This window comes from Hyperoodon ampullatus (genome assembly GCF_949752795.1).
Source record: "Hyperoodon ampullatus genome assembly, chromosome: 5".
NCBI classification, from domain to species: domain Eukaryota; kingdom Metazoa; phylum Chordata; class Mammalia; order Artiodactyla; family Ziphiidae; genus Hyperoodon; species Hyperoodon ampullatus.
Window position 1 is genome coordinate 145,773,392 of NC_136918.1, and position 70,477 is coordinate 145,843,868.

General features: G+C 53.8%; 1 protein-coding gene across 8 annotated transcripts; it reads left to right on the forward strand.

Annotated features, from left to right (window-relative positions):
• Window positions 1-30,749: 30,749 nt before the first annotated feature.
• Window positions 30,750-57,604, forward strand: PCBP3 (poly(rC) binding protein 3; the record flags this gene model as incomplete). 8 transcript variants are annotated; one of them, XM_079704509.1, is made up of 13 exons in its annotated part: window positions 30,750-30,899; window positions 32,989-33,012; window positions 34,147-34,179; window positions 34,540-34,656; window positions 35,482-35,613; window positions 36,414-36,542; window positions 39,637-39,780; window positions 42,636-42,677; window positions 52,021-52,099; window positions 52,536-52,595; window positions 55,420-55,472; window positions 56,257-56,426; window positions 57,568-57,604. In XM_079704509.1, the coding sequence occupies exons 1-13, from the start codon at window positions 30,831-30,833 to the stop codon at window positions 57,602-57,604; spliced, it is 1,089 nt and encodes a 362-aa protein (XP_079560635.1). In that variant the 5' UTR covers window positions 30,750-30,830. The 8 variants fall into 8 exon arrangements, with proteins under 8 accessions (XP_079560635.1, XP_079560637.1, XP_079560638.1 ...); XM_079704511.1 differs by having other exon boundaries at window positions 39,637-39,711; XM_079704512.1 differs by having other exon boundaries at window positions 39,637-39,711; window positions 52,024-52,099.
• Between the last annotated feature and the right edge of the window lie 12,873 nt (window positions 57,605-70,477).

The window sequence follows — 70,477 nt, forward strand, 5'->3', positions numbered from 1 at the left end:
GTCGCTCACCACCTCTCGCTCCGCAGGGAGCTCGGTGCCCCGCTCCCGGAAGCTGTGGCTGATGTTGGGAGAAGTGGGTCACGGCGCAGGCGACTCTGTCACATTGCTCTCCGTGTTGCGGTCTCGTGGTGCTTCTTATGAAACCTAGTGCCAGGTCAGGCTCTGTGTTTAGTAAACGAGTTCCCTTCAGAGGTTTCTAGGGTGATACAAATTTCAAATCGAATGTCTTTTAGTTCGTTAACTTCTGGCTTTCTTGCGCTGTCATCAGAAACTGCTGTCGTGCTCTTTCTACTTTATGAGACTTGCTGTGAGGGTAGCCCTGTCTGCGGGGACGCCGAGAGCCTCAGGGAGGAGCAGGGGGGCTCATTGTTCTCTCAGTTCTCGTCCCCGTAACACTCCTGGGCTGATGTCAGCATTCCTGTCCTGAAGAGTCACCCTTTCCCAAGAGGAAGCCTCTGGGTGTCCCTGGGAACAGGAGTACTTGATTGGTGACAACGGTGCCATGGCACTTGAGGCCCTAATGCTTCCTCACAGACAATTCTAATCGTTGCTGCTGTTTCCACCCACTTCCCTGCCCCTCTGACCTGTGGAACCACTTGATGCCTGCAGGCCCCGCTCTTCCTAGAATAGGGGGCGAACGGCCGGCTTCTGGGTCGCTTCTCCCCTTAGAGGCTGCGGTGTCATTGTCTCTGCTTCGCTCCTTATTTACCACATTTTCACCACCTCCCAGACCCTAGGGCTATGCTGAAAGCTCTTGTTGGTTCTTCTCGTTCCTCCTGACTTCTTAGTGCTTGTGGGTTTGTGCTGTTTTATTTTGTGAGCATCATTTCAGTGCAGTTTCTGTAAGGGTGGAGTAAACACATGTTAACTCTGTGATGTTTAATACGAGGTCTCTTCCACTGCCTTTTTTAAAAAAAGCTTTTGAGTATTTATTACCTTTGTTCTTTTTAATTGAGTATAATTCACATACCATACAATTCATATTTTAAAATTGCACATTTTAGTAGTTTTTAGCATATTCACAAAGGTGTGCAACCATCACCACTATCTAATTACACAACGTTCTCGTCACCCCAAAAGAAACCCCACACCCATCCCATTACCCTCTCTCCTCAGCCCTAGGAGCCATGGGTCTACTTTCTGTCCCCGTGGGTTGGCCTGTTCTGGACGTGTGCTGTAAATGGGAGCACGCACCATGGGGCTTTCCGCGTCTGGCTTCTTTCCCTTCTCGTAATGTCTTCAAGGTCCATCCACGTTGCCGTGCAGGTCAGCACTTCATCCCCTTCTTTGTGACTGAATAACATCCCGTTATAAGGATGCGCCACACTTTGTTTATCCACCTTCATCCATCGATGGACGTTGGATTGTTTCCACTTTTTGACAGTTATGAGCAACACTGCTGTGAACATCCATGTACAGGTTTTTCTGTGGACGTATACTTTCATTGTCTTGGGTACATGCCTAGGAGTGGGGTTGCTGGGTCATATAGGAACTCTGGGTTTAACTTGTGGAGGAACTGCCAGCCTGTTTTCCAAAGGGGTTATATCATTCTATATTTCCACGAGCAATGTATGCAGATTCCAGTTTTTCCATATCCTTGCTGACATTTGTTATTTTCTGTTTCTTCTTCTTATTATTATCGTTTTCATTATTATTACTATTATTGCCATCCTAAGTGGCTCATTGTGGTTTTGACTTGCATATTTCTAATGCTGAATGATGTTGAGTTACTTTTCCTGTGCTTATTGGCCATTTCTATATCTTCCTTAGAGAAACATATGTCAAATCCTTTGTATATTTCTTAATTGTTTTTTATTGTTGAGTTGTAGAAGTTTTATATGTAGTCTGAATATTAATCCCTTCTTAGGTATCTGATTTGCCAATATATTCTATTATGTAGGTTGTATTTTCACCTTCTTATTAGTGCTCTTTGATGCACAAAAGTTCTTAATTTTGATGAAGTCCAATTCATCTACTTTTTGTTGCTGCCTGTGCTTTTTGGTGTCATATCCATGAAATCATTGCCAAATCCAATGCCATGAAAAAATTTTTTCCAGTGTTTTCTTCAAGATGTTTATAGTTTTAGCTCTTAAATCTAGGTCTTTGATTTATTTTAAGTTAATTTTTGCATGTGGTGTAAGGTAAGAATGCAAGTGCACTCTTTGGTGTGTGCTATCAGTTTTCCTGGCACTGTAAGTACAAGACTTCTTTTTTTTTTTTTTTTTTAACTTTATTTATTTATTTTTTTATGCAGCAGGTTCTCATTAGTCATCTATTTTATTCTTATTCGTGTATATATGTCAATCCCAATCTCCCAATTCATCACACCACCACCACCACTCCCCACTTTCCCCCCTTGGTGTCCATGCGTTTGTTCTCTACATCTGTAAGACTGTTCTTTTCTAATTGGCAAGGGAGCCAAGACAATCCCTTGTTCTTCCATTGCTTTCTGATGAGTTCCCACTCGTGACCTTCAGGCCTCTCTGATCCTCCAATTGGTAACACGCTGACCCTTTTCCTGCACCAGTGGAGACACCGTCTGCCCCTGTGAAAGAGGAAGGCTTTTACTCAATGCCACCTTCATGGCATTTCCTTACATTTCGTATTTTCTCATTTATTTCATTTTGAACCTCAAGGTGTTATATGGGTGAGATATTTTAGCTTGCAACAGACTCAGTGATGTTGTTTATTGCCTAAAATGGTTACCTGATTGACATGGAGAAAGACAGAGAGATTTAACATGGGCTTCTCATTATGTTTGGTGCTGTGCCTTCACAATTCCAGATGTTGGATGCTGTTGTGAAGAGCCTTTTAAGGCATCCCTGACAATAACGTGCAGAGGTCGTTACACCTGGACTTGAAAAGCAGCGAAGAGGATATGTTATGAACATGAGTTCTTGTGCCTGGGGGTGAAGTTTCCTGTTTGTGCAACAATGTGAATTCAAAGAGTGAAGAGTCAAGAAACTTAGACCAAGGAGAAAATGATGCACTCTGGAAAAGACTAGGTGGACAGACTGCATGCTGAAATGGAAGGGTTCAAGTGAAATGATTATACCAGTTGTAAAGTAGAAAACCAGCTGTGTGTTTAAGTTAATATATAGTTCCATAACTTTTAAAATCAGTATATATACATATAAATATACTAAATATTACAAGTAGAAAGTTGACTGTTTCACTTCTATTCTCAAAAGTGTATACAGTTTTACCAAGCACTTCTTCTGCACTGCTCATCTGTGCAGTGGAGGCCCCTCCGGGGCGCATGGGGCGGGTCCCAGGATGGGCTCTCACTGGCATTTCATCACATCCCATGCGTCTCACGCCTGAATCTTAAGAAATGCTTGCTGCTCTGCTGAACACAAGAAAGAAGTTCTGTTGAAGCTCAGTCCTGATGGACAAGGTCCTAATTCGTAAGCTCATTCACCCCTGTGTTTTGTGTTTCAGGTCGGTGGGCTCCACGACCAAAGTTGGTCCTCCCGTGAATCGCCAGTTCTGGTTGTGATGCTCTAGGTCACAACGAGTGTGAACACACGCTATCTATGGGCCTGCTCTGACTCGTCCAGCCTGCTTATGGGGGAAGGTGAGTGGCTGTGAAACGGCCCTTGTCTGCTTGTCTGTTTACCAAGAAAGTGTAGCAAAGTCAGACTCACCACGGAACATTGGAATGTGTCTGAAGTGGCACCAGGCTGTATTTTACCCTCTTTAGTCCATGATACGGTGTCAGCTGGGAGTAGTGCCAGGGAGCGAAGACGATCCATGAAAAAGGAAACTTTAAGAAAGTAAGTCGGGCTTCCCTGGTGGCGCGGAGGTTGAGAGTCCGCCTGCCGATGCAGGGGACACGGGTTCGTGCCCCGGTCTGGGAGGATCCCACATGCCGCGGAGCGGCTGGGCCCGTGAGCCATGGCCGCTGAGCCTGCGCGTCCGGAGCCTGTGCTCCGCAACGGGAGAGGCCACAACAGTGAGAGGCCCGCATACCACAAAAAAAAAAAAAAAAAAAAAAAAAAGAAAGTAAGTCGATCCAATAATGTGATCAGGCAGGAACATCATTCCTGATCGGCTCTTGAAAAGGCACGTCTAGAATTTGAAGAAGCAGGTTTAAGCTGAGGCAGAAATGTTTCTCCCTGGCTTTTTCCCTTGAATTTTTGAGGAACATGGGATGCCCTTGAACTGTGCTCCCCTGTGTGTTCCCTGTTTTCAGGCCTCCATGGCCTCATTCCACTAGGTGGGGAATCTGAAGAGCTGGGTCTGTGGTCTGCTTGCTCATTGGGTCTGTGAGGGACACTAGCCACGTGCAGCGCCCTGTGCTAGCGCTGCAGGTGGCCTGGCCCTGCTGACCGTCCTGCCGTGTGGGTGTGGGTGGAGGAGCCTGTGTGCACGTGTGCAGGAGGGGGTGTGCCGGAGCCTGTGTGTCCTGTGTGCCACTGTGCACTCCACCCAGCACCCTGAGGTCTGAGTTCTGCCCGGGGCTTCAGGGGTCCTGAGCCTGCAGTACTGACTTTCCCTGGCCTCGGTGTCTCACTGTAAATGGAGGCCTCCAAGGTTCCTTGCTCAGCTCTCATGCCTGGTCCTCTCCAGGCCAGTTCTAGTTTATTCACCCGTGCATTTCAGGTTACAAGGGCATTGCCAAAGGCTGAAGAGTGCATTCTAGGGTGCCTTATTCACGCGGGGCCGCAGAGGTGGCCACTGAGAAACTGTTTTCAGCTGTGGGAGTTACTAATCCGGGTTCACGACATACACATCGTACAGGTTCCGAGTCAACCTGTCTCCCAGGTGGTTGTCAAAGAAACACGTGCACCTTTAAAAAGTCACCAAACTAAATAAGGGGTACAGGGCCCCCTCACCGACTTTATGAAATTTGTCTTCATTCTTCTCCACGGCAGCTTCTCTTCTGCCCTATCCAAATGTTGTCTGTCTGGCTTTGTTTTGCTTTTTAAATTGCAGCTCAGCATTTTTAATCCTGTGGTGTTTGACCCAATTCCATAAGCCTGCACGCTGTGTTGTTTTGACCTTTGCTTTGTATGGAGGAAGGTTAAAATCATTTCAACCTCCAGGTGTCTATTTGCGTGAATGTCAGTGACAGGTCACTTGGAGGCGGCTCTGGTTTTGGACAGGAGCTGGAAGGAATGGCTCCTTCCACACGACTGGCACGTCCCGGGCTGTTGTCAAGAGCGTGGCTGGTTATATAAACCAGAGCCGTCGGACTGGGCTTCTTCGGAACCACGTGGAGGTGTAGGACAGGCCCAGACCACCCCCAGGCCAGGCTGCAGCTCAGCAGAGGCGGGGGCTGAGGGGCCCCACCAGGCTCTCTGCCTTCTCCCCCGCCGCCCAGCCCCACACCGGGGGCCCCTGCCCTGCCTATGGGCCTGCCCTCTGCCCGGCCACGTTTGCCAGGTGCCCCTGTGCTCCAAGGCCTGAGCGCCTGACCTCGTGTCGGGCACAGGGCAGGCTGCAGGGGTGATGGGTGGAGTCCAGTGAGACGGAGAAGCCCCAGCCGTGGGCAAGCGAGTGAGCGGCCGCTTAGCACGATGAACACAACCCCCCAAAGCAGGAGGCATAGTGCTCAGCGGTGTGGGGTCCCCCCTTCCCGACACCCACGCTGAAGCAGCTAGCAGGCACAGCTGGCAAGGCTCGCCTGTCCTGCCCTGGCCTTGTCCCTGCCCCTCAGCCACGTTCAGCCGGCTGTGGGCTTGTCAGCCGCAGACACCCTGGAGGCCACCATCCTCGGTTCCCCCCGACGTCCAGGCTGCACCTTCTGGCCTCCTGTGTGGTGCCCGCGCCCTCAGCTCCTTCTCTTCGGCCCGTGACTCTGGTCCTTCGTGACCCTCTGCTCGCTGTCCCTTCCCTTGTCACTTCTTCAGGGACTCAGCTCCTCCTCCCCCAGCCAGCTGCCCCCGCGCAGAATCAGGCGGGGAGCCTTGGCAGCTCGTCCACCTACCGTGACCACCCCCACCCTGGTGGCCTCGCGGGGCCGCTCGCTCTCCTTGTACCACTCCTGCCCCCACCAGACCCAAAAGCCAGTGCCCAGTCCTCCCAGCACCCTCCCAGTGGCCGACAGGGGGCCCTCAGCAGCCTGTGCCCTATGACCGTGAGTGAGCCCGAGTGACAGGGCTGCCTTTTCCGTCCCTAACAGAGCTGTTGCGGGGACTGGATGAGCTGACGGCGCAGGACATATGGCAGGGCTCCTGGCATCCTCCTCCCCTGCCCAGCCACTGACGCTGGCATCCCCAGGACGCCGGGCCCAGTGGGCACCAATGACAGGCTGCCCAGTGTGGGCGGGAGTGCAGGGAAGGGCCCCTCCTCGCGGGGGTGCTGCTGGCTGGGTCAGTTTGTCACCCTATCCAGAGCCTCAAGCACATGTGTCCTTTGACCTTCTGTAAAGAAATACTCTGAGGCAATAAAAGACGGACAGACAGAGGTCCACCTGAAGAGTATTGTTAAAACAGTGTTTAATATAAGAATTTAAAACCCAGAATATACAGTCCTTGCAGTTGACTATATCCTTATGCATGAAAATGCGTAAAATTAAATGCATAAAATCTTATGCATAAAATGGGATACCATGGGGAATTTGATCACTACTGTGTAGATTTAAATATAGTGACATACAAAAATATTTTGTATATAATGTTAAGTGAGAAAAACAAGACAAACTTGGGTGGTTTGGGCCTATTTTTGTTAAAAAATATAATGACACACACCTACTGGAAAAAAGTCTGACGAGGTCGACCTCAAAACACCTCACTCTCACTGGTGGTCTTTCTGGGGGATGAAGTTACAGGGCTTTTTGCATTATATGCATTTTCCGGTTTTTCCCATAACGAACAGTCAGGCTGATTTGGCAGGTGCCACCCCAGTTGGCGTCACAAGGTGCCCCGCACTCTGCGGGCTCTCCCAGTGGGAGCTCGGCACCACCCCCAGCAAAGCCAGGCTCGTCCTCCCGGACAGTGAGTCCTCTCTGCGCCGGAGTTTCCCCGCTACCTGGTAGGTGTTTGGCTTTTTCCACTGATCTGCATCTGATTTCGTGTGAGACGGAGAGAGGTGGAGGTGATGGCACAGTCACAGGGCGACCTCCTTCTGCTTGGTGGCAGTGCCCGCTCTGACCGGGGGACCAGCTGCGTCCTCCACGTCCTCTCATGGGTCTGGGTCGGTCCTTCCATCTCGCTGCCCAGACCAGAGCCCCACCGTCGGGCTCACTCCTCTCAGGACGCCCAGCGCTCAGTGCTGTCTAAGCTCCTGCGCACAGCTGGCTTCCAAGGCAGCACCTAGAAGCCCTAGATCACAAGGAAGAGAAAACTGGGGGAAGGAGAGGGTTTGCGGGTGGTGCCCCTTCAGACGCCTCGTCCTGGTGAGGACCCAGCCCCCGAGCGCGCAGACAGCTGACAGGGGCGGCAGTGGCTCAGCTCTGCAGAGCTGTGTTTCGATTGACATGGGCCCGAGGTCTCTGCCCCCCTCCTTTTCCAGGCCTGGGCTGTCGTGGCCGATGTCCCGCAGGCACGGCGGTCTGTGCGGTGGCCCCTGTTGGGGGAAGGCGTCATTAAAATGACAGCGCATCCGCCAGGCGCACCCCTCCAACGGAACGAGGGGAGCCGGGCGAAAAGTAGGTCACATGTGCCTGGTCCCATGTCACGAGGTCTCCAACCTGAGGCCAATGGGATCTGTAGCCTCCTCTGGTTTAGAACAAAACCGCACTCTAATTTTTCTCCTTTAGCATTTTTATCTTCTCTAAACGGGGAGAGTGACCATCTGTCTGATAGCCACATCCATCCGGCCCTGCCCGACCGCGCAGAGTGGCTTTGTTCTGAGGTAAGGGGCTGCGGGCCCGGCCGAGGCCACGCCGGGCCCGGCTGAGGCCACGCGGAGCCTGGACAGCGGGTGTCCAGGGCCATCCAGCTGGGCTGTGCCCGGTGCTGACGGAGCGGGAGCATGGGGTCCTCCTCGAGAGTTCCAGACGTTCCCCTGTTGGGTCCATCAGACAACAGGGCTCCTCTTTCAGGGTCAGGGTCACTGTTGGCACTCCAGTGTTAGTGAGCTATTACGTAGAAAACAAACAGGTCATTTTTCAGCTGTTTGTGCTCCTGGGGCAGGTGTGGGAATCTGATCCTCCCCTCGGAGAGGCCGGTCATCCCCGGGGCCCAGGGTTCTGCTCCCTCCTTGGGACCGGCACCTTTGTTGGGGAATGTCCACCCCTGCGGTGACCAGGTGAGCCGTTGGCATCCACTGGCATGAAATGCACATGTTAGAGTAAGGTCGATGCGTGTGTGTTGCAGCTTGTGGAGCACACACACTTTTGGAGCTTGATGCTAGATGAGAAATAACACCCTTCTGTTGTCCCTGGAGGGCCAGTGAGCATGATTCCTCTGTGAGGAAGCAGGGAAAGGTACAGTACTTTAAAAGTGTTTGTAAAACTAACGTGAGTTTTGTAGCTTATAAATAACAAAAAAAATTTTTTTACCTGTCCTATAAGTGAATCAAAGTATTCCATTAGTTCAGGGTGTCTGATGAAGATATTTTGCAGGTAATGAGTAGAATATAAAATGTTTGCAATATCTGTGTAGTGGGCTGCCTGCTGGTGCCGTATTTAGACAAACTATATGCTCTTGTTAGGATTTCCCGGGAAAAAAATATTTCCAGAGTGGTTTGCCAGAAACCAAAGTTGTATGGTATTTGATTTGAGTGTGTTCTACTGGAGAAAAGGGTTTTGCTTCTCAGAAATAAAATATTTAAAATGTGTATCTTAACTGGCTTTCTAGGAAACATAGGTCTATAGCCAAGTCCATAGAAGTGAGTATGGACACTGTAGATGATTAATTCCCCCACATTTGAGATGTAAAAATAACAGTTGCACCCTTGGTAACAAAATAAGATGTTCTCTTGTAGAAATATTAGGCATTTAGGGTGATACCCAGTTCCTTCCAACTGCAGCCTTTGAAAGAGTCTCGTGAACTACATCTAGAGGGCTCTTTATCCATTTTGCAATCTTGAAGAAAGGGAAATTTTTCTACTATTTCCTTAAGATAGAGCAGGAATTTTCAATCTTTCTTGTATTTGTGATTCTAAACTCTTCCTTTGTGCCTGGAAAAGTGCCCAGTATTTCAATGCAGTTTTCACATTGTCTCCTTTTCCTGTTCCACCTGAGGTACGTCCTCACGGCTGGCAGGATGGAGCTCGGTCATTGTGTGGGTAGCAGGTTCATGTGCGCCCATGTAAATTATGCCCCATAATTGGCTCTGCGGGGGAATAAGACCTGGAAGTAAACCTGCAGCCCGGCCAGTGTTAGGAGCACTGACTTGCCCTTTTTTACCAGCGGAATAGAAGATTGTTTTTCCAGAAACAACACAATCTCAGAGGAAGGTGCCCTAAGCAGAGGGCCAGTCTCTGTCCCCGGCACCCCTCGCAGGCTCCTGACGGCCAGCAGCTTGTCCTTGTGCTTCACGTTGGCCTGGGCCGGTCTCTGACGGACATTCTTGGCTTTCCGTCCGGCCTCGTCTGGGGACCAAAAGGACTGGGGGAGGAGCTGGTCCGCCTTCTGCACGCGCCCCCCGGGCCACCCCGCCAGTGCCCCACTGTCTCTGCGAGGCCCCCGCTCTGCGGAAGGAGGCGCGGAAAGCCACCGCTGTGAAAGGCACGTCGCCGGGCCCAGCAGCCTCAGGAAGGTTTGGGGTCCCGTGCGCCCCCGGGACTGGAGCCTTTGAAGAGCCGTCTTGGCTCTGGCCGAGGGGGGGCTTCAGAGGTCGGGGTCTGAGGACGGGCAGCCCGTCGGGGTGGAGCCAGTGCTCCAGGCGGTCCCCCGGGAAGGGCCCGGCTCTTTCTCCGGAGCATGCCCATAATGCCGCTCTAGAGGATGGTGCCCGTCAGTGCTTCTCCGAGAGGGTCCTAACCCCCGCCACCACCTGAGAACCTTCTGGAGAGGCAGTCTTGTCTACCCCCACCCGACCGCCTGAGTCAGGAGCTCTGGGCTGAGCCTGGTTCTGTGATCCACAGAACCTTCCTGGGGACGCTGGTGCCTGTGAGTGTGAGAGTCGCAGGCGGCGCCGCGCAGGAGTCAACGGGCAGACGGCGGTTGGCGGTGTTGGTGCCCACGGCTGGGTGGGCACGGGGAAGGTCACAGCCAAGCCGTGTGTGTCCTGCTCCCCGCGTGTGACCTGGCAGCGGAGTCTCTTGTCCTGAGGTGACACGGGGTCTGTTCCCTGTGTGCCCTTCCCACACGGAGACCCCACTGCTAACAGTCTTGCCCGCAGCACGGAAACCAGAGGAGACACGGCCGCCCCTGCTGCCCAGGCCGAGCCCCAGGCGGCAGCCGGCAGCGGGGGACGGGAGGGACGGCACTGGGCCTGCTCCTAGGCGGTCGCGACTCCAGGGACTCGGGGACCGGCGGGGGCAGGGCCGAGGCTGGGCTCACTCCCCAAGCAGGCAGCCCCCGCGCCGGGGGCGGGGGGGTATCGTTAAGAACAATCCAGAAGAAGGCAAGAAAGGAGAGGGAAAGAAACCTGTATAAAAACACACCGCCGGGCAGGAGTAAGGAAGCCAGTGATGGATGTCGGTGGAGGAGACTGGTCTGGAGGGAGGTGGGTCTGTTTTGTTTGCTTTAATAAAAGTGGTAGAACAGAAAGCCTATTCAGTAAATGGTGTTGGGTCCATCAGCTATCTATTAAAAGAAGCTGAACACCAAGTCAGAAGTTGACCTCACATCAAACACAGATGCCTCTGCACCGAGATGATGAGCTGAAGGACTCAGGACGTGTGGCAACTTGGAAACGGCCTTTTCCGGGGACGGGCACCCCGCAGGCACTCGGCCCAGGAGGCACCGAGGGCTTTGCCCCAAACGGGAGGCCGATGCCCGGTGACAGAAGGCTCAGTCTCGCGTGACCATGTTTGCACCCTGAAGTCCCACTCGGGAAGGGAGGAACAACAGAGCACCGACCTGCCTTGCTCGGAGCTCAGACAACCCCAGGGACCTTGGTGGGAGGGGGGCTGCCCCCAAAGTGCGCCCTGGGCGCAAAGCAAGCTCTCCAGCTGGGGCTGAGCCGTGATGCAGAGTTGTTCCTTGTCGTGAGTTGGTGGTCACACCTCCCGGTAAGTGTGGGTGTGAAATCCAGCTGTGATTTAAGCTTTGTGCGTTTTACAGCCTCTAAATCATACTGCTTTTAAAGTCAAGCTGAGACGCACACGTGCTGTGATATTTATGCAAAAGGTCACGTGTGTCCCTAGGAAATGCTCAGAACAGGGCCCAACAACAGCGACCCCCCCAAGGAGTGGGGTTCAGTCTGCTCTGAGGCAGTTGTTTCCCAGCCCCCGGGATCCTGTGTCCCAGTTGAGAGGGGTCCACCCACACCCACGGCCCACTCTGTCACACTCACACCTCAGCAGGGACAGTTCTGCTGCCCTTTGTTTTGCCTTTTTATTCTGTCCTTTTTGCTCATTTTAAAAAGGATCCCACTGTTATTATAAAGCAGCTTTTTAAAGCAGCTCGTCTGGGTGACTGAGAAACTTGTTTTTCTGACTTTCTGAGGTTTAAATTGCCACAGAGCCTCCTGAGTGGCATCTGGGGGCCCGTGGGTGGCCGGACAGCTGGTGTCAGCTGGTGACACCCTCGGCTCCAGAGCTCCCTGCCTCAGACTGGGCTGGGCAGGCAGGGAAGAGGCAGGGTCCTGTCCCCCGGCTGTGTCCGCAGCCTGCCTCCAGGACAGCCACCTGGCCTGACCTCCAGAAGCACGGCGAGCTGACCGCTCAGAGCATCACCACTGTCCCTGTCCCCCAAGCGCAGCCCCCAGTCAGCAAGGACCCGGCGCTGGTGCTGAGGAAATGGGTGAGGGGTGCTGGGACGCGGAGGCGGTGCCCACAGGCTTCGCAGGCCGCGCCCTGTCGGGACCCTCGGGGTAGGGTGGCGGTCGGCTCCGGCAGCTCGGTCGAGTCCTCTGTCCTGCTCAGCTCAGGTCCTGCTGCCCCCAGTCCTTGTCTTGCGAAGCTCATGTGACCCACTTCTTCCCGGCCAAGGTCGGGAACTAGACCCCGCTTGGGTGCTGTACGGGTTCCCTGCGCCGTGTCTGTACTTGGCTTTACACATCTGCCTTTGTGTTTGAGAGGTGGGAATGGGGAGCCCCCTCCCGTGCACGCGCCTGCCTGTGCTCCCCCAGCACAGCTCAGAGAACACGCCAGGCCTTGCAGGGAGTGAACCGCGCAGGGCTTGCGGGATTAACGGGCCATCAGAGGATTGAGGTCCAGGGAATTAAATACATCAGGAGCATCAGCTGCAGGGCGGGGGCCGGGGGGGCCTCCCACTGGCGGTTCTGCCCCAGTGCTGCTCTCATCTGGAGGCCGAGGTGATACCCGGGCAGCCCTGGGGAGACAGCACCCAGAAAAGGGCCCAGCTCCTGGGAGGGCTGAGTCCGCACATTTCTGGTTCCCCCCACCCCACCCCCACTCTGGCCTCAGGCCTCCTGCCCTCAGCATCCTTCCCCGCCTGCTCTCCGGGGTCCTGACGGGGCCCTGAGGATGGGGGTGGTGCTGCCCTGTAGGACCCTGTGTGGCGGGGAGGCCGACCTCCTGGTGTGAACTGGTAGGAGGTGGGTTTCCCAGGACAGGCCCCCCTCCTTGGAGCCTGGAGAGGAGGGATGGCTCTGGGCGCGTTTCTCTGAGGACATTTTCCTGGCAAGTCCTGGACTGGCCAGCCTGCCTGCCGCCCAGGGAGCGGCCCTGGGAGGGGTCGAGGGCACTCTTTGGGCCCCTGGTTACTAAGTGAAGGAGTCTGTTCCTGTCGGGCAGCGGGGCCCCGCTCTGTTCTTGCCTTGTGACGGACGCCACCTCAAATCCGAGATGAGCTCCGGGAGGGAACCCCGACCAGAGTGCCCCCAACCAGCCTTTTTCCTCATAAGTGGTTGGGTTTTATTTCTCCTTAAAAATCTCATGAGCTCAACTAACCTTGGCCTCTTTTGCTTTTCACGCTAACAGGGCAACACCCTTTCTTTTGTTATGTTTATCTGAAATTATTCCCTGATTCCCCCATTTTTCTTGGTATAAATTACCATCTATGTCCCTTTGTTGTAATAGAAGCTGGAAATAAGAGCTCTGTGTCTCCCTTTTCCCCAGTAAAAAAATGGTGCCCGGGGCACAGGCTTGAAACCAGTGCTTTGCTTTTTTGGGGCAGATGGTCTTGACCGTACTCAAGGCGCTTCTCCTGTCCTGTGTTGCCAGGGAGGCCGTGCAGTACGTGCAGTGCCTCCCAGCACCTGCCTCGGGGCTGCAGCCCAGTTCTGCGCTTCCCAGCTTGAGGCCTCGGCTCGTTCTGGCCCCCTGCCTGCCCCAGCCCCCTGCCCCGCATCCGGTCTGTGAAATGGAGGGGCACTTCCTGGCGGGGCTACAGGGAGGACTATGCCTGGCACACGGTAAACGTTTTATCAGCTTTAGGTATTGTTATTGTTTGTATGACTATTTAATGTATTAATCTTTTAATTTATTAATCATGTTGACAGAATTCCCAGTATTAAATTACCTGTCTATTCCAGGTGTAAACCTCACTGAGGTATTGTGATTAGTAGTCCTCCAATATTGCCGATTCTGTTTGTTAATATCTGACTCAGAGCTCCTAGCTGACCAGAGGCTGGAACTGCTGGCCCGCGGCAGGACTGGTTCCCCAGTGAGGGGCCTGCTGCCCGCATGACCGCGGCTGTGCCTCCGCCTTGGAGGCTCCCGGGGGCTCTGCCTGGGCTGCACCCGCCTCTACCCTCTGTGCTGTGCTGCGCACCCAGCTCATCCTGATGTCCTGGGTGGCCGCCCACCACACACACGTGCAGGGACATGTCGCCGGACGGTGGGGTGGATAAGCACGGCTCCGTCCCTGCCGTTTCCCTCCCGCCGGCCTCCAGTCCTCTGCACTGACATCAGGAACCTCAAGCTGTGTTTGGACCGACGCCTGCGGAGCACCACGTCTGCAGACCCAAGGGCTGGGCTCCACGCGCTCCCGCCCTCGTCTCCGACGTCTCCTGACGCGCGGCTCGCCTGCACTTGGTGCCCCGTCCAGGGTGGGGGCAGGAGGGAGGCCGCCCACGCTCCCCATGGGGACCGTTCCCCAGCCTCTGGACCTTCACACCCCCTTGGCCCGGAGGCCGTGAGCAGCCGTCCTCTCCTCCCGAAGAGGCGCTTTCAGCTCTCTGACCTACTTGGAGCACACAGCCGACGGGCGGGGGAGGGCCCGAACATGGACTCAGCCTTCTGGACGGCCAGCAGACCAGCCTGCAGCTTGTCCACCAAACTGAGCCCCTGGAGGGTGAGGGCTGCTCCTTGCTTGGTCCTGCATCCCCAGCACAGGCCCCTGCTAGGAATCGAGCGTTAGATGGACGGTCCCTGCCGTGGTCAGCCTCCCAATGTGGCCAGAGGGTCCAGGGAAGGCAAACGGTGCGCAGACAGGCTGAGCACCTGCTGTGTGCAGTGGCCGGCGCACAGAGAAGTCGGGCTCCGGGGGCCACGGCCTCAGGAGGGTCAAGTCCACACCCAGGCCTCACCGCAGGACCAGAGTCGGGTCCAAGGGAGTCCCGCCATCTCTGCAACAGAGGTGTTATTAATCTTGAAATGGGGTGCTTGAAATAATTGGAATGTTTGCATGCCATACGCTCTGATGTAGGTGACACCCTGGACCCTGGGCACTTCCCCAGATGTAGGACAGGAGTGTCCCTGGGTGAAGCCCACACCTTCCCAGCAAGAGGAAAGACCCGCGCTCCATGGCCTCTGGAGCAGGGAGAGAGGTGAGCAGGCAGCCAGCCTCCCAGCCTGGCACGTTTGTCTGTCCAGACGCCTGAGTGAGGAGCTGGCAGGCTGTGTGCAGCGCTCACTGGAGTCAGGTTGTGTCGGCCCAAATGTCTTCTAACGTTACCTGAGACCGGCAGGAGCATTTTCCTGCAGAAATCTGCCCTCCTCCCGGCCTCAAGGACATGCTCCACACTGTGAGTCCTCCAGGAGCCAAAAGCAGCCAAGAAGCTCTGTGGGTCTGTGCAGTCCTGGCCTCCTGCAGCCTGATGGGGCAGTGGGCTGTTAAACAGGATAAATCAAGTGTGTGGGCCCTCCCCACCAGGGCCCCTCCACGGTCTCTCCCCGGCACAGCTGAGGCCCTGGGTGCAGCTCTGGACAAAGCACAGCTAACGGGGCAGAGCCGCCGTGCGCTCGCCGCAGCCGTGCGGGCCTCAGATGGCACTTGGCTGGCGAGACTCCTCCAGCTGCCGTCTCTGGGCGAGAAATCTCGCGCTGACGCGTGCTGCACCTGTAGGCAGCGTGACTGCTGTAAAAGGGCTTCTGCTTTAATGTCCAAGTCTACTGGCCCTCCCCCGAGAAGAGTGCCTCAGGGCTCGGGCATCACATGCCACTTTCAAAGGTGGGTCTCCCTTCTTCACATCTGAAACAAACGCTGTCAATGGTATATGTTTGACTCGTTCACCTGTCTGCTGGTCAGGCATATGAGCTCTGGAGCCAACTTGTGGTCACTCAGTTTTGTGGGACTCATATGTAAAACAGGGCTGGGACTGGCCCTCCTGTGTTAGGACAGAGTGCATTTGCATAAGTGCAAGCCTGTGTACCGTGTGCGGTTGGCTGCACATTATAGCTACACGTCTTATTAGGACAGTAGTTACTGTACTAGAATTCCTTTGATTTGAATATTCCTTTAAAAAAGAATGATTGGAAAATTTGCTTTATCAGAATTTCACTAAGTAGTACTGGTTATAAATAGATTTTGCCAATTGAATCAATATAAAAGATCAAATGAGGTTTTGGTTCTGGAGCAATGGCGTAAGCGACACCTACCAACTCACATCAGAGTTGATGGTGAAAAACTACTGCTTCCCCCTAAAGTCATCAACAAGACAAGGGTGTCTGCCCTCACCACTCCTGCTGAACAGAGGACACAGCTCTAGCTAGTTCAGTATGACAAGTACATAAAAGAAAAGGCGTACAGATTGGAAAGGAAGAAATGAACCGTTTCTATTTGTAAAAAACGCAATTGTCTACCTCGAAAATCCCATTAAGGCTACCAAAAAAACTCCTGGAACTAGTAATAATTAGCAAGTTGTTAAGAAAACAAGGTCTACATACAAAAGTCAATATTGTTCTATATACCATCAATGAACAATCAGAAACCAGAATTCAAAACACACCATTTACAGGAACTCCAAAAAGTTATATACTTGCTATATGTGTAACAAAATATGCACAGCATTTGTGTGCTGAAAACTAGAAAATACTGATGAGAGACATCAAAGATCTAAATAAGAGACCTCCGTGTTCACAGCCGGGACACTCAGTGTAACGGTGCCAGTGTTTCCAAGTGGGTCTGCAGGTTTAATGCATCTCCTGTCAGAGGCCCAGCAGGACTGTTTGTAGATGCAAACAAGATGATTTTTAAATCTATGTGAAAACACAGAGGAACTAGTTAAACCAAGAGAATTTTTTAAAAGATAGAAGTTGGAGTAATTTTATGTCACCATACTGCTGCAGTAATCCAGACATTGTGGTATTGGCAGATGGATAGGCACTTACATAATCAAACAGGATAGAGTCAAGAATACACCCACACACGTATGGACAACTGATTTTTGACAAAGGTAATAAAGCAATTTAATACAGAAAGGGCAGTCTTTTCAAAACGTGGTGTTGAAACAATTGGCTAATGCATAAAACAAAACAAAACAAAACAAAACCCCTAGACTTGAACTTCACACCTTACATAAAATTAACTCAAAATGGATCAAATATCCAAATGTAAAATCTAAAATTATAACCTATTTAGGAGAAAATATAGGAAAAGAAGGCTCGCTCATAAAAGATAAAAAATTTAAACAAAAGTCATAGAAGATAAAATTGAGAACTTGTATTTCCTCACAATTAGAAGCATTTGCTTCATGAAAGATCCTGTTAAAATATGAAAAGACAAACCAGAGCCTCAGAGACAATCATTGTAAATCACACATCCAGCAAAAGGCTGTGTCCACAGCATAAAGGCCAAGCCCTTTAACCTCCATGGAAAGAAAACAAGACAGTCCAGTTAGAAGATGGACAAAAGACCTGAGTACACACTTCTCCAAACAGGGTGAAGAGGTGGGAAATGCGCACCTGGATAGGCGTTCAGCACCGTTCGCTGTTAGGAGGAAGCAGATTCGGTCGCAAGGAGACGTCACCACCGTCTATAAAAACGGCTGAAGTAAAACACTGACACCCCCAAGTGCTGACGGGAACAGAGTGCTGGGTCTGTCTTGCCCTGGGCAGGGGCGTGGGGTTGGGGGGCGGTGGAGGGGTGGAAAACAGCACAGCTGGTCCTGCAAATAATTTGCCAGTTTCTTAAGAAGTTAAAGGTATACTTAACATATGATTCAATAATCACAGTCGTGCTTTGCTGTGCACCTGAAACTATCACAGCATTGTTAATCGGCTATACTCCAGTATAAAATAAAAAGTTTAAAAAAAAATCACAGTCCTGTGTATTTATCACAGAAAAATGCAACCTTGTGTTCACACAAAAACACGCACCCTGTTGTTGCCAGCTGCTTTATTTGTAATCCACCAGAGCCGAAACCAACCCAGATGTCCTTCATGGGGTAACTGCACGCACAAGTCGTGGTGCAGCCAGGGCCCCCAGCCACCAAGATGAACAGACTTCTGTTAGGTACAGCAACTTGGGTTCTAGACCTCAGGAGCAGTATTATGCTGAGTGCATTTGTTTGATTGGATTTACATGAAGTTCTTGAAATGATACAATTGTAGCGACATAGAACAGATCAGGGCTCGCCTAGGAGAGTGAGCGGCTATGAAGGGACCACCTACAGAACTCTGCATGGTGGTCCCACTTGTGTGCGTGGTTAGGGAAATCTATATACGTGATAAAATTTCATAGACCCATACACCAAAAGAAGGGCGTGTACAGACTGGGGCCACTTAGGTAATAGTGTTTGGCCAGTGTCCCTTACTGGTTTTGCTAATGCACTGCAGTTATGTCAAATGGAAGCTGGCTGAAGGGTACGCAGAAACCCTGTATTATTTTTGCAGCTACTCACGAATCTAAAATTATTTCATAATTATACAACACACACATATAATACACATACACAGACATTAGAGTTGACAGTTATTAAATCTGAAATATAAAAAGTAAATTGTGTAAACAGATCAGTTAAAGGTAAGAGATGGTCAGAGTGGAAAAAAAAGCAAGATCAATCTGTGTGCAGCCAGCAAGACACCAACATGAAATATAATGCTCTTGGCAGGTTGACAGAAAAAGATATGTCATGTGAACACTGATCAAAACCAGGCTGGAGTGACTACACTAATGTCAGAAGAAGTAGGCTTCCGGACGAGACGGTGACTGGGGTAAGAAGGACATTGTGTGAATACAAAACAGTCAATTCTCCAGGAAGACACATCTGCCCCAAATGTACATACGTCACCTAACAGAGCCTCAAAAACACACGAGACAGAACCTGATAGAACAGAGAGGAGGATAAATTCACGATTGTAGCTGGAGATCCAACTGCACTTCCAGTGACTGACAGGACAAGTGGCCTTGCAGGACGCCACACCTGGCTGCAAGAGGGCCATGCTCGTGGCACACGGGGTGTTCCCAAGGTGGACCATGCTCTGTGTAAAAAAAACAAAAGCCTAACGAACTTAAAACAGTTGAAATCACAAAAAGTATATATTCTGACCAGAGTGAAACTGAACTAGAAATCAGTAACCAAAGGTAACTTAAAATTTTCAAAATACTTGAAAATTAAAACACGCACCTCTAAATAATGTGGTCAATGTGCTGTATCAAAGGAATTTAGGAAATATTTTGGAATATTGGGAAATAATATAATATATATAATAAACGCACATCTCTAACTTGGTAGGAATCAAGGAAGTCAGTGCCTCTAGAGAAACCTATGGCATGAAATGCTAACATGAGAAAACGTCTGCAAACAAGTATCCAAGCTTTTACCTTAAGAAACAAAGAAAAGAAAAGGCAAGCAGAAGGGAGGAAATAATAAAACAAGACCAGAAACCAATGAAATTGAAAACAAACTCACTTTTCGGATTGGACCAACTCAGATGAAGAGAGAATGTGGAAGAGAGGGGCAGCTGGGTTGGCCGCGGTTCGCTCTGCTTCCTGGTACTTCTCTGCATCCTTTTGTTGGCCTCACAAGACATGTTCCTTTGTGGGTGTTTCCTCTGCCCTCTCCTGGGAACTGGTGGGTTTGCAAACCAGCCTGAGCCTGGGAGGGAGGAGGTAAGGTCATGCAGCCTGAACGGGTCCCCAGCTGGCCATGAGGGAGGAGGCCCCTGTGTCCCGGCTCTGCCCGGAAGCTGGGCCTCATCCTGCCCTCGGCGGTGTGTGTCCCCAGGGGGCCCCGCCCATCCCAACATACAGCAGACCCTCACTGGTGACCAAGTGAATGAACGAGAGTGGTTGGGGAAAAATGGAAATATCATCTTGGATGTTCCATGAGTACTTGAGTTTAGAAATCGCTAAATTCTGATTCCAGAATATCCTGTGAGGCCCTAGAAATGGAGCTGGGCTCGGTGTCCACTGCATGTGCTCACCCCGTCTTTAAGTAGGTACTGAATGGGCTTCTGCTCACAGTGGCCCGGGAATGGCACTGGGAACTGCTGGTTCCGTGTTAAATGGAGGAGATAAACGTGTCCTCTGCCCGCAGGCCGGGGCTGTGGTGGTACGGGGCACAGGAGAGGGGGTGCTAGCAGTTGGGGGTGCAGGTGGAGGCCTGGCAGGGAGTGCCCTCGGCAGAAGGGCCCAGACCCCAGGCTGGCTGGAGCTCAGTCTGTCACAGGAAGGGAGGCCACCGAGGCTGGGTGGAGGACAGCAGAGTGGAGAGCGAGGCAGGCAGTGATCTGTTCATTTCTGTAATTTTGTCATTTCAAGAATGTCGTGTAAGTGGAATCATACAGTGCATGACCTTTGGGGACTGGCTTTTTTCACTCAGCCTAATTCTCCGAGGTTCCTCCCGTTGCTGAGCGCATCAGCAGTTTGTTCCGCTTTGTGGCGGAGTAGGTTCCGCGTGTGCCGTCCCTGTCGCGCTGCCCCTGGCAGGGATGCACTGTGATTGGCTAACCAGCCACTGGATGAAGGTGATGCTTCCTGTTTTTGGCAATTACAAATAAAAGCACAGCCTTTTGTGAGGGCATAAATTTTTATTTATTTTTTTGTGTGTGTGTGGTACACGGGCCTCTCACTGTTGTGGCCTCTCCCGTTGCGGAGCACAGGCTCCGGACGCGCAGGCTCAGCGGCCATGGCTCACGGGCCCAGCCGCTCCGCAGCATGTGGGATCTTCCCGGACCAGGGCACGAACCCGTGTCCCCTGCATTGGCAGGCGGACTCTCAACCACTGCGCCACCAGGGAAGCCCGAGGGCATAAATTTTTATTGCTCTATAATAAATGCCCAGGGGTGCAACCACCAGGTCGAATGGTAGTTGCGTGTTTAGTTTTTTAAGAAACTGCCAAACCGTCTTCCAAGTGAGCAGGCCACATCCCTGCAGCATCCGAGTGGCCTGCCCGCGGCTCCGCATCCTCTCCGGGCTTGGTGTGGCCACTGCTGTTTATTCTGGCCGTTGTGACAAGCGAGCGATGGCCCCTCCCGTGGTGTTAATTTGCATTTCCCTGATGGCTAATGATACTGAGCGTCTATCTTCTCATGCGCTTGTTCACCACCTGTCTGTCCTCTTGGTGAAATGTCCATGTCTTGTGCCCGTTTTCTAATTGGATTGTTTCGTTTTTACTGTTGAGTTTGATCATTATATATGCTTTAAACTAGTTCTGTGTTGGGTGTGTGGTTTGCAAATATTCTCTCCCAGTCTTGGCTTGTCTTTTCATCCTCTTAATATGTTTTTGGCAAAGCACAGGTCTTCAGTTTTGACACATCTAATTTATCAGTTTTCTCTTTTGTATATCATGCTTTTAGTGTCAAGTCTACGAATTCTGCCTTACCATGGACCCTTAGGATTTTTCCTTTTCTTTTCTGAAAGTTTCGTTGCTTTACGTTTTACATTTAAGTCTGTGATCCTTTTTTTTTTTTTTTTTTTTTTTTTTGTGGTACACGGGCCTCTCACTGCTGTGGCCTCTCCCACTGCGGAGCACAGGCTCCGGACACACAGGCTCAGTGGCCATGGCTCACGGGCCCAGCCGGTCCGCGGCATGTGGGATCTTCCTGGACCGGGGCACAAACCCATGTCCCCTGCACCGGCAGGCGGACTCTCAACCACTGTGCCACCAGGCAAGCCCTGTGATCCTTTTTGAGTTAATTTTTATATAAAGTATGAAGTTTAGTTCAAAAAGTCCATTTTTGCCTACGGATGTCCTGTTGCTCCAGCACCATGTGTTGGAAAAAAGCTGTCTTTCCTCCGTTGAACTGCTTTTAGATCTTTGTCAAAAATCAGTTGGGCATATTTGTGTGGGTCTGTTTCTGGATTCTGTATCTGCTCCACTGGTTTTCTCCACCAACACCACAGCCTTGATTACAGCAGCTGTATAATAATTCTTGAAATTGGGGAGACCTGTTCCTTCTACTTAATTTTCCTTTGTCAGAATTGTTTTATATTATTCTAGTTCCTTTGCCTTTCCGTATAGATTTTACAATGATCTTGTCTGTATCTCTGAAATTCTTGCTGGAATTTTAATAGGAATTATGTTAAAGCTGTATGTCAACTTGGAGAGAACTGACATCTTTACTATGATGAGTCTTGCAATTTGTGTTCTGTCTCTCCATTTGTTTAGATCTTTAATTTCTTTCAACATTTTGTAGTTCTTAGCATATAAGTCCTACACGTTTTGTTAGATTTACACCTAAGTAGTTCATGTCATCTGCAAATAGGGACAATTTTATCTTTTCCTCTCATTACCTTTCCTGCCTTTTTGAACTGACTGAACTCCCCCGACTGTGTGAGTAATGGCCGTGAAAGGAGAGATGTTGTGCTTTGTTCTAAGGGGAAAGGATTTAACCCTAAGTGTGATGTTGGACGCAGGTCTTTTTGTACATGCTCTTTATCGAGTTGAGGAAGTTCCCTTCTATTCCTCTGTTTTTTCCTGAGAGATTTATCACGAGTGAGTGTTGAATTTTGTCAACTGCCTTTCTGCACAATATAATCAACTGATATCTTCTTTAGGTCTGTCAATAGGATTGATTACATGAGTTGACTTTTAAATACTGCACCAGCCTTGCATCGCTGGAAGAATGGGCATAGTGTATAATTCTTATTATATACTGATGAATTCTATTTGCTAATGTTTTTAAAGGATTTTTGCACCAGTATTCTTGAGGGCAGTTTTCTCCTTTTGTACTGTCTTTTGTACCATCTTTTGTACTGTCTTTTGTACCATCTTTTGTACTGATTTTTGTATCAGGCTAATACTAGCTTCATCAAATGAATTGGAAGCTATTTCTCTTCTCTTCCATTTTCTGAAAGAGATTATGGAGAACTGGTATTAATTCTTCTTAAAACTGTTGGTAGAATCCTCTAGTGAAATCATCTGGATCTGGAGAATTTTTGCAGGGGAGTTTTAAATTATGAACCCAATTTCCTTAACAGTTATGTAGGGCTATTCAAATTATCAGTTTCATATTGGATGAGTTGTGGTAGTTTGTCTTTTTCAAAGAGTAGGTCAGTTTATCTAAGTCAATTTATTTGTGTAGAGCTGCTCTTAGTGTTCCTTTATTATCCCTTTGATGCATGCAAGGTTCTTAGCAATAGCTCCTGATTCATTCCTTACAATGATGTTTTGTCTTCTTTCTTTGTCAGTTGTCCAAGAAGTCTGTCAATTTTATTGACCTTTTCAAAGAATCAGCTCTTTATTTTATTGATTTTCTCTGGTTTTTCTGTTTCCAATTTTAATTATTTTTGTCTTATTTCCTTCCTTCTGTTTGCTTGAATTTATTTTGTTCTTTTTCTAGATTCCTCAAATAAGAGCTTAGATTATTGGTTTGAGACTTTTTCTCTTTTCTGATATATGTATCTTGTGCTATAAATTTCCCTCTAGGTAGTGCTTTAGTTGTGTTTTACCATTTTTGATATGTTGTATTTTTATTCGAGTATATATTTTTATTCAGGTATACATTATACATTCAGGTCAACATACTTTTATAACCCTTGAGATTGCCTCTTTGACCCGAGGGTTATTTAAATGGGTGTTGTTTTAGTTTCCGTGTGCTTGGAGATTTTTCTGTTATTTCTATTATTGATTTCTAGTTTGATTCTTTTGTGCTCTGAGAACACACCATATGATTTTGAGTCTTTTAAATTTGTTGAGGTTTGTTTTATGGCCAAGGATATGTTCTGCATTGGTATATATTCTGTGTGTGTTCTGCTGGTGCCAGATGTGCTATAAATGTTGACTAGGTCCAGTTAGTTGATTGATGGTGGTGTGAGTTCTATATCCCTGCTGATTTTCTGCCTAGCTGTTCTTTCAGTTGTTGAGATGGTATTGAAATCTTCAGCTGTAATTGTGGATTTCTATATTTTTCCTTTCAGTTCTGTCAGTCTTCACATATTTTACTGTTCTAGTGTTTGATTCATACACTTTCAGGATTGCTTGCTATTGCTTCTTCCTGGGTTGACTCATCTTTATATAATGCCTCTCTCCATCTTTGATGATTTTCATTGCTCTGAAGTCAATATTATCTGATATTACTATAGCCACCCCTGCTTTCTTTTGATTAGTGGTTGTGTGACACATCTTTTCCGATGAGTTTATTTTCAGTCTGCTTACATCTTACTATTTGAAGTGAATGAGTTTCTTATCGACAGCATATGGTTGAGTCATTTTTCTTAATCCACTCTGCCATTCTGTTTTTTTAATTGGTAAATTTAGACTATTTACATTTAATGTAATTATTGAGATGTTAGGGCTTAAGTTTGCCATTTCATTTTTTGTTTTCTGTTTGTTCTCCCTATGTTTTGTTTCTCTGTTTCCTTATTTCCTGCCTTCCTGTGGGTTACTCAACATTTTTTAATAATTCCATTTTGACTTATTGACAGTGTTTTTGAGTATCCCCTTTGTGCAACTTTTCAGTGTTGCCCAGATATTACATTATATACATATAACCTAGGCGTTGTGCTCATGAAAGGAGGCATTGCCTTCACTTCCTCACCATTACTTCCCACATCTGCCCTGCCCCCAACTCACTGCCTCCTCCTGATTTCTTTCACAAAAGGAGAAAAGCAGGCCCCCGGGGTTATGTGGTTGGTTGGTTCCTATTACTGGCAGCCTCCCAGAATTCCTAACAGATGGAGTGGGGGAAGAGTTGGGGTGGGGATTATGACCAGTGGCTCCCAAACATGGCCTTGCTCAAAAGGAGTCTGGAAAACCTTAAATGCAGCTTCTAGGACCACCTGGGTCTCCTGAATCAGGCCCTGAGGGGTGGCACACACACACCTCGACTTCAGTGCCAAGGCCTCCATGCTCTGTCATTATAAGACGGCCAGGTGAGCCCTAGGCCACCAGCTGAGCCCTGGGATACCAGGTACATCAGTGTCTCCTTTCCCAGACTTGAATCTTGCAGGTACACCACCCTCCTGGGATGGGATGAACTGTGTAGCCACTGCACTATGGGCAGTCCTGGGAGTTGGGGCAACAGTCCCTCTCAGAGCTCCCCCCAGGAGCACACACAGCCCCCATGTGCTGCTGCCTGAGGACTCAGCCTGGCCTGTGACTGACACCCAGAGGGCTCCACATTGGGTGGGGGTGTCTCCCATGTGGGCCCAGCACTCCTCCCGTTCCTCTGGCTCCTGTATCACCATAAGGATTTCTTGACAGGCCCGTCCCTCCCTCAAGAAGGTGCCCTGTTTTCTTCTCTTTGTAGGACAGCACAGTGCCTGGAGCTTAGTAATCGCCCAGGAAATATTTGTTGAATTAACAAAGTTATTTATTACCAATTACCTACAAGGCAAATTTCAACCTGCGTCTTGCATTTATGTGTTCTTGTAGGAAAGAACAGGGGCGGGAGCAGCCAGCACTGGCTCTGGTGCTGGCCTTTGACACCCTGTCTCCAGCAGGGCCGTGCCACAGCGTGGGGGGGGGGGGGGGGTGTGGCCTCACCAGGCAGGTGTCCCTGGAGGGGCCACCAGAGGCATTCTCAGGAGTCTTCCCGCTGGGGATAGCTGCTCAGCGGCAGGAGAGTCCTCTGCAGTGACCAGGCATTTGGCATCACAGGTAACTTCACCCTCCTGCCAGCTTCCTAAATGCAGCTTCAGCAGTTTACCCAGAGCCACCCATTGACGCTGACTTCTTAAATCCACCAGGAGTTTTAAGTGAAAAGTAAATGAGTGTATTTTACACACGTGAACAGAATCTGTACATGATGATTATAAAGTTAGCATGTCAAATAGCCCTTATGTTTGCTTCCTGAATGTACCTTTCTCCTGCTTCCTCCTTGGACACCGAGAGGTGGTGGCTGGTAGGGGGCAGCAGAGTGCAGGCCGGAAAGCTCAGAGGTCCTGCGGGGCCAGCGAAGCGGGAGAGGCGCAGACTCGTCAGATGCGAGCACTCCCCGCGACTGCCAGTGACAGCAGCACAGACGCCACGCCCTCTGGTTTCCTTTGACTGGAGAAGAGTCCAGTCACACAAGCCTGGGGTATGTTTAGAAATCGTCAGGATTCTGCCCTGCACCCCATCCTGCCCAGATCTGAGTGGGGGGACTGTCGGCCGGGCTCAGCGGGGCTCCTCCAGACTCAGGCTGGTCTTTTCTGCAGGCGGACTCCGCAGCCTGGACCAGCCGTGCAGCAAATGTGAGGCTCCATCTGCTCCCCTAGTGTCACATCAGCCCGTTTTCCCTCCCAAGGGAATCGCATCGCCCCCAGGAGACCCGCTCTCCCCGCCGCTCGCCTGGATCTTAGTCTCCCCACCAAAGTGCAAGCGGCAGGACTTGGAAATGGCCGCAGACACGTGTTGCTGGACGTGCCCCTCGACTCTGAGTGTACACCCATCTGCGGCCCCAACATCCTTGAGGGAAGGACACGAGGTTTTATATACACACAGGGGATTGCAGTGTCACAAAACCTGCCTCCATCCCCCCAGATCTCCCCAGCCTGGCATCCTGGGGCAGATGCCCTTGCAAACCAGGGGGCTCTCTTACACGTGGATGTAGCACGTGGCTGCTTCCGCCCTGCCTGGGCGTTGAGGCCAGCTCCCAGCCCTGGTTCCCCCGGTGGCCTCAGTGCAGGACCCACACCAGGGCAGCCGGAGTCCTTCCTCGGGACGCCACAGACGTGGACTGAGTGTCCCTTCCCGGTGCTGGGCGACATCGCCGGGGACACTGGGATCTGTGGCAGGGCGCCTGCAGGCTTTCTGCACAGGAGAGATCAGAGCAAACGTGAGACCTGGGTTGCGGGGGGAGGGCTGTGGGTTCCCATCCTGGGCCTTGTCCCTGCGGCCACCCTTCCCTTAACTCCAGCCTCAGGCTTTGCGTCAGCAGGACGAGGTGACTCGTGTCCTCCAGCTAAGGAGCCGAGCAAAGCAGTCGAAATGGATTTGTGTCTGCCGTGCACTGGAAGCGGGTGGTCAGATTTGGATGATTTCTTTATAGATGGTACTAAACCGAGGAGGGCACCCTGGCCACGGGCAGGATCCCGCCCACGGAATCAGGAAGAGCTGTGCGGCTCAGAGACGAGCCGGGCCTTCAGGTTCGTCTGAGGCAGCGCCTGGGTCTCCTCCACCCTTGGCTGGTGGGTGTTGGCTGTGCTGCCCCCGGAAGTGACCAGCCGGCGCTCACTCTGTGACCCACACGGGAAGCGCTCTCGTCACTGTCACGCAGTGTCAGGGCTGCATTCCACTGCCTGGCCCTCGACCCAGAAACGACGACAGTTATACAACCAGGGGACACGGACACTGATGTCATCGTTATGACTATACAGCCTGTGTTCAGGAAGCAAGAGGAAGGTCGAGCGTGTTCAGTGGAGACGTGATGACACAGAAAAGGACGCGGGCTGGGCTTCTGGGAGTGACACTGCAGCATCCGAGATGCCAAGTGCGCTGGATGGTCAACAGCAGAGCGGCCCATCCAGTGAGTCAGAGGAGAAATGGCACCTCACGGAGTGAGACACAGGGACAGAGGGCAGAGCCTGGCATGCCTGCAGGTGGAGGCCCTCCCTGTGCGGGGGCGGGAGCAGAATATATACTCGGGAAAACAATGGCTGCAATTTTCCGAATTTGATGAAAATTCTAAGACTCCAGATCCAAGAAGTTCAGTGAAGCCCCAAGAACAAAAACACGAGGCACAGCATAATAACATAATTGCTCAGATTAAGAGAAACACCTTTAAATATGCTAGAGAAGAGGAGGTTACGTTCAGAGGACAAAGGGGACACTGCCGTAGACCCTTCCGGACACAGTGCGGGGAGGAGGGAAGGCCAGCACGGCCTACCTGGAATTCTGCACCAGGTGAGATGGGCTTCAGAAGAAGGTGACTGTCCAGACACGCCCAAAGCTGAGAGAACTCGTCACCAGCAGACCTGCCGCACACAAATATTAAGGGAAATTCTTACGGTAGAAGAAAAATGATAGCAGAGCTACATGGTTGAGCATGAAAGACACTTTTATTATTATCCAAATCCCTTTAAAAGAGAATTGACTGTTTAAATTTTAAAAACAAAGTACTGTAGGATCTATAACGTAGGTGGAACTAAAATGTGTGGCAGTAACAGGGCAAAGGCCGGGAGGAGAAAGGAGAACACCCTGCTGTCGGGTTGTCCTGCACCCGTCAGCCGGCGAGGCCGCAGCTCACGGTCTGAGTCAGGTTAGAGGTCTCTGCCTAAGCCCTGAAGCCACCGCCTGGGTGACAAAACCCAGAGTGGAGACTAGTAAGTGAGCGAAGGAGACGAGGTGGAATCACAAAGTGTATGCAGTTAATCCAAAATGTGGCAGAGGAGACATAGACACGGGGGGACGAAGAACAGATGGTGAAAGCAGAAAACACATAGTGGAGTGATAGACCTAAACTCAGCCATATCAGCAATCACTGTGAAGAGTCCTAACACCCCCAATTAAAAGGCAGATTGTCGAAAAAGATTTAAAAGTTTCTGTAGGCAACTCTATGTTGCCTACAAGAAACTCACTTTGAATATAAAGACACAAATAAATTAAAAATAAGAGATGGAAGAAGAGACACCATGCTAACACTAATCAGTAGTAAGGTCGGGTGTCTGTATTAATGTCAAAGTCAATTTCAGAGTCAAGAATATTACCAGAGATGAAGAAGCATCTTTCATAATGGTAAAGGGGTCAGTTCATCCACAGAACATAACAGTGCTAGATGTTACGATGCTAACGATGGAGCTTAAAATACATGAAGCAAAAAAAGATAGAACTGCAGGAGAAACAGACAAATCCACAATCACAGTCAGAGACGTCAACATCCCTACTCAATATTGGGATAAGCGGACAGAAAAGCATGCCCAGCCATCTTGCTCTACTGACATCTGTAGAACATCCCACCCAGTCACACAAGATAGACCACGTTCTGGTCCATAAGCAACTCTCAATCAATTTAAAATATCTCAAGTATTACAAAAAATGCTGTCTAACTGTAATGGAATTAAATTTGAAATCAACAGAAGAAAGCTATCTAGAAAATCTCCAAATATTTGAAAACTCGATAACACACTTCAAAATATCCCATGAATCAAAAGAGAAATTAAGTCTTTTGAAATGAGTGGACAAAAAGCACAAATATAAAAATTTGTGGGATGCAACGAAAGCTACATGTAGAGAGAAATTTATAGAACTAAACATTGTATTAGGCCAAAAGTAAGATTTTAAATCCATGCCACCAGCTTCTTCCTCAAGACACTAGAAAAGAGGAATAAATCGCGGACCCTGCCCCCATGTGTCAGGATTTGGTAACAAATGGGGTGGGTCGGAGGAGGGGTCATCGTGCCAGGTCTGGGCATGAGCAGAACACAGAGATGACAGCCCATCTCCGCGCACGTGGACTGGGGCGTCCGTCAGAAATCAGGGCGCCCAGGGAGTGGGGTGCAGGGTGAGATCTAGGCTCAGGTGCGTCTGAGGATGGTGTCAGCACAGAGAGGCATTTGAACCACAGACTAGACGGGCTTCCGGGGGTGGGGGGAGGCGAGAAGGGGGGGCCCTGCCAGGCGCCATCGGGGGACCATGTCTGCTTCTCCTCTTCCTCTCAGCAAGTGGAGTAAAATACATTAAATCCCCAGCATGAGGAGGACAGAAGGAGGGGTCCTCGCTGGCGAGAGGGATCTGCCGGTTTCTGGACACCAGGTGTGGGGAGGAGTGTGTCACAGGAAGAGGCTTTTTCTGATGAACTGGCCGCCTGGCTTGGTGTGGACGGCTGTACCCACAGGAGTGCAGCTGCTGCTTCCTGCAGAGCATCGCTGGCAGCCACAGAGGTGGGAAGCAGGGCCAGCACACTTGGGGTGGCCTCTGATGGGAGGTGTCCTGGGCCCTGGCGGGATGGCCAGAGGATGCCTCCACCTTCCCGGCGCCCCTCGCCTGCCATCTCAGGGTGGGTTCTTCAGGGTCGGGGGTACTGAATCCGGTTGACCTGAACAGCCCCTGGGGCTGCTTCTGTGGCCAGGGTCCACGGAGGCCTGGGATGCCCACTCGTGGCCACATGAAGCAGGCCGGCACTCACTGGCCCGTGTGACTGATGCCGGCTGACAGCCTGCAGCCTGGAGCACCCCTGGCGCTTGCTGACCCACTTTCTCCACCGTGGGCTGGAAACATTTACATAACAGATGGCCCCAGACCCTGGAGGAGATGTTTCTAATTAAAAAGGAGGCGTGGCGTCCCCGCCTGGACGCCCTGCCATCCAGTTCATCCGTGCAGGCACCTTAGCCTTGGCGCGCACCCTGAGCTTAGGAGGGGCTTTGCAGGGCTGCTGCAGGGTGTCTGCGTGGCAGGGAGCCGTGTCTATTGGGTGCCACCCCGATCGTTTGAACTCGGACCTGGACCCTGTGCGGACCTTGGGCGGGGGCCTCTTGGCTGTGTCCTGCACACCGTCAGGCTGGGTCACCCGCACACGCACCTCGCTCTCCAACCGTCCTTCAGGTCCGCTACTGTGACCATTCCTTGCCTGTAAATCTTAAAACGGAGCCTAAATGTTGCCTGGAGGGCGAAGTGCTGAACCGATACACTGCAGAAATTATACAATAAGCGGACCCGTGATGTGGATGTAAAGCATTTTCTGAAAACTTTATAAAGGGGGACACTCAGCTGTCTGGCAGTTTAGTTAATAGAGACTGAATCCACTTTAGAATGAGGAGAACTGAGGAATCTCGACTCTAGACATAAAGGGAACACAGGTCTGTAATCTCCTGGCTTTTTAAGGGTGACGGGGAGAATTCTGGCACCAGTGTGGTGGGAAATGGGCAGATCCCAGGTGACAGAAGAGCAGACACTCCCTAGACACATGGGGGTCCCCAGGCTTGCTGGTCACCCCTTTTCCCCTCCAGCGGCTGAGGGAGCTGGTCTGGTGTCCCTCATCACAGAGGTGACCCTGAGGCCCAGGACCATGCGTTAGTCAGCAGTGAGGCCAGGTCACTCGCTGGCAGGCTTCCCCTGAGGCCCATCCCCCCTGCCATGTACCCCAGGCCCCCACAGGTGCCACACCGTGAGTCCCTGGACCAGCCCTTCCTCGTGCTGACTGGGGTGCCCGGGACACCTCTGCCTTTCCCCAGCAGCGATGCTGAAGGCGGCAGCCCACCGACCCACACGCCCGCCCAGGCCCGGTCACCTGACGTGTGCCTTCCCTTGCCAGGTGACACCATCTGGGCCCCATCTGTCCTTCCTCACGGCACCCTCGGCACCTTGAGCCACCTCCCCCAGCTACAGTTTGGAAGAAAGATGGAGTCCAAGGTCTCAGAAGGTGGCCTGAACGTGACCCTGACCATCCGCCTGCTGATGCACGGAAAGGTACGGGGGCGGAGAGGGGAGGGGAGGCACGCCCACCGCAGGGGTCTTCGTCCCACATTAGGCGTTTAAAATTCTAAGCGACCTCCGACTTACACAGCAGCTGCAGCGCCGTCCAGATTCCGTTTCTCCCAGAACCTTTCGAGACTGAGCTGCCCGTCTGCTGCCCCACCCCCTGTGCCCTAGTGTGTATTTTCTACCTGTGAGGGCATTCTCCTCCGGGACACTAACACTGACGCACACGTGCCGGCCAGGCGGCTCGGGCCCCTCACGTGCACCGGTCATCCCAGGGCTGTCCTTCAGGCAGGCGCTCCCCACGCTTCCTTTGCCTGTTGCTTTGAAAGCAAAGTTCCTGCCCAGTTCTTCTGTAGAAAGAATGTCCCTCACTTTGGTTTTTTCTGACGTTTTCTCACCGTTGGCAGGAGTGTCCCAGAAGCTTTCCTATCAGGTAGTCCAGATTTCAGGGTGTCACTTGGTGGGGGCACCTGCTGGGCACCTCCCCAACTCCTCTTCCACAGTCATCAGGGCGTCTTTGCTGGCGGGTACTAAGGTGTTGCGTGAATGTCCTGTGTGCCACCCTTGCTTCATTCATGGCTTCCTGGACGCAGGGTTTGCTGCTTTGCTCGCATCACCCCCCATGCTGTCCCCACACTCTCCCCGCACTGTCATTGATTTTGATGCTCACATTGTCCCTGACTTGGCCGTGGTCGCCCCACCGAGCTGGCCCGTGTCCTTTTGGGGGGACCCACCGTTCTGACTGCACATCTTCTCTGCACACCGCTGTTGCTCCTCCTTGCTTTCCTGCTGGTCCTGGAATCAGCCGTTTCTGTAGAGAACCCAGCTCTCTTGAGTGGAGGATGGTGGGATGGTGTTAGAGCCCAGAGGTGGGCACATGGGGTGCTCACGGCTTTTGGGCTACTGTGGGCCCCAGACAGAGCTAGGGAATATGTGTTTGTGTGTGTGCGCACACGCGTGCACTTGTATGTGTGGGTGTGGGTGTGTGTAGAATCATACACACCTATGTCTGCGCACATCTGCATATGTATCTCTAAATTGGGCTCCCTGAGTTCACACCCCCTATTCCAGTCCAATAGCACAGGGTTCATCCTGGCTCCTCTGTCTGGTGTTTGTACCATAAGAAACCCAGGGGACGGCAGAGGCTGGCATCGTGCCTGGGGCACTGCTCTCCCTAGATTTCCGGAGGCTGGTGCTCACACCTAGAGCCTCCCTTTCCGTGATGGAGGGATGCTGACTGCCTTTCCCGCTCCCAGGGTGGGTGGCATTTGGTCAAGGTTGTCCGGAGCTGGGTGTGTACCGTGGAGGACAGTCTGAGGTCAGATGCATGGCCCCACCTCCAGCAGCTGCTGCCACAGCAACTACCCAACCCTGCCCCTGGGAGGTGACTGCCGGAGGGGCCACCGCCCGTGCCCAGCTGCCCTTTGCCGCCACAGCCCCTGCTGCACACGCGCCCTCCTGGCCTCGCAGAACTGGGGCGTTTCCCCAGGACACTGCGGTTGCTGAGGGCTTCACTGTAATAAGGAAGATGAGTTTGACTGTGGGAGCTGCTCTCTGCAGCTCGAAGCAGGCTGGCCCCGCCTCCCTGAGGTGCCATGGCAGAGCCTCGTGGGTCTGTCCCAGGCAGGGAGGTGCTGCGACGGGCCGTCCTGGCCGGGAGCGCGTCTGAACCATTGCGGGCCCCAGGCTTTAGAAGCATGGCGGTGTGCTCAAGAGTCTTTCAATGTTCTACCTTTTTAAAAAAAAGTCAAATAGCAATAGCAGCGCTAAATTTTTACACATCTCAAAATCACTGGGGGAGATTTTATCTTTCATCCATTTCTTGCAGGGTTTCCTTGAGGCCTTAAGTCACACAGGTGATACCTGTTGACATGTTTATCTGGAAAGCAGCTGGCCATTCTCTTTCTCTTTGTCTGTCAGTCAGAGGCAGGGCAGCCTGCCTGCCCGCTCCCTCCTGACCGTCCAGTCTCCCTTCCTCACTCATGACTCGGAAGGTGGACGGCCTCGCGGCGCCTGTCACAGGATTTTTGCTTCTTCTGCTCTATGACATCATCTTTCTGTGATTCTTTTCCTACAGGAAGTTGGCAGCATCATCGGGAAGGTAATTATTTTTTTTATTTTTATTTTTTTGGCTGCCTTGGGTCTTCATAGCTACGCGCGGGCTTTCTCTAGTTGTGGTGAGCGGTGGCTTCTCTTGTTGCAGGGCACGGGCTCTAGGCGTGCAGGCTTCAGTAGTTGTGGCACGCGGGCTTCAGTAGTTGTGGCACGTGGGCTCAGTAGTTGTGGCTCGCGGGCTCTAGAGCGCAGGCTCAGTAGTTGTGGCGCACGGGCTTAGTTGCTCTGCGGCATGTGGGATCTTCCCGGACCAGGGCTCGAACCATTGTCCCCTGCGTTGGCAGGCGGATTCTTAACCACTGCGCCACCAGGGAAGTCCCAGGAAGGTAATTATTGAGTGAACTCTGCCTCTACCGGGGTATCTCAGAGGGACAGTGAGGTCTGGAGCACCCCTGTGCAGGGGGTGAGCCACACACGGTGTGTGCCAGGCGAGCAGTGAGGATCCCACTGGAATCCTGCCCTGTCGCCTTCAGGCTGCACCCCCATGAGGCTGGTCGCAGAGCTTCCCATTCTCCAGCCGCCCACCTGCCTTGGTGGCCAGTCATTCTTCCCGAGTGTGAGAGCTCAGGACCAATTCCCACGTGCATTCCTGGGAGCAGTCTCCCACCTCCGGCCTGAGGGGTGGTGAGTCCATTCTCAAAGAAACGTTCCCCTGGGGAAAGTGAGCGCTGGTTTGGAAGCTGGGTGCGTGTAGGAGAGACATGGGCCAGGACCCCACACCCCCATTCCTTGCGACCGTCTCTGGCTTCGCTGGACCCTCGTGGTCCCTCGTGGTCCCTGAATGGTGGGGGAACCCCCGGAGCTCAGAGTCAGGCTTCTTTTCACAAGTTCCTCTTGGGATCACCCGAGGGCCTGGTCCCCGCTTTGCTGGCGGTGAGGCTGGGGGATGGGTGCAAACCCGCCCCGTGGAGCAGGTACCCAGGCCAAGAGTGGAGCCGCATTGGGTCCCTGGGGCCAGGTCTGCCCAGCCCACAGCCCGTGCCCTGGGCAAGGTGGTGGGCGGGCCGGGGAGTCAAGCATGTCGGGCCTGGAGCCCACCTTGGAGGGCTGGGGCGCCCAGCCTCCATGCCTGTGGTGAAAGCCCGAGTGACCCCCTCCCTTGTCTGAACCTCTGTTCCAGAAAGGAGAGACCGTGAAGAAGATGCGTGAAGAGGTGAGTTGGCGCCCTGAGCTGCATGCTGTTTCTGGGAGGGTGGGAGGGAGGAGGCCAGGGCCTCCTAGCAGCTCTGCGCCCAGCCCCACGCGGCCAGGACCCGCCGGGAGCCCCGCATGGCAGGGATGTGAGCGAGGGGTGGCCATGCGGAGCCCCGAAGCACACACCAGCAGTTCAGGTGCCCTCCCGGTCATGACCGGGTCACAGCGAGCACAGTAGGACAGGACCGGCCATCGGTGCTGAGGCTCGGGCGCCACCAGCCTGCAGGAGTCCCCGGTGGTCAGTAGGCCCTAGGATCCAGCCCATTGCCGGCCCCAAGGCTTTAATCCAGTTTCTGGGGTCTGCGTATCTCCCTCCCAGAGCGGGGCAAGGATCAACATCTCGGAAGGAAACTGCCCAGAAAGAATCGTGACCATCACGGGCCCGACAGATGCCATCTTCAAGGCCTTTGCCATGATCGCCTACAAGTTTGAGGAGGTAAGGGGTGCCCCTAGGGAGCCCTGTCCCGGAAGAGGGGACCTCTCAGCCCCTCTGCCTCCTCTGCCTCCCTGGGGACTGCCCCCTCCAGTCCACCTGGTGACCGGCCAGGGTCCCTCCTCCCCCAAGGCCCCCCTCCCTCACTGAGCGGTCCCTCAGGGCCTGCCCCCAGAGCACGAGTCCTCAGGGAAGGCCTGGCGCCGGCAGTGAAGCGGCCACATCCAGGCCTCAGCCCTGTCCACAGCAGCCGACCCCCAGTGTGTTTAGCTTGGCTCAGATGTGGACGGACAAAGGGAGACCCAGGCCCGGGAAATGTACACGCATTTATGTGTCTGTGCACTTTTGTGTACGTCTGTCAGTGAGTTCAACCTTAAGATTTTTGTGTGTTTCTGGTATTTTTGAAATTGCTGAAAGTTATCTGGAGATGCATTTGGTGTCTTTACTCGAAGGGTGATCAAGCTGGGGAGTTAAGTCCTTCTGTCAAGTGGATCACCCTCTGTCCAAGCCCCTCTCTGCCCGCCAGGCCTTAGGGACAGAGGTCAGACCCTGAGTCCAGGCACCACCCTGCGGCAGCAGCGCGACTGCCCAGACGTGCACGCCTGGGGGTCCCCTTGAGTTCTCCAGCCGCCCCCCTCGTCCCCTGAGCCTGGCCTGGCCTCGCAGCCCCTGTGACCAGCCCAGCCCGGCCACCGTGTCCCCCGCTGTTCACCCTCAGCCGTTTGCCTCGTGCCTCTGCCTCCCCCTCGTCCTCGTCTCCCGACCCCCGACCCCCGACAGGGAGCCTGCTAGGCTCTCCCGGCCGACCCACGTGCCTCTCCTCCCCAGGACATCATTAACTGCATGAGCAACAGCCCAGCCACCAGCAAGCCCCCGGTGACGCTGAGGCTGGTGGTCCCCGCCAGCCAGTGCGGGTCCCTGATCGGCAAAGGCGGCTCCAAGATCAAGGAGATCAGGGAGGTAACGAGCCCTCCCCGCCCGCCCGGGAGCCGAACACCGGCGGTCAGGATGTCCCTAGGGCAGAACACTAGCCAGGTCCCTGCAGACCCTGCAGCACAGAGCTTGCAGCAGGGGAGGGACGAGCCACAAGGCAGAGTGACCGTGGGAGCCCCTGCTGTGGGCGTCACGCAGAGGAGCCCAGGCCTGACTCCCGGGACGTGGCCGTGGCACCCCTCCACCCAGTCCTGGGCTCCAGGGCACGGGCTCTGCCCCCCGGGAGGCCCCTGCTCCCACTGCCAGGTCCCGTTTCCTGAGAGTCGCTGAGCCGTCCCAGCTGGGGTGGGGCTTGCCTGAGGGGCCCACCTTATCTTCACAAGTTCCTCTCCCAAGGAAAGCCCGAGGCCTTCCCTTCCCCAAAGGATGGCAGCCCCCAGGCTTGATTCCTTCCAGGAAAGACGGCCACACGCTTTAGGCCCCATGACTGGGATCCATCTTTCTCTGTGACCTCAAACTCCACAGAGAGAGAGAATTCCACATATTTGAAAACAACTCTGTCTCCTGAGATGCCGCTCCCACATCTAGCGTCGCCCACCCTGCTCCAGGTCCACGGTGCCCTGGCAGCGGCGGGCTGAGCTGGATGGGGCTGCCCCGGGGGCTCCAGATGGAGCGTGCGGAGGGCGTGGAGGGGTGACCTGGGGCAGCGTCGGGGGGTGTCCCAAGGCGTGCTGTGCCCTCGACGCCCCCGGGGGCACCCAGGAAGTGCCACTGCAGTGCACACTGCCCCGCTCGGTGGGGCCCGTTCCAACGTCTGGTCTCTCCAGTCCACAGGTGCCCAGGTCCAGGTGGCCGGGGACATGCTGCCCAACTCCACGGAGCGGGCAGTGACCATCTCGGGGACCCCCGACGCCATCATCCAGTGTGTCAAGCAAATCTGTGTGGTCATGCTGGAGGTACAGTCTGTCCACAAGTCCAGGGCTCCACGCCAACCTGCCCCTCACTCCGTGCCGGCCGGGGCTGCTGAGCGCTGGAGGCCTCGGAGCCCTGAGGCTTCATGTGGTCCGGGTCGCGTGAGGGCGGGCCTCAGGGACGGCCTGAGTGAGAGCTGTGCTGGGGTGCAGGCTCCATGGGGGGGCAGCCGCTGGCTCCTGCCACCTCGGTGTGTCGGTCGTCCTCACTGGGGATCTGGGGAGACCACGGAGAACGTGGGGAGCGTGAGCCCCTCCCCTCATTTCTGGAGTTGGATAAAGAGTTAGTAGTCCATGGTGTGAGAGGCGTTCAGCAAAGGGTCAGTCCTTAAAAGTGGTGCAGGTGTGCCCTGGGGCCAGGTCTGGGCTGGAGATGCAGATGGAGTGAAGAGGCCCACGCCATGGACAGGACCCCACTGCATGGGACCAGCCTGCGGGCATCAGAGACACCACCGAGGTACAATGGGCAGGACTTAGGAAAAGCACACGATAATGCCCCAATTGTGAAGACAGAAAGAAGTAAACGCAAGGATTAACCAAAGGAGAAGCAAGGAAGGCACAGCTGAGCAGGAAAAACCTCTCGAAAATCTGAGGGAAAAAACCCCAAGATTTAAGTTTCAATCAATACCCAAACTGCTGCAAGATTAACTGAAGCTCTCAATAATAGTTGCTGGTCTTTCTTAAGCTAAAATGAAGTCATCGTGCCTCAAACGAAAGGTTTCAATACCTGTGCTGGTGGCCCGGCCACCTGGGCCCTCCTTCCCCCATGCCCGAAGCCCTTGACGGAGTGTCTGCCTGAGGTGACAGCAGTCTCCCCCAGGAATTAGCCTCAGGGGGGCCAGCGGTGGGTTCTCCCTCTTTTGTACTTGACTTGGTGTTAAAGCACCATGTCCAACTCCTTAGAAAAAAATTTGTATCGTTTTTATTTTCCTGAAGTATGATATTGGGAAATCAAAAATACTTTTCTAGATATTTTGTTCTGAAACTTTCCCCACACGCTGGTCACGGTGAGGATCAGTGTTCTCTTCAGTCCCAGTGTTGGGACCGCGAGGGGCCGTGAGGGTGGAGAGCGAGCAGGGCCCAGCACCCCTAGTGCGGCAGATGCCCAAGCAGCCTGGTGGGCAGCGGTGCCCGGGCGAGGCGGGGTGACGTGAACCGCTCCAGGAGGGACGCCGCCTCTGATGTCCCCGACGAGGTCAGAACAGGACATGTGGGCTCCTCAGGACCCCTCCCACGTGGTCTTGCTTGTGCCACGTTTGTGGTCAGACATGACCCCACAGGAGAGCTTGACCCCACTGGCTGTGGGGCGCTGGTGCCCCCAGGGCTGTGAAACAGTGAACGCTGAAGCACACGGGCAGGCGTGATCGGTCCTCGAGGGACGGGGACGAGGCCTCCTGCCCTTGGTGTCACGAAGCCCCCGGAGGCCGGAGCAGCCACTTATGGGGGAGGAAGCATCACCACAGCTAGGAGCCCCTGGTCCGATGTTAAATGAAGAGTGACTGGAGTTTCGGGCTCTGGGGTGGGGGCTCCGCCCATGAAATCACTACCGAAGGAGGGAGGGGCTGCTCGAGGAGTGGCGGGTCGGTGGAGAACGCGAGGGTCGGGGCTGCAGCCCTGGGTGGGGAGCATGTGCCCAGAAGGCCTCCCTCCACCAGAGGTCAGCTTGAAGGGAACTGGGCGTCATGGCCATCAGGGCCAGCGGAGGGCGGGCCCTGCCGTCGGCGGGGTCGGAGTGCACCATGGAGCAAGGTGACAGTTGAGGCTGAGCAGTGGGGAGCCCACCCCCCAGCTCAGGGATGGAGTGGGGGCAGCAGCTGGACCGAGTCCTCCTTTCGCAGCGGAAACGGTCACTCAAGGCAGTCACGCTTCCTGCTCGGTGACCCCTAATCGCCCTGAGACCACAGAGAACCCCGCTGCAGAGGCGCCTGGACACGACCTCAGACGAGCCGGAGACGGAAGTACAGGAGCCCAGCGTCACCCACACGCGGTCAGCACACGGGCCCTCGAAGCAGCCCCTCTTGCTCTCCACAAGGTCAGGCAGCTGGCCAAGGGCACACAACGTGTCAAGGTCACGCAGAACATCCAAGGTCACACAGCAGGCCAAGGTCACATGGTGTGTTCCAGGTCACACAGCAGGCCAAGGTCACACTGTGTTCAAGGTCACACAGCACACACCCAAGGTCACAGTGTGTTCAAGGGCATGCAGCATGGACAAAGTCGCATGATGTGGCTTGGGCTGCAGAGTTGAAGCTGCCAACCCCTCTGCTGTCCCCACCTCCCTGTGTGTGTGTCTTAGGTTGGGTCACTCTGAGGTCACACCGCCTGGTGGCTGGGCCTGAGTGGGCAATGGCCTCAGGAAGTCACAGCAAAGACAGGCTGCCCTGGTGCCTGACCTCCGTCTCTGGCCGGTGTTGCTGCTGACTCAGGACTCCCGACAACAGCCCGGGCCCAGCCCTGTGGACTTTGCTCCCAGGGAAGACGGTCACCCAGGCAAGGGGACGGGAGGGCCTGATGTCTTCTGACCAAGGGGTCTGGTTGACATCATCAGGACCTGGCCGACTTCTGATGCTTGAGAATATCGTTCACCCCAAGATATGAATCCTATACTTTTGGACACAGAATAATGAAAGGAAATTGTAGCAAATTGCATCACAACTGTGGACTATTTCATTTGGACTCTAAGGTGCATTAAATGATGGCTCTTTTTTTAAATAGCGAAGTTGGATGTTTCTAACTTTCCCGTGATTATGCCGACTGAACATCAGCCCAGGCCACGCGAAGCCCCGGCACTGGCACCGAGTCCCCGGGGGCTCTTTCCCAAGGACTGAAGGAGGGGGTGCGCCCCTCTCAGAACGCGGCGCCTGTGCTGGCGCCTGGGGAGGGTCACGTGCGCGGGCAGACGCGCCCCTGCCCGCCTCACCCGTCACCCGCCGCCTCCTGCTGGGGCTGTATGTAGGGCGGTGGTCCCTGGAGGACCTGGGGACTGGGGAGGGCAGGGGGGCTCGGAAGGAGGCCTCACGACTGCCAGGCTGCGAAGCTGCTCTAACGCTCTCTCTCCCTCTCCTGTCCCTTTTCCTAGTCCCCACCGAAAGGTGCCACCATCCCCTACCGCCCAAAGCCCGCCTCCACCCCTGTCATTTTTGCAGGTGGTCAGGTAAGAGCCGACCCGCTCTCGGCCTCCACTGCCAACCTCAGCCTTTTACTGCAGCCCCCGCCGCTGCCCGTTAGTGCACTCAGGTTTTCTCCCTTCTCACGTGCACGTGTCCCCCGCGCACGCTGGACGCAGAGCTCTCCTGGCCCGCAGCCGGCCCTGGGGTGGACGCGGGCCACCGCGAGAGAGACCCGCCGGGCAGCGTCCGCAGACAGAAAGGGCCAAGGCGGACGCCCTGTGGAGTCTGGGCCCAGGAGGACCCTGGTCCGGGCTCAGGCCTGCTCAGCCGGGCAGCACCGCCCGAGTCTAGCTTCCTGGTGTTTTTAGGAAGCTCGGAGGCAGGAAGGGCTGGGGGCGTTCCCAGGGGTTTTATGACTCCTGGGTGGGGCAACTACGACTGTAAGAACCGGCCCCATCTCCCCTGAAATACACGTTCCCAACTTCCCACACACGAGTTCCCCCCAGGAGCACGTGAGGGACGAGACAAGGGTGAAGGAGAGGCCAGCTGGGCGTCCCGTTACAGGGGCGACCCTCCCTCTCCACCCTGCCCCACGCTGGCCGCAGGCCCAGCAGGCCGGCCATGGCCGCTTCACACCCCTGCTGCTTTGGTGGGAGCCCCTGAGCTTTCTCTCCCGCCAGGGAGGGCCTGGAAACCAGGGGGCACGGAGATTTCTATCTGAGGCCAGTGGTTGGCTTAGCGGGACGTGGAGGGGCCGACAGGGGGGCCGTGCCCTGTCTTCTGCCCTTGGGCATCGGGCTCAGAGGCGTCCGCCAGGAGCTCGCTTTGTCCCTTCACAGCGGGGTCACGGCAGCCGCGGTCGAGGGACTTTGCAAAGGCCAGGCCAGTGTGCCAGGAGAAGCTCTGCGTCCAGGTGGCAGTGCTGTGTGCCTTGTTCAAGGGAGAGTTAAGACAGAGACTTCCCAGATGACCCAGGACGGGAGGGCCGTAAAGGCAAAGAGGCAAACACAAACTCTCCACGTTTTTCTCTGCTCTGTAAAAGAACATTGTCCGGTTCCTCTCCCGCTGAGCCCCGTGAGGTGAGGGCAGGGTCTGAGCTCCTGTGGCAGCGTTTGTGGCAAATTCCCGGGGGGAGGGGGCAGCGGCTCCAGCAGCCCCGTGGTTTAGGGCAGCCGCAGATGGCCCGCCGCGTTCAGAGCCCCTTTCCTGCCACGCATCCCTGATCAGTGGCAGGTGAGTTACCTGCGTGGCCTCAGCCCCAACATGCAAGCCACCCCACGATGATTCCACATGGAGCAGCGCGGGCTTTATTCAAAGGGGAGGCGTGTTAACATGAGCCAGAGCCTGGCAGCCTCCCGGGCCCAGCCCAGCCCCGCCCCGGCCGGCAAAGCAGGGCATCACCCATCCCCCAGTCAGGACAGCGAGGTCACCGCCACTGTGGGCTTCGCAGGGGCTCAGCACCTTAACCCAGCGCCTGTGCCCTGGGGACAGGTAGTGTGGCCAGTGACTGACTACTGTTGGTCGTTGGCGGGGGACAGAGTCACAGGAGGGTCACCGCGGAGCTGCAGGTAGTGGGCAGAGGGGTCACTGTACCAGGCCCCGGGCCCTCCCCGCCCGCGTGCAGGACGCACGCACACCCAGGCTTCAGAGCCTTCCCCTTGCCCTGTCCCTGTGAAGATGCCCGCACGTCCCTGCTGCCGAGAGGCACTTCCTGCCATCCTAGCAGTTTCGGTCCGTAAAGATTTCATCCAGACAGAACCTGTGACCTGTCGTCTGTCTACCTCTGCCCTGAAATGACGGTAGGCGGCCCGTGCACTTCCAGTAGAACTAGAAACCATAACACCTGAGTGATGAAAAGATACGTCAGAAACTGAAAGTGTCTGGGATAAAGAACTGCCGGTCGGGGAGCACATGGGCAGCCCTGTCCCAGGGCCTGTCACACTCGGGGACACGTTGGCGCAGTGCCTGGTGGCGCCCCACGGCCCCGAGCACGCACAGCCTCCCCGAGGTGTGCTGCTTCTGGTCAGGTTCCTTTCCTCCCCACGCGGTGCCCGGGCCTCCCCAGACCCGGGCGGGGGCTCTGCGCCTGTGCCCCACCTGCAGGCCCAGCATGGCTGGTGCCGCACGTTCCACGTCACCGAGTCCCAGTGGCAAGTCTTTGTCTTTACTCTCCCTCGACTCTGTGTGGTTTGTTTGTTTTTTGGCTGTGAGTTTCTGGAAGCACCTTGGCTGAGGGACTGTTGAGGCAGGTGGGGCGGGCGGTGGGAGAGGCTTCGGGGCCCACACACGCGCTGCGGCTACTCCGAGTCACTGTCTTGAAGGCAAGTGACACGGTGAAGGCAAAACAAGCCCCCTCTGGGAGCTGTGCCACCAAGAGCATGCTGCCCCCAAGTCACAACGGCCGCCTGGTCCTCTGAGGCTGGAAGACGATCGGCCAACCTGTGGCTGATTTGGGTGCATTTCTTACTTAATCTAGCGTTCGCAAAATTGGTTTTGAGTCACCTTTTAGAGTTTTCTGTTTTGTTGTTTGGGTTTCTTGGAGTAAATATGTCCTGAAAGTGTTTACTCTGATAGCCGATTACATTCTCAAAGGGTTAATAATCAGTGACTCATAGCGAGGGTCAAGCGGCTAGTCCTTAGATACCGTCAGCTGAGGAGCAAGGGGAGAGTCGGAAGCCGGCTGCCTGGCCCTTCCCCTCCCCCGCCCCACCCCATCGTGCGTCTGGTTGTAGCTCCAGCCACCGAGGGACCCGGGAGGCTCGATGCCAGGACCCTGACCCCAGTCTCTGCACCCCGGGCCCTGGGAGGGTCGCCTCTCCTACGTGAACGGGGAAGGCCTTAACCAGAGGGCCCGGGGCCTGCTTGCAGGAAAGCCCTCCCCGAGGAGGGCCCTCGTCCCGCAGGGGAGGCCGCGGTGGGGGACGCGTGGCTGCCGCTTCTCGAGCTGACGCTGTCTCTCTCTCTCTAGGCCTACACGATCCAGGGACAGTACGCCATCCCCCACCCAGATGTGAGTTTTTACTCTGTCCTTCCCCCGCTCTTCTCGTCACCTCTCCCCTCCTACCTGCATGCTGCTGTCAATCGCTACTAACATTAATATTACACATAATATTAATACCGTTCTCAGTGTCCCTGACCTGTGTCATATCCATATGGCCCTGAATAACCTTTAATCTCTTAGCACTAATTCTGCTCCTGTGGAGGACTTGGCCTGATGTCCAATTGCTTTGATTGGGGCTGCAGTCCGGCTATTCCTGCGCACATGGGGCCTCGGGCGGGGGCCACCGGGCTGCTCTGTCCCCGGCGCCTGCCCTGGTGGGCGGGGACAGCTTGGGCCCCGTGGGCACCTGAGCAGGCAGGTGATGTGCCATCAGCAGGTCTGCCGGGATACCTTGGATTGGCGTTTGAACAGTTGGTGAAGCTACATGCTCCCTTTCAGGCCCTGGTTGGAGCAGGGTCCATGCATGCACGAGATCCAGGCTGTTGGGAGCCCGTGCAGCAGACAAGGCTCTGTTCCAGCGTTAGGACGCGCTCCACGCCCGGGGCCGCTCTGGACTGGGTTCCAGCCTGAGCACAGTGTCGCTGCTGGAGGACTGGACGCCCCGAGTGCACTGCAGGGGGCCGCAGGCCACAGGGCTGTAGAGATGCTGGGCCGCGCGGTCTGCGCTGCTGGCCCGGGCAGCGGGGTGTGGGGAAGAGAGGGAAGAGGTGGGTGGGTTTGTGTGCCACGGCCGCAGGCACGGCAAGCTGAGGTCCGATCCGAGAAGTGTCCTCTGTCCTGGGAAGGCGGGTCCATGTGCGCTGCTCTCGGAGAGCCAGTGGGGGGCGGGCTCTGTCCAGGCAGAGGGACCGCAGGTGACAGCGATGCCCGCCCGTCTTGTGCAGACGCTCGCGCTTTTGAACTGGCAGGTGAAGAGCCGGCCACCTCAAGACGTAAAGTCAGGGCAGGGAGAGTTATAAGAACTCACTGACACTGAGTACATGTATGTATTGGAAGTACAGAGATTCAATTCACTATCATTGCAGGACATTTGTATTGAATAGAAAAGAAAACCAACGGCTTTTCCTTTTTAAAAAAATCCTCATTAAGCAACACACATGAATCAAAAGTCAGAGAAAGCTGATGGAGACGGGGCTGGGGGCCGTCCTGATGCCACATGGGGGATGCCTGCCCTCCCCATCCCAGACGACAGTTGGCTGTGGCCCAGGGGACGGCAGGTGCTGGAACCTGGGGAGGGGGCCCGTCACCCATGTGGAGTGAGCAAGCATAGCACTGGTGGGGTCTGGATGGGCACCGTGACGTGTGGGTTCCGTGGACCCCAATAGAGCGTCCGCGTGGGGTGACGGAGATCAGAGGAGAAGCCGGTTTACAGGGTGGCACAGCCTTCACTCCCCATGGCTGGTGGTCTTGTGCCTTTGGAAAAGCATCTGTGCAAAAGCAGACTCAGAACTCAGCACACTTGGTGGTCTGGGCCATGAGGGGTGGTTTACCCCAGAGCAGGTCTGAGATGAGGCTCAGACCCGCAGCCCATGGCAGACCTGTGCTTCCCTGCTGCCCGAGGCCTCAGCGCTCCAGGCCTGAATTCCTGGTCTGGAGCTCCTGGTCTGAATTCCCTAGGCTAGGGCACACGCACCTAGCGAGGCCGAGGGACTTTGATTGGTTTGGTTGATTGGTTTTAAAATCAGTTGGTTGTTTTGCTCTTTCCATGTGATTGTCTCAGTATCTCTTAAAAATGGGTAGTTTCCATTTTCTTTCGGATTTTAAACTAATTTATAGCTCGCTATTACATGGTTGCCTCACTGAGTTTGATAGAGATTTGAAACACTTGGGTTTTTATTGTGAAAGGACTTTTGCGCAGGACCCTGCGTTCCCCAGCACCGCACGTGTGATGGAGCAGCTGTTAGGACAGAAGAGCAGGACCTTGATAAATGCTTTTCTTGCAGGAATGGAAAGTTGAAGACTTGGACCATCACTAAGAATCGTTCAAAACAAAATAAAGTGGTGACGAGTGACCATGGCCAGGAAGGCAGTTTTATCTGAGCTTAATATTCAGTAGGAATTTTTTTAAAGCTTCATTTCTTAGAACACAAATATAATAATTACAGGAAGTACTAATTTATTTTATAAGGTAACTGAATACACCATTTGAATATTTCAACCCCAGTGGCTGACACACACCCCACTGTCATCTCAGCAGCTAATTCCTTCCTAAATCAGGCACAGACTTTGAGAAAATACATTTCTTAGAGCTGAGCATTTCTTCATCTAGAGCTAAAATGTGCGTAGTTTTTCCTGCTTTCTGGTTTAACCTATGAAGGAATCAGGGCTCCACCCTCACCAGTCTCCCTCCAGGTTCTCGCCTGCCTCGGCCCTTGTTTTACCGGAATCCTTCTGGAAGCTCATAGCTCTCGGGCATTCGGAGAGGCCAAGGACTGCTGGATGACTGGGCCTGTCACAGCTGCAGACCTTGGTCACGGCTGGTGGCCAGAATGCTCCAGGACGGCCGCCCACGGGTCCTGCCCGAGGAGTCGGGTGTAGTTTCAGACACGAGGAAGGACCATGGTGGCCACAACTCAGGACGCAGGAGCAGATGCGAAGCCGGGACAGACACAGCACGGCCACCGCTGCTCCCTCCCACCGCCGCTCCCTCCCACCGCTGCTCCCTCCCACCTCCGGTCTCTCCCAGCTCCGCTCTTCCTGTCCCTGTACTGATCACACCAGGAAGAAACTGGTTTCTTCTGGGAGAAATCAGTCAATGTCAAGCATGCCCTCACGTGTGAATCTTATTTCTATTCTCCAAAGTTTCCAAGTCACTCCCTTACTTAGCATCCCTCATTAAAGGGGTGCTGGAAGCGAGCGGGATCGAGACCAGAAGCCAGCCGGGCCGGCGGCCTCCCTGGGAGCCTGGGCTGGTGAGGACATGGGGTTTCGAGGGGCCCTCGCCAGAGCTGGGGGCCAGGAGCAGCAGAGCTGTCGGTCCCCGCGACGCTGGGTCTCAGCAGAGGGTGTTGAGTATCTGGGGGTAAATGGGCGCCGTGTTAGCCGGGAAGCTCGTTGCTTAGAGAGTTAGCAGTGGGGAAACTGGAAACGAGTGAGTCATAGTAAGTAGAAGAAACCAGTGGGAGCGCACAGCTAGATCCCGTGCGGACGGTGGTCCCGGGGGCTCTGCTCACAGCGGACACAGCCGGGGATGGAGTGCCTTCCCCGCCCACCTCCTCGGTGTCCCCCTCCGGGAGCCCCCAGGGAGGTGCCATTGAGGCTGCTCCTGGCATCTTCTAGTGAGAGCCCTGCACGGCCGCCCTGCTGACGCCCGCACCTCTGGCTCTTTGTTCTTCCAAGATCAGAGGATCTTGAATCCTCTCCTTTCGCAGTGGCGGGGAGGCACCCCGGCCCCACCTGCCGCAGAGCAGGAAACGGGCAGGTTAGCTCTTGCCCCTGCCCCTCTCCCCGGTTGCACACCCTGTCCTCGGAGCTGAGCTCTTCAGTGGCAGGACCCTCAGCCCGCCCCTCTCAGAATCAGAATCTGCATTTTCACAAGACCCTGGGTAACTTGTTTGCACGGAAAGTCTGAGAAGCACCGATAAGGAGGACTGAGAAGGGAGAACACAGGTCCGGTTGAAGCCCTGGGGTTAGCAGGTAGGATGGAGGGAGGGAAGCTTCTCAGAGGTGAGCGCAGAGGACTTCTCAGGATCAATAAGCAAAAAAATCCTCACATTCAGGAATCTCAACGAATCCCCAACTAGATCAACCAAAATCCAATTTAGACGTGTCCAAGCAAAGCCACATGACACCAAAGACCAAAGAGAATCTTCCAAGAGGAGAGAGAGAGAAGGAATATTGTAAAGGAGCAGTTGTGGTGGCAAAAGAAAAGCAAACAACTGTCAGCCTAAAGCTCAACCTCCAGAGGATCTCCTGAGTTACAGATGTTGTCAGACAAACAACTGTGACCTTCTAAGGGACGCCCGTCAGTAGAAGGAGAATGATCCCAGAAGGAAGGCTATAAATCCAAGAAAGAATGGTGAGCAAAAAGAATTACCATTTCTTTCCTTAACAGAAGCACAAATCATAAAGAAAACATTGATATTTTTGACTACATTAAAATTTAAACATTTGGGTCAATGAAAACAAACTTTGTAAAATCAAAATCAATGCTATCTAATTGCTGGGATTAACATAACAGAACTAAATGGGCACCAACAGCATCCGTAAGATTAGGATGCGGCTGAGGGGATTAAAACATCCTGTAGGTCATTGTATCGTTCGGGAGGAAGGCAAAGATATTGAATTAAGACTAAATGTACGTGTTAAAATTTCAAAGTGGTGACTATCAGAAACATGTTCACGTTCATACCTTCCATAAAGGTACAGAGGGGAAAGTGGGTGACAGGAAAAGATTAATCAGTACAAAAGAAAAGAAACCCTTGAAGATCAGGACAATTAAAATAAGATGACAGAAATTAGTCTACATCTGTGGGTAATTGTGATCAAAGCGGGAGACACTTTCCAGTTAAAAAACAAAGGCTGTCAGAAGGTTTTTTAAGAAAAGCTGAACAAAGAGACAAGCAAACAAAAACAAAAAAAATATCAATTTTTTTTTCAAGAGACACACCTAAAGAATAAGGACCTAGAAAAATTAAAAGAATAGAAAAACTATTCTAGGAAAATACAATCCAACGAAACAATACACCATTATTATTATCAGTGGGGAAAAAAAACCTTTACAGGAAATTACTTAGTCATCACTTATTGACAAATGCTTCACTAGAAGATAAAACAATTTAAGTTTGCACCTAAAACATAGCTTCAAACATATATAAAGGAAAAAATTAACAAACCATTAAGAGAATGTAACAGATGTTGCAGTGGAACTTTAACAGACCTCTTTCAATGAAGGCCAAGTACAAAGAGATTCTGACAGTACAACGTGAGCCCGAGTTAACCGACGTGCACCGAACACTCCCCCAGCACAGCTACTAAATTCATGAAAACGTTTACAAAGCTTGATCACACACTAGACCGTAAAGAAGACACCATCTTTCAAAAATTGGAATCAGATAGATGACTTTCTCCCCATAGAGCAATTAAATTGAAATCAATAATTAAAAGGTGAATTTTTTAAAAAAATCTTGTCGTTATTGAAAGTTAAAGAAGACCAGAAGACCACGGTGAATGGAGAGACACACGATCCTCCTGGAAACGACACCAAAGATCTTCCCAGGTTGAGGTACGGATGCAGTACAATTGCACACAAAATCCCCGCAGGCTCTTTTGAATTTTACGTGAAAGAGCAAAAGCCAAGAATCATCAAGCTAGTCATGCAGACAGTATCTGATAGGATAGTCTTTACAACGTAAACAGAAAAAAAAACACTCTTTATGTACCAAGAACTTCAACACGAGAGAGAAAAATTTAGCACTTTTAGAAGAAAACAATATCTTTCAGTTCAGAGATCAGGGAAGGATTTCCTAAAACAGAAGAACAAACCATAAAGAAAATAGTGATGAATTCAACTACATTAAAAATTTTAAATTCTGTTTCTCTCAAGGCTCCATAAGGAGAGTGGGGAAAAGATCTTTTCAGCACATATGACTGGAATAGGATTAGTATCTAAAATACATAAGTTTATGTGAATCAGCGAAAAACAACCCAATAGAAAAATGGGCAAAAGACACAAGCATTTCACAGAAGAGGAAATAGGACTCGCAGACTAAACCACGAGGTGGCCGTCCCTAGATGTGAGTGCTGGTGCGTGGCATGTCCATCTGGTGATGACTCGTGGAGCTGTGTGCTTATGAATCCTTCTGACTTCAGTATTTGTCTGTGTTGAGTATTTGCCTATGTTTTATGTTCTGACACAGAGTTAAGTGGAAAAGGCAGTTATGGAGAAATGTCTGTGACGTGCCGCCTGCCCGCTGGCTCCGCCCTCCACCCTCCCCTCCTATCTTCCCTCCCAGTGGTTTGTAGGCACTGGCCAGACTAGAAAGGCTGATTCTCTTGTTTTGTTTTGTTTTGTTTTATGGCAGAAATATCTCACAAAGTGGGAAGTCCCCTTAGCACTTAGTGCTGCTCCCTCCTTTACAAATGTAGAAATGGAGGCAAAGTTAAGGCCAGAGCCAAGACAGACAGATGCCAGCTGACACCCATCCGCCCACCCACTTGAGGGACAGGTGCTCCTCCAGGCACCACCGTCTGGTCAGTCCTTCCCAAGATGTCACTTTATATTCCTGGCTGCCTGAGGGGGGATCTGTTTGCTGGTGTGGCCACTGTTTCATACAAAGCAGCAAATCTATTGCAGCGGGACAGGTCATGGCCTGAAGCACTGAACTTCTGAGTGCCAGACTTTCCAGGTGCGAGCGGAGCCCACCTCGCGGGATATCTGGCTGTGCCTGTAACACGCGTGGCCAACGGGCTCATCCATTTAACTGAGAGCAGGTGATGGAGAGACCAGAGGAGCACCCGCGGGTGCAGGGGCTGTGGGTGGCCAGGTGGGGACGCCTCGCTAGTTTGCGATGTTCATTCACCCTCAACTCACGTGGGCAGCACTTCAGCCTGCCCGTCCCTCACGTGGCACCGGGCCTCGCAGGTGGGGGCACGAGGCCCACGGAGACCAGATGTGCCCATCTCCACAAAGCTGGTCAGCGTTGGAGCCGGCTCCGACCAGTTCTTCCGCCCCCAGAGCCCCGCTCTCCCCGCCATCTTGACCAACGCACAGCAGTGCACTCTTGGAGACTCGGGGACAGATAGGAGAGGGCCCTGCCCTCATGGGGACCGTGCCAGCCCGGCCGTCGGACACATAAACATGTGACGGGGGTAACATCGCAGACCAGGAGCAGAGAGCAGCCTGGCCAAGGCCCCTTAAGCCCTTCAGGTGCCACAGGGCCACCCCTCGGGCTCCCCGCTGGCCCCCGGCCCCCAGGTGAAGGGCTGGAGCCCCCAGGATGCCAGTCCCGCGCCAGGCGGCTCTTCTTGCACCAGTGCGGTGTCTGCACAAAATCCCAGTGACAGTCAGAGCAGGTGGCCTGCCTACCCTGGGCTGGGCTCTGGACAGCCAACTGGATGTTTCTTGTCTCCAGAGACGGGGTTTCCTCCTCCATCCTAGGAACTTGTGTTACCTCCTTGTGAGGAGACCTTAGACCCGATTCCAGCGCTCCGTGTAGGTGGGCTCGGGGCGCAGACCCCGCCCGGTGTCCCCGTGACTCGGGGTGACGATGTGCTCAGGGGAGGCGGGGTTGCAGGACCCAGTCGGTGCCCCCCCACACACCCTCATGCCCCAACGCCCATGGGTCCTTGCCACCTTTCTTACGGGCCCCTGGAGAGAGGAGCCGTTGGTAGGGTGCCCGAGCCGCGCAGCAGGGTCTCCCACCCTTCAGCGCCTTCCCTGCAGGGTCACCTCGCCCGTGGCATGGCAGGTACGGGTCCCCTCACACCTCTTGTCCCCTCAAACCTCTCGTCCCCAAGACTCGGGTTGGTGTCCCCATAGCGGTGTTTCCCGGGTGTGCTCTTCTGACACCTTTCTCAGGGGGCTTCTGTGCATGTCTGCTCAGGCCGCGCTTAGCCCAGTGGTGTCAGTCACAGGGCAGACCTGCCGGGCAGCAGGTGTGCTGTCAGGCCCCAGCCCCACCTCACTGGGGATTCTCAGAGCTGAATCTGAGCTGAATCTGACCCCAGGTCACCACGTCCCCTCCCCAGAGCTGCCAGGCATGACAGCTGAATCTGGGATGAGGCCGGTTCTCTCCGAGCAGGCCCACCCCCAGAGTGGGGAGAGGCCTGGGGTGGCAGAGGGCTGCTTTTACGGTGGGCTTACCATTTCCGGGGAGGGAGGGAGGGAAGAGACAGCCCTGCACTGGCAGATGCTACAGGAGCGGCCAGGAGACACCGAAGTTTGGCTGCAGCGACAACCCACCCACATCCCAGCGGCTGCACAGTGGAGGTTCTACCGAGAAGGTGTGCCCGGAGGCCACAGGCTGGGCACGGCTCGGCCCCTGGACCCCGACCTGTGGATGCAGGAGGAGGCCGGACTGGCCGGCCAGCACGCCACCAGCCCTGTCCCCACGGCCGCACCTACCGGACACGTGACAGGGTGGCGGGCTCTCGGGAGGAGCCCCCGTGGGGCAGCTATGATCCCCCACGTACTGGGAAGGGGTGTTCAGCATTTGTTAGGAGAGCACGCCTGGCCCCTGGGAGGCCAGCAGCACACCCATTCCTCTGTCGCCCGAGAGCTCGCCCGTGAAGGCCAGGGACGTGGAGATCCCAGCGCTCGTACCTGCCCCCACCCCCGACACGTTCTGCAGAATGCGACCCACGTGGTGACTGGTCAGACCCTCGTCTCACCTGGGGGCACCCTCGACACTCCCTGGGTGCCCACACCTGCCAGCCGCAGGGGCTCCGTGGAGGCCCCATGCCGGCCTCTGGGCTCTGGAAGCATTCGGGCTGGGCTTCCTTTGTGAAGGTTGGGAGTTGAGTGCACGTCCTGGAATGTCCTGGCCCTCTCTCCGCTCGGCTAGTGATGTGGGCCGGGCCAGTGGGTGCGCCAGGGCTACGGACGCGCCTGGAAGTCTCCAAGGCCGGGGGGTCCCAGCATTCAGACAGCCCCTATTAGGTGGCCAAGGCTCACCACGTTTACCTTTATCTTCTGTTATTTGTAGTGTTTATCTAAGAAATGAAGCTCAGATAAAATAACTAAAAAAACTGCATTTCAAAGCCCCCACCAATGTCTAGTGGCTGGGGGATGGAGGCCAAGGGGCAGGTGACAAGTGATGGGGCACGGGGGGTGGGGGAGGGGCATAGACATGGGAACCCCCATAGGAGCCCTGCACCCTCTTGGCGGCCCTTGCAGCTCCCTCAGTGGAGCCTTCCAGCACTGCTTCCTGTAATCCTGGAGGCCGCAGGGGGCGGGCGGTGGGCCCCGCAGGTGGCCCCTCCAAGTCGCCCCATGGGTAGAGCGAGGGCCTGCGGGGGAGGACGCCGGCCGTGGAGTGGGCCAGGCCCGGGTCCGGGGCCAAGTTTGCAGAAGAAAGCCAACCCACCAATGTGAGTGGGTCCCGCGAGTGACAGCGTGACGTTGAGGCACTTGGGGCCCAGCGGGTCCTGCTCTGTGGCTCTAGACCCTCCCCGTGGAGCCCGGGGGCCCGCCTGGCCGGGGGCCGAGGGGGGAAGGACTCAGTGTGCCTGCCAACCGACCACGGCCCATTGGTTATCCCAGGCCAAGTCCTTGCGTGCTGCTGCGTCTGCCATGTGTCGCATGGCCCCCTTTCTATCTATCTGTGCAGACTTCCGTTACGCGTTTTTAATTTGGTGTGACTTGTACTCGATGACAATGACCTTCTTAGCTCTCGTGTCCCTCCTACCCCAGCAGTTGACCAAGCTCCACCAGCTGGCCATGCAGCAAACCCCCTTTCCTCCCCTCGGACAGACCAACCCCGCTTTCCCCGGTACGTACCCAGCCGCCCTTTCTGACCTCCTCTCTTCTCACCTGGGGCCTTTCTCTTTCCGAGCGGTCTGTGTTCAGGGCAGTGAATGGAACAAGTACAGCTCTGGAGTGAGGGCCAGGGACGCGGCGCTGTGCACGCTGCCGCGGGTGGGCGGGGGTATCTCTGTGCGTCTCCGTGACGGGTCAGTCACCCTACAGCTGGCCTTCCTGAAGGAGACACCCCCCTCCTCGAGGGTCCACCCTGCTCTCTGCTGCCCACTGGCCATCGGGGAGGCCCTCCTGCAGGAGGTGGTGCACCCGCAGGGCGGCTCGCCCGGGATGGCGCCCCCGTAGCTCAGAGTGGAGCACCAGTCAGACTTTGAGCTTCCCTAGTTGAAGTGACCTTGCTTCTCTCCTTGAGGGCAAAACATTAAATCTGTTTCTTCTTTGCTCTCCAGGAGAAAAGCTGCCTTTACACTCCTCCGAAGAAGCTCAAAATCTGATGGGCCAGTCGTCAGGTAAAAGAAAACCACGCTAAAGGGAGAGCAAGCAGGCCAGGAAGGGACCTGGCGGGAGGAGGAGGCAAGGGGGCTGCTGGCCAAGCACCTCGGGGAAGGGACGCCGGCGCCACCGAGGGCCGGGGCCCAAGTGGCCGGCCCCAGGTCTGCACACGCGGCCCCCAGCTTCACCCCGTTCCTGCTGGGAATGTGGTGGGTCGGCTCTGACTGGGCTCGGGGCACAGCTGCCCTGTCATCCAGAGGCTACGCCTGTGTGTCATTTATTCTCCCAGTGGCACAGCGTGTGGGGGTCTGGAGTGAAGTGCTGACCATGCTGTGCGCCTTCCAGAAACGTGTTCCACGGGAGATGAGATCACTGTGGGCTGGATTTGCCCTAAAACGCTCCCCGGACAGGGCAGGGCAGGGCGTGGATCCGCAGGTCCTGTCGCCCAGGCTTGGAGCAGTGGGCGCAGCCCGCTGACAGGCCGTTGGGGAGCAAAGCCCCTGGAGGCATGTGGCCCGGACCTGCCAGGTTCCCTGGGAGGGAGGCGCCCCCCACGCTCCATCCCCACCCACACGGGCCTCGTGAAAGCCTGGATCAGAGCAGAAGAGCGAGTGCCGGCTAAAGGGGAAACGCGGGAGAGGACTGTGTGCAGCGGTCGTAGCTGTCACCCCCGCTGGTGTGTTCCGGGCCTCAGGGTGCGTCCGCCCCTCACCCGTCCCTCAGGACCACGTGGGCCCAGCTGAGACCACGGGGCTCAGGAGGCGTCTCTCCAGCTGGGACCCCAGCTCTGATGCTTCATGCACTCACTGTGGGCTTCTTCTCAGCACAGCCTTTAATTAAGTTAATGCAGAATTGAATGAGTGAAAACTAGAGAAGAACATTTCTAGAACGTTTCTGATTGTGGAACTGGATACCAACCTTTACAAAGTTACGTGTCTGGTGATAACACATGTTTGGGTGTCTGTACAGTTTATAACGTGATTGCAGATAATTGCCCAGCCATCGTCTCCAGGAGACGACCTGGGGACTCCAAGCGCCAGGCTTACCCGGGACACACGGCCCCCACCCCACCCCGACACGGCCCTCCCACCACAGCCTCGGGGACGTGGGACCCGTGTTCACATGCCCCTGTGACGACCTTCCTCTCCAAGGCCCCGTGGGACCCAGAGTGCTCACACACCACACTTGCACACGCACGCGCACGCTCCCGCCACGGCCGCGGGTCAGGGAGGCTGGGCGGTGACGAGAGGTGTCTGCTGGTCGTCCTCACCCTGAAGGCCACGCCACGCCGCTTCCCAGGCAGCTGGGGTTTGTGTTGGGGAAGCAGCGTTCATGACTCATGAGAGGGAAGCTCACCACTGGGTTTGACTTCGGCACCTTTTAGAAGAAGTCCCCTTGATCAAGAATCATAAGCTAGGTGAACAGGTGTGACCCCCCAGCTTGTGTCACCCAAACCAGGAGGCACCGCACGGGACTTGGGACCAAGGAAATCTCTTAAGTGACATTTTAAATGTCACTAAAGATTGAATGTATATAGATGGTTGAACAACTAAGTAACTGTATTGAAAATACCTTTATGAAAAGAGATAAAGAACAGAAACTCCAGGTTTAGCTGCGTAACAGAAAAATGATGGATGGTCTGGGGTGAGTCAGTTCATTCAGCATAGCTGAGCCCCGTGCTCCGCAGGCCCCAGAACAGGCCCGGTCTCACCGGGTCCCTGTGTCCTCGACACCGATGGCCATGGCACATCTGGTTCCGGGGACACACATGCCATGGAGGAGGAGGCCTGTGGGGCCGGGGGCCGGGCAGTCGCCTTTGTTGGGACCCCTCGGGGCCTTGTGGGAATTAGCCTGAGGGGCAGAGGCCAGGGAGGGAGGAGCATGGGGTGGGAAGAGGGCTCGGGTTCCAGAATATTCCGAAGGTGTGTGAGTCGGGCCTGCAATAGTGTGCCACGGGGAAGGTGGGTGGAGCTGGGGGCTCCGGGTCTGGGCCGAGCTGCGGGACCCCTGACACTGGGACACACGGGTCTGGGGCAGGAAGAGCGGGGTCTCGGCTGTGGGCTTTGAGTTTGAGACGCCTCCTGACGGGATGGAAGCGCCTCGTACACAGGAGTGTGTCTGCCCCGGCATTCACCCGCGAGGGCAGACCCTGCCTCCCCTCTGGGCCCCTCACAGCCCCCCTGCGTTTTGTGGTCACTGTTTCCAAAGTAAGTGTGGATCTTGTCCTTGAACCCTGAGAGGCTGGCTCTGATTTGGTGGGTGCTGAGCTGACATTTGTAAAGACAGAAGCCGGGCGTGTGATGAGCTGGGCCTGGGTCTCAGCCCAGGACGCCCTGTGGAAAGGCACGGGCTCCCCAGCCCGGCTCTCGGGCCTCCCTGCCCCCCACCGGAAGCGCTGCCCGGGGGCGGGGGCCGCAGAGCGTGGGAGGGAACAGGGGCAGCGGAGGAGGCCTGCTGTCGGGTCTGGGGACGGAGGGTGGGCACCCAGGACTGGCGTGACCAGTGCGGCCCGTACCCGGGGCGCCAGGCACAGCCACCAGGGTGTCTGTGAAGGGCGTCTCGAGAGACTACACAGCACAGCGGACAAGTGACATCATGTCACGCCCAGAACAAAAAGTGAACCTGCATCCTGCTGGGTTCCTTTTCCTTGTTTGAGAGATGCTGGGGTCAGGAGGGTGGTGGCAGTTTGGGACTGAGCGCTCACAGGCCCCGGCCCCCGGCTGTGCAGACCCTCCCCTGGGCAGCCCCGGCCCTGCCTGCCTGCCGGCCCAGCGGGGCCGAGCGCCGGGTGCCGCGGGAGCGGCCTTCTGCCCACCTAACCGTCTCCCCTCGTGTGCCCAGGTCTGGATGCCAGCCCCCCCGCCAGCACTCACGAGCTCACCATTCCCAATGATGTGAGTACGCCGGGCCCCGCCCATCCTGAGCCCGAGTGTGCCCCTCCCCCTCCCTGCCCTGGTTAAGCAGCTTAATGCCCATGGGGGTGGGTGATGTCACCCCCAAGATACCAGCCAAGGAAGGAGCTGGTGGCGCTTCAGGGTTGACTCGGAATTCAGATGCCGGAGCTGCCTGGGGACCCCGGCTGCCCCCATTTGAAGGCCCTGCCTGGTTCAGGGTCAGCCCTGAGGGTAGGTGGCCCAGAAGTGCCCCCTGGGCCCTCGGAGGGCCTCCCACACTCAGTTATCTCCCAGCCATCCTCTGGATCCCTGGTTTATCCTAAGAATGTTGACTCCGATCCCCAAACCAAGACAACAGAGCGGGTGTGGGGCACGTGTCCTAGAGGGGCAGCTGCCTGAGGGCAGCATGGTGATGGCTGGGGACACCGCCTCTCCAGCTCCCGTGTCCACTCAAACATACATCCCTCCAGCCCGAGGGCGTGGCCTAGAGGGGCCAACATGGCCTCGGGCCCACAGAGGGCGCTGGGCCAGGTGATGTGGCCGCATAACCGCTGTGTCTTGATTTGTCGGGACTTCTTGCGGTCGAGGCCAAGCAGAGGCCAGGCACCCGCGGCTCCCGTCCTCCAGCAGGAGGGGGGTGGGCGTGCCTCTTCCCTCTGGAGCCTGTGACGTGCTGGGGGTGGGCGGGCCAAGGCGGTGCTCCTGCAGCTTCCCCAGCGGCCCAGCACCGCCCTCGGGCTGCGGTGGATCCTCCTCTAAGAAGCTCCTCCGTCCTTTCTTCCAGCTAATAGGCTGCATAATTGGACGCCAGGGGACCAAAATCAATGAAATTCGACAGATGTCGGGAGCTCAGATCAAAATCGCCAATGCCACGGAGGGGTCGTCAGAGCGCCAGATCACCATCACGGGGACCCCGGCCAACATCAGCCTTGCCCAGTACCTCATCAACGCCAGGTGAGGCCGGTCAGCCTGCACGGGGCTGCCTCCCGGGGCTTCTCTCTCCCGGCTGGGCGTGGTGGGGGGGGCGCGGGGGGTGCGGAGCGTGACGGGGAGAGTCTCCAGGTGGACGCGGGCCCACACGGTCCTCTGCACTCTCACACCTGACCTTTCACCTCCGGTGGTGCCCGCACGGCCCCAGACAAGTCGCCAGGCGTTGGCGCCTTAGGCAGCAAACCGTGGGGAGCCCAGCGTCCACACGGACTCGGGGCGTCTGAAGCCAAGCCTCTGGGCCTCACTCTTCACAGCCACGGGGAGCTGTGAGGGCCAGCCTGCACCCTGCCTGTCCCTGTGCAGTGGGAGGGTCTGGGCCCTGTGATGGCACCACCAGCCTCATAGCTGTGCTGCCAGCTCCGCACACCCGGGAGGCCCCTGGGGTTTGGAGCTGCGGAGGGGCTGCTTCACTGGCCTTTCCTGGGACCTCCGGCCTTCTGCCCACGGGGACAAGCTGGGGGTGGCCTGGCCAGCACCTGCCCTGTGCCCACCCCACGTTCTCTGCTCGGCAGAGGCCTGGGTCTGGAGTCATCGAAGGTCAGCATAAAAGGCTCTGTAGTTTCAGGGAACAGGTCACTGGGTTTCTCTGCTCTCACACATCTGTGGTTGTAAAGACCCCCCCACCCAGACACTTGGTGGGCGGCTGTCAGGGAACCGTGCAAGGGTCTGAAGTCACGCGCTAGGGCAGAGGGAGGTCCTGTGGCTGGAGAGCCAGGGCAGAGCTCCTGGGCATAGCGGGCCCCTCCCTTGGCCTCCCTGCTGAGGGCGACCACACCCAGGAAGCCTCCAGAGCCGCGGCACGAGGGCCCTGCGTCCCTCTCCCCGGCAGTGTCACTCCCATGCCCCTCCCGGCAGTGGCTGTAGAAACCGTTGTGGCAGCCTGGGCCTGTCCTGGTGGCTGTCGTCACCCCCCCCATGTGGTGACAGGTACACGGGCCCCTGTGGCGGGGAAGGAAGGCCCCGTGGCTCTGGTCCCCGGTCCTCAGCTAGTGGCCACTGCGCTGTGAGCCAGGACCGTCCATGGCAATGAAGAGGGAGGGGCTCTAAGGACTCCTCCGTCTGTGAGGACATGGTGACCTGTGCCCTGTGCCCTTGTCTCTTCCAGGCTGACGTCCGAGGTCACCGGGATGGGCGCGCTCTAACCCCGCCGACGTCCCCACCACTCGCCACCTGTGCAGACCGCCCACCCCCTTGCAGATATAGAGGTTTCTTTACTACAGAAGGTGTCTGTGCCCTAGAGATGCACCCACAGCGCTCTATCTGTGTCTGTGAGCCCCCGGCTCCACCCCGACGCTGCTCCAAGTTCACGTAGGCCCGTCTCCTCACGCGTTGGCATGCCGTGTTCATTATTTTAAATGCTTTGGGGCCACTCTCATCTGTGACGTTTTAGAAACGTTGTTCCTTAGTGTCCGTGTAACTGTTTTAAGACTTGGTTTGACATTTGGACGGCGCTTCCGGCAGCCCCAGGAGCTGTGGCCGCAGGGAGCTGCCCCACCCCGGTCCCTCGGCCTCGGCTCCCGTGGCCACGTGGGTCAGCGCCGGGCAGGGTGCACGTCTCCCTTTGTCCGAGGGCAGGAGAAAGGAAGGCTTGGGGTCCTGACCCGGGGTGTGGGGCAAAGCGGGGGTGCTGGGCCCCGGGCATCTTCAGGGCTGAGAGTGGGGACCGGCCGGAGGCGCCTCCGCACCGCGTCCCGGCTCAATAAACGTGTGCGCTGCCCCTCGGTTCTGGCCCCTCTCTGTGCCCCCCGCGCTCAGACGCCCGCCCCCCCCCCCCCCCCCCCCGCGCTCGTGCGGCCGCCTGCCGCCCAAGGAGCAGCTCCTTCTCACCCAAATCGCGCTCCCACCCTCTCCCACCTTTAAACAAGTCATTGTCTGACTTCCACGAGTCTTCTGGTTTTACTTTTGCAAAACTGCGTGGGGGGCAGTGATGCAAACCCCAGCCCAGCGTCGGGAAGTAAGGCTGCTGCCCCGCCACGCCCCGGGCACGGTGGCCCCTGCGCTTCCCAGCGGGAGCCCGCACGCACCCTCCTCCCGGCTCAGCTCGCCTGTGCTCACCGAGGAGCCCGCTGCGCCCCTCTCGGCGCTGAAGCCCTGGAGGGCCCAGGCCCGGGGCAGACAGCTCTGCCTGCTCGTGTCAGAGGTGGGCTCACGGCCCCGAGCAGGTGGGCGGCCGGCCAGGTCAGCCCCGCGGGTGCACCGCCCTCCCCGCATCGCTGGGAGTCCGCATGGCCTGAGGGCCTGCCCTGGTGCCCGCCCCTTGGCAGGAGCCCCTCCTTGTCTGCCCAGCTCCCCGGGCTCCGGCCAGGCCTCCGGTGCTCGGGCCGCCCAGGCACACTCCGCCGCCCTCCTGGGAGTCCCCTGGTCGAGGTTGGGTGCGCAGCATAGCGGCGCCGGCCACACCGCAAGCCCAGGGTTCGGGGCTGTGGTTCACTCACGCACCCACCGGCCACGTGCCGGCCTCGCTCAGGGCCTGGGAGGTGGCGGGGACGAGGTGGACACGGGCCTCCCTCTGGGCCCCTCGGTCAGCTTTGGGGCGGCGGGTGGCCGGTAGGCAGGGTGAGGAAGTGCCTTAGCGAGCCAGAGTGGCCGTGGGCAGAGCCAGCCGTGAGGAGGACGTGGGAAGTGCAGCGTTAGCGTGGGGCCCGGGAGGTGCGGCCCGCTGCGCATGCGTCCGGAGGAGAAGAGTAGCGGAAGGGGCGGCCGGGGTGGAGCAGCTGCAGCGGTGGCGGGAGGGCACAGGAGTGACGGGGGCCAGGGGAGCCCAAGGCATCCGAAGGAAGAATGAGCAGGATTCCCTTGGGATCCGAAGTGTGCTGTGGAAGAAAGAGGGTCCAGGCCACGCGAACGAAGGCTCTCGCTCTGAGCCCTGCAAAGGCAGTTTGCCCTCCGTGAACGGGGAGGCTGCGGACAAGGGCCGGGGAGACAGGCGCTCGCGCTCGGTCCTGGACGTGTCAGTGGAGATATGCCAGCCCCACGGTCCAGGCGGGAGAGGCCGGGAAGCAGCAGGCCAGGCACCATTGGAGGAGCCCCGAGGGCGCCACGCGGGATGCCCCCAGAGTCAGGAAGAGGGGCCTCACTCGTGCCACCCGGCGTGGGGCCCGGCGTGGGGCCCAGAGGAGATGCTCGTGTGCCGGGCACATCACCAGCCCCGGCAGGTGCCCGGCACCCGGGGGAGCGGGGCCCCTACGGAGCTGCCCACGCTTCCGTGTCCACAGATCCAACTGCTGTGGCTGCGCGTCCAAGTCTCTGTTGGAGGTGAGTACCTAGGAGGGAAGTGACTGGGGCACGTGACGGGTGTATCTTTAACTTTTAAGAGTCTGCTAACCTGGTTTCTACAGTGGCTACGCCATGTTATGTTCTCTCCACATTGCGGCGAAGTTCCAGTCGCTCCACGTCCGCAGCGGCATGTGGTATGCTCAGGCTTTTTAATATCAGCCGTTCAAGTGGGTACGCAGTGGCATCTCACTGTGGTCTTAATTAGCATTTCCCTTATAACATGATGTTGAGCATCTTTCCATGTGCTCATCTGCCCTCTATCCTTCTCTGCTGAGGTGTTTATTCAAGCCTTTTGCACGCTTCTTAATTTGGTTCTCTTATTATTGAGTTTTATTTATTCATTTTTTGAGAGTCCATGGGCAATTGTTTTTAACACAGCTTTATTGGAGTATAATTGCTTCACAACGCTGTGTTAGTTTCTGTTGTACAACAAAGTGAATCAGCTATATATATACATATATCCCCATATCCCCTCCCTCTTGAGCCTCCCTCCCACCCTCCCTATCTCACCCCTCTAGGTGGTCACAAAGAACCCAACCGATCTCTCTCTGCTATGCAGCTGCTTCCCACTAGCTAGCTATTTTACATTTGGTAGTATATATGTGTCAGTGCCGCTCTCTCACTTCATCCCAGCTTACCCTTCCCCCTCCCCGTGTCCTCAGGTCCATTCTCTACGTCTACCTCTTTATTCCTGCCCTGCAACTAGGTTCATCAGTACCATTTTTTTTAAGATTCCATATATATGTGTTAGCATATGGTATTTGTTTTTCTCTTTCTGACTTACTTCACTCTGCATGACAGACTCTAGGTCCATCCACCTCACTACAAATAACTCAATTTCTTTTCTTTTTATAGCTGAGTCATATTCCATTGTATATATGTGCCACATCTTCTTTATCCATTCATCTATCTCTGGACACTTAGGTTGCTTCCATGTCCTGGCTATTGTAAATAGTGCTGCAGTGAACATTGTGGTACATGACTCTTTTTGAATTATGGTTTTCTCAGGGTATATGCCCAGTAGTGGGATTTCTAGGTCATATGGTAGCTCTATTTTTAGTTTTTTAAGGAACCTCCGTACTGTTCTCCATAGTGGCTGTATCAATTTACATTCCCACCAACAGTGCAAGAGGGTTCCCTTTTCACCACACCCTTTCCAGCATTTATTGTTTCTAAATTTTTTGATAATGGCCATTCTGACCAGTGCAAGGTGAAACTTCATTACCCTCACCAAAGTGGGTATAGAAGGAACATATCTCAACATAATAAAAGCCATTTATGACAAACCCACAGCTACCATCATACTCGAATGAAAGCATTTCCTCTAAGATCAGGAACAATTCAAGGATGCCCAGTCTCACCATTTTTATTCAACATGGTATTGGAAGTCCTAGCCAGAGCAATCAGATGAGAAAAAGAAAGAAACGGAATCCAAATTGGAAAGGAAGAAGTAAAACTATCACTGCTTGCAGATGACATGATACTATACATAGAAAATCCTAAAGATGCCACCAAAAAACTAGCAGAGCTCATCAATAAATTCAGTGATGTCGCAGAATACAAAATTAATATACAGAAATCTGTTGCATTTCTATATTCTAACAACAAACTATCAGAAAGAGAAATGAAGGAAACGATCCTATTTACGATTACATCAAAAAGAATAAAATACCTAGGAATAAAACTAACTAAGGAGGTAACAACACTTGTACTTGGAAAACTAGAAGACACTAATAAAAGAATTTCAGAAGACAGTACAAACAGATGGAAAGGTACACTGTGTTCATGGATTGGAAGAATTAACATTATTAAAATGTCCATTCTACCCAAGGATATCTACAGATTCAGTGCAATCCCTATCAAAATACCAATGACATTTTTCACAGAACTAGAACAAATAATCCTAAAATCTCTATGGAAACACAAAAGACCCCAAAGAGCCAAAACAATATTGAGAAAGAAGAACAAAGCTGGAGGTATCACACGCCCTGATTTCAAACTATACGACAAAGCTACAGTAATCAGAACAGTATGGTACTGGCACAAAAAGAGACATAGATCAATGGAACAGAGAACAGAGCCCAGAAATAAACCCTATATGGGCAATCAATCTTTGACAAGGAGGCAAGAATATACAATGGAGAAAAGATAACCTCTTCAATAAATGGTTTTGGGAAAACTGGACAGCTATTCACTACATGCAAAAGAATCAAATTGGAGCACTTTCTTACACCATATACAAAAATAAACTCAAAATGGATTAAATATTTAAGTGTAAGACTTAAAAACATAAAAATTCTAAGAGAAAACATAGGCAGTATGCACCTTGATATTGGTCTTAGTAAAATTTTTTGGATATGTCTCTTCAGGCAAGAGAAATAAAAGCAAAAAGAGACAGACTGGGGCCACATCAAACTAAAAAGCTTGTGCACACAAAGAAAACAATCAACAAAAGGAAAAGACTGCCTACTGATGGGGAGAAGATATTAGCAAACAAAATAACCAATAAGGGGTTAATATCCAAAATATACAAAGAACTTATATAACTCAATAGCAAAAAAACAAACAACCCAATTGAAAAATGGGCAAGGGATCTGAATAGACACTTTCCCAAAGAAGACATGTAGATGGTCAGGAGACACCTGAAAAGATGCTCAACGTCACTAATCATCAGAGAAATGCAAATCAAAACCAGAATGAGATTTTTTTTGAAAAAGCCACAATGAGATATCACCTCACACCTGTCAGAATGCCTATTATCAAAAATACAACAGCTATCAAGTGTGGGTGAGAATGTGAAGAAAAGGGAACCCTCCTACACTGTTGGTAGGGATGTAAATTGGTACAGCCACTATGGAAAACAGTATGGAGATTCCTTTAAAAATTAAATATCCCTATGATCCAGGAATTCAACTCCTGGGTATTTATCTAAAGAAAAAGAACAGTAATTAGAAAAGATATATGCACCCCTATGTTTATTGCAGCATTATTTACAATAGTCAAGTTATGGAAGAAACCCAAGTGGTCATCAATAGATGAATGGATAAATAAGATGTGGTGTGTGGGTGAGGGTGTGTGTGTGTATGTGTGTATATATAATGGAATATTACTCAGCCATAAAAAAGAATGAAATCTTGCCATTTGCCAAACGGATATTTTGCAAAGTGAAATAAGTCAGACAGAGAAAGACAAATACTGTATAATTTTGCTTATATGTGGAATCTAAAAAACAAAACAAACGAACAAACATAACAAAACAGAAACAGAGTTATAGACACAGAGAACAAACAGGTGGTTGCCAGAGGGGAGGGAGGTGGGCAGAGGAAAGAAATAGTGAGGGAGATTAAGAGGTACAAACTTCCAGTTGCAAAACAAAGGAGTCACAGGTATGAAATGCGCGGTGTGGGGAATATAGTCAATTCCTACGGAATACCTTTGTGTGGTGACAGATCAGAATTAGACTTATTATGGTGACCATTTTGAAATGTATAGAAATCTTGAACCACTATGCTGTGTAACAGGAACTCACATAGTGTCTTAGGTCAACTCTACCTCAAAAACAAACTCATAGAAAAAGCGATGAAGTTTGTGGTCACCAAAGGTGGGGGTGGGAGGAGGAGGGATTGGATGAAGGTGGTCAAAAGGTACAAACTTCCAGTTATAAGATAAATAAGTACTAGGCTTGTAATGTACAACAGGATAAGCATAATTAACACTGCTGTGTCTGTTATGAGAGTTGTTAAGAGTTCTCATCACAAGGAAAATTCTTTTCTCTTTCTTTAATGTCGTATCTATACGAGATGACGCCGTTCACTGAACTTACTGTGACGGTCATTTCATGATGCGTGGAAGTCAAATCACTGTGCTGCACCCCCTCCACCTGACTGTGCTGTGTGTCAGTGGTGTGAGCCTGGTTCTTGTTTCTTTGGAGAATCTGTGCTCTCCATCTGGAATGTCCATACTTCACCCTAAAATATCCAGGCCCAAGTGCCCCACATGCCACTCCTCCATTCTACATGCCACTGGCACCTCTACGTGCACTGTTCAGGGCAGGGCATTCACCTTTCTGTAGCTCTAGAAAATGTATTTTCATTATTTCATTAGATAATTCCTCTGTCTGTGTGTTTCTCTCATTCTGTAACTTCTATCTTCTGGAATTGATTGTCACCTCCACTCAGCACCCCTCTTAGTGGCTTTTTCTTCTCCTAGCTCTTCCCCAGCGTTCTGTCTCCGGGGCCTGCATCCGATCCCCCGGTGCTCTGGTCAGTTCTTCAGCCTACACCGCCCTATTCTGGGTCCCGTCTGTCCGCTCCTCAGCTATCACACTTGGGATGGCTAATATGCAGCCACTTCTCATGGTTTCTTGCCCTTGTTTCACGTCGTTAAGTTTTAGGTGTATTTCTTTTTCTCACACTTATAGGACCTCGAGATCCCAGAAGGGTCCAGTCCAGCCCATCATAGATCAGGAAATAAGTCCAGGAGCAAGCAGGCCCCTCCCAGGATGACTCAGCCTCAGCCGCCCTGACCTCTTCCAACATCATGGTCAGTGTGGGGGGCAAACTCCTCCACTGGGTGTCCCCCGAAGACGGGCGGACAGAAGAGGAAAGGGGCATTAGTGTCGCAGACCTGGGCCCCGGGCCAGCCCTTCCAGAAGAACCCCGGTGGGTGACTTGGTCCTAGCCCAGGGCTCCATTCCCCACATCATGAGGGGATTCACTTTGTTCTGTTGCCGCTGAGTAAAGATTGGGCAGGAAGAATATTTGCAGGAAAGCTGGAGGCTCTGAAGGGCTGTGACCCTAGGAACAGCGACTCCGGAGGGCACTGCCAACGGCATGGGGGCCTTGGCGACCCCCACCCACACGCCCCCCACCCCGCCCCCATCCTGGCAGACACCCAGCAAATGCTTGTCAGGAGGCGCAGGTGTGTCTGCAAGGCCAGAGCTTCAGGACACAGCGTGTCAACCTGTGTGATGCTGCGTGTCCCCCATGGCCACAACCCGTCCCTCTCACAGGGCGAGATCCATTCCTGGCCAGAGCAGAGCCCCGGTCCAGACTTTCTGTTGCATCACAAGGATTGAGAAAGCAGAAGAAGACCAACTAGGAGATCACGGGCTGCTGGGTCAGTTGTGTAAGGGATGAATGAATCGTCACGTGAATATGGTTATAATTACAGGTCTGCCCCTATCTTCACATTGTGTTAGTTTCTGGGGCTCTCTAGAACTTTGTGGAGTGAATCTAGCTGCGTTTTGAACTACATGAGAACAAATCATGAGGCACTCCCCAAAAATGTATTGCTCGTGACACAGCACCTGCTCGGTTTCCTGCGAAAGTAAATGAATTCGGACACAGGAGGCGCTGTGGAAAGTTAAAGGAAAGCAAGCGTCTTTGTAAGCGGTGTAAGAACCAGGTCTGTTTATGGCTGAGTAATATTCCACTGTATATATGTGCCACATCTTCTTTATCCATTCATCTGATGATGGACACTTAGGTTGCTTCCATCTCCTGGCTATTGTAAACAGAGCTGCAATGAACATTTTGGTACATGTCTCTTTTTGAATTATGGTTTTCTCAGGGTGTATGCCCAGTAGACGAGACTGAGTTATTTCTAGTGAGGTGGATGGACCTAGAGTCTGTCATACAGAGTGAAGTAAGTCAGAAAGAGAAAGACAAATACCATATGCTAACAGATATATATGGAATCTAAGAAAAAAAATGTCATGAAGAACCTAGGAGTAAGACAGGAATAAAGACACAGACCTACTAGAGAATGGACTTGAGAATATGGGGAGGGGGAAGGGTAAGCTGTGACAAAGTGAGAGAGTGGCATGGACATAGATACACTACCAAACGTAAGGTAGATAGCTAGTGGGAAGCAGCCGCGTAGCACAGGGAGATCAGCTTGGTGCTTTGTGACCACCTAGAGGGATGGGATAGGGAGGGTGGGAGGGAGGGAGACGCAAGAGGGAAGAGATATGGGGACATATGTATATGTATAACTGATTCACTTTGTTATAAAGCAGAAACTAACCATTGTAAAGCAATTATACTCCAATAAAGATGTAAAAAAAAAAAAAAAAAACAGAACCAGGTCTGCGACCAATGGGGTCCTGCTCCAGTCGGCCTTTTAATAGTTACTTATCAGAGAAAATAATTCCATATCAAACTGAAAAACGTGTTAATGCACTTATCGCTCAAATTACACTTTGCTGTAGAGCAACCCTGTTCTTTATGAGTTTCCGGAATTGACCGGATTTATGCTGAATGCAACCAGTGTCTCCCCCCGCCCCCAGGCTGAGGAACCTCACGCCCCTCACAGGACAAGTTATCGGAGCAGGAGGCTCTCCGAGGGGGTGGGCAGGGTCCCTAGGGGAGAGGGCGGTGCCTGGCGCTAGGTGAGGCCCCGGAAGGGACATGTCCATGCAGCTGGATGAAATGGCCTCACGTCCTCACAGCCAGACAAATGACCACATGGCCTCACAGCTGGATGGAATGGCCTCATGTTCTCACAGCTGAACAAATGACCACGTGTCCTCACAGCTGGACAAATGACCTCACGTCCTCACAGTTGGACAAATGACCACACGTCCTCACAGCTGGACAAATGACCTCACGTCCTCACAGCTGGACAGAATGGTCTCACGTCCTCACAGCTGGACAAATGAACTCATGTCCTTACGGCTGGATAGAATGGCCTGGCAGCACTGCTGGCTGCACCGTGGGGCTGAGCCAGTGGAGGAAGGGAGAGTGTCCAATGTTCTGGTTTTGCTGGTGAGCCGGCCACAGTGCTCCAGGGACAGCGACCTGGGCGGACAATGCACAGCAGCCTTGGAGGGAACTGCTACTCCAAAGGGATTTGTGGGGCCACCCTGGAAGAGGGAGGTCACGCCCTGGCCACTCCCTTGTGCAGCAGCAGCAGGGAGGGGTCCTCCGTCAGTTTCTTTCCCAGAGCACAACCTGAGAAGGGGCCACGGGCCGCCAGCCAAGTGCTGGAAAGGCCTGGGCTGGTCAGAGGGACAGGACCTCTGGGGTCAGCATGGTGCCTGCTGCGTTCCATTTCTCACTCATTTGTTTAAAATTTTCCCTCACCCTTTTCCCGTGGGCACCCCACCGCCTCCCCCCGGCCACCTAAGGGTCCTAGGTGCTGCACCGTGTTTCAGCTGAGCCCAGCTGGCACCCTCACCAGCCAAACTTGGCCAAGAACCAGAAACAAAAAGAGCGACATAGAATCCAAAGAAGAGAGTCAGTGAAAGTGACTTTATTTCACCCCATGGAGTTTACTCTGGGAGCCAAGTTAAGATGTGTCTGGGCTTCGAGAGTCTAGTCAGCCCAGAAAGCAAGTTCTTGGCCATCTGGGCAGAGCCTCCAGGACTGTAAGCGTGCAGCTCCAATTATACAAACCATGATGCTCAGATGACTAGCGTCCATTTATTGATAAATATGCCTCCAAGAGTCCTGTGTCCGTGGGAGATTTAAAGGAGGTCGTTTAAAGAAAAGGCACCGTATTTTCTTATGGATAATTGTGATTTGCAAGAAAAAGACATCTTCCAAATTGCACACTTGAGATAACCATAGGAGTTTATATGTTCATGGTTTTGGAATCACTGGTGAAATTTAAACCAAACAGTAAAATCATTGATCTTTCCAAGGCATTTAAAAGTGAAGATGGGGCTTCCCTGGTGGCGCACTGGTTGAGAGTCTGCCTGCCGATGCAGGGGACACAGGTTCGTGCCCCGGTCCGGGAGGATCCCACATGCCGCAGAGCGGCTGGGCCCGTGAGCCATGGCCGCTGAGCCTGCGCGTCCAGAGCCTGTGCTCCGCAACGGGAGAGGCCACAACAGTGAGAGACCCGTGTACCGCAAAAAAAAAAAAAAAAAAAAAAAAGTGAAGGTGAAGCCAAGTGAGAGGCTGGTGTCTGGAGGTCAACTCAGTGGGGGAAACCAACAGCTCCTACTTGCTTACTTCCCGTGAGCCCCCGAGTTCCCCTGTGCAGGGGAGAGGGTGACATGCCTGCCTTGTGGTTGGGGGCACTGACCTCGGTGGGCTCTGCCTCTGGGACTGCCCCCCAGCCTTCCCCCCAGGACCAGGAGCCGCCCAGATCACATCTGCACCTGCAGAAGCTTCCTGTTCAGAGCCTTGCAGCCTTGAAGCCTTGCATCCTTCCTTGCAAAGGACAAAAGCAAGTCTGTGAGCAAAGTGCATTCTGGGTTTGGTTTCTAGAACTTTCCAAACCGATGCTGAGCCTATTAACAAGAAACATGTCCCTCCAGCTTGGAGCACGTGATTGGAAAATGCTGTTGAATTATTTTCACCTAGGAATTCAGAATTTAACTTCAGTCCCAGATGATAAGGTGTGTCTAGAGTTATTTTCCCCATGGCATTAAAAATATATACTTTCTATTATAAAATTTTAAATGCACAGAAAATTTGAAAAAATATGCAGTGAAAACCCATGTACCCTCATGCCAGCCTCTGTCTCTGTCTCTGAATCTCTCTCTCTACCAGTATCTGAAGGGATTTGCTCCCCAACTGTGTCAGCCTGAATCTCCTTTTCTCCTAATGAAGGGCGACCTTGTACAAAACCACAGGGTGGTCATCATGGCCAAGAAGCGTGTCGCTCACACCGCCCCTAGTCCACGTTCCCCTTCCCTGGTCACCCCAAGGGTGTCACATGTAGCTGTGTTTCTGGGTCCACCCACCACATGGTCTCATGTTTCCTGGTCTCCTTTGGTATGGAGCAGCTCTCCCGACGGTTCCTCGAGCACAGTGACTCTCTAGGTTTTTATATTTAGTTTAATACTCTAAAATCCACCCTTTGTGATGTTCAGTTCTGTGAGTTTGGACAAATTCACCGTCACGCAAGGTTCAAACCAGATCATCACCCCCACAAACTCCCTCCCGCTGCCCCTGCAGCCCAGCCCGTCCCCTGCTCTCGGTGCACGGAAACCACGAACCTGTGATCCGTCGTTATGGTCCTGTCTTTGCCAGAAAGTCACCTACAGGCAGACCTCGGAGATGCTGTGGGTTTGGTTCCATACCATAGCAATAAAGCAAAAATCGCAATAAAGTGAGACAGGAATTTTTTGATTTCCCAGCACATGTAAAGTCATGTTTATACCATACTGTAGTCTATGAATTGTGCAGGAGCTTTACTGAAACCCAGCAGGACTCTGCGGGGCCTTCCCAGGGACCCCCCACTGCCCCCGCGTTTCCCCACCTCTTGTTTGTAGAAGAGTCTTAGCGTCCTGGGCATCTCCTGACTTCCAAAGAGCACATTTAATCAGAGAAGAGAGCAAATGCAGAAACAAAGGAAAACAGTCAAGCAAGACATAAAAATAATAGTTTAGCCATAAAACCAAGTCAAGGGCCTTTAGTGCCTCTGCATGGCCTGTAGATGATATTCTGAGTCACATCCTTTGAGCTCTTTTGCAGATACTGAAACTCCCACCAGGTGGAGAAGTTAACTGTCTGCTGCCCTCAAGCTGGGAGACCCCAGACCGGTTGGAACCAGAAGGCTGATGATGTTGACTCCCAATTACCTCACCACCAGCCAATCAGAAGAACGCCCAGGAGCTGACCACGCCCTGTGACCCTCTTCTCACACTGCCTTTAAAAACTCTTCCCCGAAAGCCATCGGGGAGTTTGGGTCTTTCGAGCATGAGTTCCCGTCCTCCTTAGCCCCACGCTGGGCACCTTGCAGTCAACACCGCCCTTTCCTTCAACCCGGGTCAGTAGATGGGTTTGCTGCAGGTCGGACCAGCAGACCTGAGTTTGGTTCAGTAACATGATGTCTAAAAAACAACCTACATACCTTAACTAACAAATACTTTATTGCTAAAAATGGTAACCGTCATCTGACAGCACGGGGCTGCCGTAAACCTTCAATCTGTAAAATACGCAGTATCTGGGAAGCTCAGTGAAGCCAAGTGCAGTTAGGGGAGGTCTGGAGCCAGACAACACGTGCCCGCAGAAGGTCTCCTTGGCGTGAAACCACCGAGACCCAGCCGAGCCGCTGTGCCTGTTCACAATTTGTTGTTTCCATTCTGGGCCTGTGTGGACCCGTCTGTTCAAACATACACTGGACCCTGGGTTGTTTCTAGCCTTTGGTGGTACAAGTAAAGGTGTTACAAACACCCACGTGTGGGTTTTGTGTGTAGGTAAGTTTTCACTTCTTTAGGGTAAATGCCCAGGGCATAACTTTCAGGTTTATGGTAGGTATAGGTTCAATTTTTAAAGAAATTACAGGCAGATTTCCAGAGTGGCTGTGCCTGTTCCCACGACACTGCAGGGGGGCGCCCAGCACCCCAGTCGGCAGCTACAGCCCTTGTGTGTAGTCATTCTAGAGGATTCCTAGCGTAGCTTAAACTTTAATTTGCAAATCCGTCGTGACTGCTGATGAGCAGCTCTTCATGTGCTAATTTGCCATGAATACATCTTCTTTGGGGATTGTTAGAACATTTTGCCCATTTTTCATTGGCTGGTTTTCTTACTGTCGAGTGTGAAGAGTTCTTTACACATTCTGGGTACAAGTCCTTTGTCAGGTGATCTGCAAATCTTTTTCAGACATTGTATTTTTGAATTCTAAAATTTCCATTAGGTTCTTTTTATAATTTATTTTTCTCTGCTGAGAACTTCTGTCTTTCCATTCATTTCAAGTGTTCACTTTTACCTGATGGAAAGGAAAAGAAAAATAGAGTCGGTTCAGAGAGTCTCTCAGATGGAGCCGGGCGGCCACCAAGGACG